This window comes from Salmo salar, chromosome 03, assembly GCF_965601325.2.
Source record: "Salmo salar chromosome 03, fSalSal1, whole genome shotgun sequence".
Lineage (NCBI taxonomy): Eukaryota > Metazoa > Chordata > Actinopteri > Salmoniformes > Salmonidae > Salmo > Salmo salar.
The window spans coordinates 17,915,001-17,967,500 of record NC_138293.1 but is presented as its reverse complement, the minus strand read 5'-3'; the positions used below and the strand labels follow the sequence as shown (position 1 = coordinate 17,967,500).

Here is a 52,500-nt window from a genome sequence, read left to right as displayed (position 1 = left end):
GGGGAGATAGAGGTGGTGGAGGTAGAGGTAGAGGTAGAGGTGGAAGGGGAGGTAGAGGTGGTGGAGGTAGAGGGAGAGGTAGAGGTGGAGGGGGAGGTAGAGGTGGTGGAGGTAGAGATAGAGGTGGTAGAGGTGGAGGTAGAGATAGAGGTAGAAGTGGAGGTGGAGGTAGGTAGAGGAGGTGGAGGTAGAGATAGAGATAGAGGTAGAAGTGGAGGTGGAGGTCGAGATAGAGATAGAGGTAGAAGTGGAGGGGGAGGTAGAGGTGGTGGAGGTAGAGGTAGAGGTAGAGGTGGTGGAGGTAGAGATAGAGATAGAGGTAGAAGTGGAGGTGGAGGTGGTGGAGGTAGAGATAGAGGTAGAAGTGGAGGTGGAGGTAGAGGTGGTGGAGGTAGAGATAGAGGTAGAGGTGGAGGTGGAGAAGGAGGTGGTGGAGGTAGATAGAGGTAGAGGTGGAGGGGGAGGTAGAGGTGGTGGAGGTAGAGATAGAGGTGGTGGGGATAGAGATAGAGGTAGAGGTGGAGGGGGTGGTGGAGGTGGAGATAGAGATAGAGGTGGAAGGGGAGGTAGAGGTGGTAGAGGTAGAGATAGAGGTAGAGGTGGAGGGGAGGTGGTGGAGGTAGAGATAGAGGTGGAGGTGGTGGTAGAGGTGGTGGAGGTAGAGATGGAGGTTGAGGTGGAGGTAGAGGTGGTGGAGGTAGAGATAGAGGTAGAGGTGGAGGGGGAGGTAGAGGTGGTGGAGGTAGAGATAGAGGTAGAGGTGGAGGGGGAGGTAGAGGTGGTGGAGGTAGACATAGAGGTAGAGGTGGAGGGGGAGGTAGAGGTGGTGGAGATAGAGATAGAGGTGGAGGTGGAGGGGGAGGGGGAGGTAGAGGTGGTGGAGGTAGAGATAGAGGTGGAGGTGGAGGGGGAGGTAGAGGTGGTGGAGGTAGAGATAGAGGTGGAGGTTTAAGTGGTGGAGGTAGAGATAGAGGTAGAGGTAGAGGTGGTGGAGGTCGAGATAGAGTGGAGGTAGAGGTAGAGGTGGTGGAGATAGAGGTAGAGGTGGAGGTGGAGGGGGAGGTAGAGGTGGTGGAGGTAGAGATAGAGGTAGAGGTGGAGGGGGAGGTAGAGGTGGTGGAGGTAGAGATAGAGGTGGAGGGAGAGGTAGAGGTGGTGGAGGTAGAGATAGAGGTAGAGGTGGAGGGAGAGGTAGAGGTGGTGGAGGTAGAGGTAGAGGTAGAGGTGGAGGGAGAGGTAGAGGTGGTGGAGGTAGAGGTAGAGGTGGTGGAGGTAGAGGTAGAGGTGGAGGGAGAGGTAGAGGTGGTGGAGGTAAAGATAGAGGTAGAGGTGGAGGTGGAGGTAGAGGTGGTGGAGGTAGAGATAGAGGTAGAGGTGGAGATGGAGGTAGAGGTGGTGGAGGTAGAGATAGAGGTAGAGGTGGAGGGAGAGGTAGAGGTGGTGGAGGTAGAGGTAGAGGTAGAGGTGGAGGGAGAAGTAGAGGTGGTGGAGGTAGAGGTAGAGGTAGAGGGGGAGGGGGAGGTAGAGGTGGTGGAGGTAGAGGTAGAGGTGGAGGGAGAGGTAGAGGGGGTGGAGGTAGAGATAGAGGTAGAGGTGGAGGGAGAAGTAGAGGTGGTGGAGGTAGAGATAGAGGTAGAGGTGGAGGGAGAAGTAGAGGTGGTGGAGGTAGAGGTAGAGGTAGAGGGGGAGGGGGAGGTAGAGGTGGTGGAGGTAGAGATAGAGGTGGTGGAGGTAGAGATAGAGGTAGAGGGGGAGGGGGAGGTAGAGGTGGTGGAGGTAGAGATAGAGGTAGAGGTGGTGGAGGTAGAGGTGGAGGTAGAGGTAGAGGTGGTGGAGGAAGACCAAGATGTGGTGGACCATGTGGTCAACCATGGTTTGACCTTGAGAGAGGTTGGGCAGTGAGTGCAGCCCAATCTGAGCCGCTTCATCGTAGCATCCGTTATTAGCATCCGGACATTCCTAAATGATAATAGGTATGTACTGCAGCCATATCTACTTCTTTTACTACCTGAAAGTAGTACAACGTAAAACATAGAAAAGACTGTAGATTCCAATACATACTTTAAGGGGAAACAAAGTAAATGTTTCAAGTATAACTGTATGTATGAAATTGGGAGCTATAATATTTTGTAACATGTTTATCTTGTATACTGTATTACTGTAGTGTTTACTGTACTGTAGTGTTTACAGTACTGTATGCTATTTGGTTTTTGTAGGCAAACAGGAGGCTGCCATTGTGCAAATGGTAGTGAAAATAATGTCGTAAGACTGTAGGTAATCCAACAACAGATTATTGAAATCCCTGAAATCTTCCATTAACATCAGAGTGAGTTTATCAACCATAGCCCGCATCCTTAAGAAATACCATCTCCAGATGAAGCAAATCTACAGAGTCCCATTTGAAAGGAATTCAACCCCATTAAGGAGTTGTTTTTAGCATGGCAGTGCTAGGTGTATGATCGCAAACACCATGAATGTCTTACCCTTCTCCAGGCAATGGAGGAGGCCTGTGGTGACATTCCAGCAGGGGTGGATGCATCATGCCAGAAGATATTTCCCCTTCTGTCTGGCCCGGGAGAATATCACCTGTGATGTTGATGAAAATCTGTAGCCCGACCAAAACGACAGACATAACTGATTTTGTTTAAGCAGTGGAGGATTTGTTTCTTGACTTATGATTTAGATTTTACTGTATTTTGACAGTTTTTTTTATCTATTCCGTACAATTGAAATAACATACAGTACAGTAGTTGTCACGACTTCCACCGAAGTCGGTCCCTCTCCTTGTTCGGGCGGCGTTCGGCGGTCGACGTCACCGGTCTTCTAGCCATCGCCGATCCACCTTTCATTTTCCATTTGTTTTGTCTTTGTTTTCTACACACCTGGTTTCCTTCCCTAATTACATGTTCATGTATTTAACCCTCTGTTTCCCCCATGTTTTTGTTCGTGATTGTTTCTATGTTCATTCGGTACGTTATGGCTGGGTTTCGACAGGTGCTGTTTTCACCCGTGCGTAATTGATTACCGTTTATTGTTGGTCAAGTGTACTGTTACCTTGTGCCTTTATTTTGAGTAAAGTATGTTGCTCACTCATTCTGCTCTCCTGCGCCTGACTTCATGCACCAGCTACACCCACCTTCTGACAGTAGTACAAATAGGTCTATTTTTCTTCCTTTGCATATGCAAAATATTGTAGCAACCGGGGGAATGGGCAGGGGGATGGAGCACTGGAAGTTAAGACCATGTTAATCCACTGAGCTCTCTCTTACGTCTGGTCTTCACAAGAGAAGGTCAAGGTTGTTTTACAGGATATCTTTCATTTATTTGGCAGTGGGCTACGGCCAGTAGCCTGTGTGGAGTTGGGTTAATAAACCATTCATTCGTAACCCCCTCTGTGTGGACAATTGTTTCTTTATGATCTAGCCGGGTCATTACAATGTATTTACTGTATGTTTGCATTTTTACTGAATGTGTGCTTACAGTATGCTGTGTGGCATGTATTGAGTCATGTTGAAATATAAAACAAAAATGTTTGCATTTGTGTTCCTTTCTTGTTTGAGTACACAAACAATATACGGTATAACAACAACATCTTAGTCTACACTGAAATAGGTTCTGATAGTAGTGTTTTGAATATGTCACATTAGTGTGATCTCGGTTGTCACTAAGTTAGATTCATTCATAGCGTGGGTATGTCTCATTTGTTTGCAGAGTTTCATTCTGAGCAGGGAGTACATGATTTTGATTGCTGTGTTTCATTTAGCTAGATGTCTGTGGGGTTTGGAAAAATTGGTAACTGTTTTGTGATTTGTGTTTAAAGTTTTGAGTACTTGAGATGTAGTTTCAGCAAACGTGTGTTAACAATTGGGAAAAACTGTCATTAAAACCTGGAGTCGATGTCCACGATCCTGTGAAAATCTAATTAGCATAATAACAAAATCCCCATCAAAATCAGTCTGTTGAACCCTCCTGCTGTGTTTAACCCTCCTGTTGTGTTTAACCCTCCTGTTGTGTTTAACCCTCCTGTTATGTTGAACCCTCCTGTTGTGTTTAACCCTCCTGTTGTGTTTAACCCTCCTGTTCTGTTTAACCCTCCTGTTATGTTTAACCCTCCTGCTGTGTTTAACCCTCCTGTTCTGTTGAACCCTCCTGTTATGTTTAACCCTCCTGTTATGTTTAACCCTCCTGTTGTGTTTAACCCTCCTGTTGTGTTTAACCCTCCTGTTATGTTTAACCCTCCTATTCTGTTGAACCCTCCTGTTCTGTTTAACCCTCCTGTTATGTTTAACCCTCCTGTTCTGTTGAACCCTCCTGTTATGTTGAACCCTCCTGTTGTGTTTAACCCTCCTGTTATGTTTAACCCTCCTGCTGTGTTTAACCCTCCTGTTCTGTTTAACCCTCCTGTTCTGTTGAACCCTCCTGTTATGTTTAACCCTCCTGTTCTGTTGAACCCTCCTGTTGTGTTTAACCCTCCTGTTGTGTTGAACCCTCCTGTTCTGTTTAACCCTCCTGTTCTGTTGAACCCTCCTGTTCTGTTTAACCCTCCTGTTGTGTTTAACCCTCCTGTTCTGTTTAACCCTCCTGTTGTGTTTAACCCTCCTGTTATGTTCCTTTTATGTTAATTCATTCTGTGTTCCCGGTCCAAAATGATCGCCCCATTATAGCTGATTGTAAATCCATAATAATACATATATTATCATCTAATGTTGTGTTAGATCTTTTTTTCAACTTAAGTTTTTGTGAACATTACAAGTTTTTAACTTCTATTTGCTATTTATGGCCATGTAGGCCTCATTGACCTGAGCTCATACAACTCATTTTTTAGTTTAAAAAGCATAATGTATGGATTATTTTGACTATAACACACACTCAGATGAAACATATTATACTATTTATTACACACTACTTTGTGTCAACGTTTAACAAGGACTCTCTCCTCCTCACCAGTGTCATGATCAAAGATATGATCAGGAGCCTCACATACAGTATATCATTTGGTCATTGTGCTGCCACAGAATTAATTGTGAGCAAGGCCTCAAAAAAGCTTTATATACCAGAGTTGCGAGAAAAGTTCTATATATTATTGAAACAATGTTGCAATTATTTATGAGAATGCCAACAAGTGTGGTTCCCGTGGGGGAAAGATTCTATTGGGGAAAGGTTCCCGTGGGGGTTGCCATGGAAGCCAAGAAGGGGAGTGAGGTGTGTGTGTGTGTGTATGTGTATATGTGTGTGTGCTCAAACACACATGCATGTGGGGGTCTGGGAGAGGAAGTGTGTCCATCTGATGAATGGGCATGTGCCTGAACTCAATTTTATACACTAATTGTAGTCTCACCCATTCATTTCTAATGACCGGTCATTTTTGACCGAGAAAACCACAGGTGTACAAAAGTTAAATAAAACACCCACATTTTTGTGAAAATCATCAAAATGTGTGTTCAGATGCCCTGTGCGGACAAAGTCATGGAACCTTATGACAATCAGATTAAATAAACTACATTTTGAGAAAACTTGTAAATCGGTCCAATTCGACCGGAACACAGCAGGAGGGTTAAACTAGACATATCTTGTCTCAATCCACCGCATCTGCCAATGGCCTTCCGCATCTGCGGGGGAAGGTGGCCGAGCTACAGTGGTGTTTGTCAAACCATGAGACATCCCGAGAATCGGTCTTCTCACGAAGACGTCTGTAGAGTCCGAACGGTTTAGCCTACAAATCTAATATCACCCATCTAAGGAAAGATGAAAAGCCTTACAAGACTCGTCTGATGGTAGCCGGTATCAGTTTAAGTATATATGGAAGAAGTTTAGTGCCAAAACAAATTGGTTAAATATGGGTAAAAAATAATAATAATAATTTACTAATCTTTCTTATATCTCCTCTTAAGGATCGGACCCTTTTTTTAAATTTTCGCCTAAAATGACATACCCAAATCTAGCTGCCTGTAGCTCAGGCCCTGAAGCAAGGTTATGCATATTCTTGGTACCATTTGAAAGGAAACACTTTAAAGTTTGTGGAAATGTGAAAGGAGTGTAGGAAAATATAACACATTAGATCTGGTTTAAGATAATACAAAGAAAAAAACAACCATTTTCTTTTGTACCATCATCTTTGGAATGCAAGAGAGAGGCCATAATGTATTATTCCAGCCCAGGTGCAATTTAGGTTTTGGCGACTAGATGGCAGCAGTGTATGTGCAATGTTTTAGACTGATCCAATGAACCATTGCATTTCAGTTAAAGAAATTGTATCCATACTGCCCAAATGTGCCTAATTTCTTTATTAACAACTTTTCATGTTCAAAATTGTGCACTCTCCTCAAACAATAGCATGGTATTCTTTCACTGTAATAGCTACTGTAAATTGGACAGTGTAGTTAGATTAACAAGAATTTAAGCTTTCTGACAATATCAGATATGTCTATGTCCTAGTAAATCTTCATGTTACTTTTGCTAATCGCATAAGCCTCCATTAGCTCAACCGTCCCACAGGGGACCCATCGATCATATATATATATATATATATATATAGGCCAAATTAAAACTTTCATCAAATAAATGTGTTTTAGACTCTTAGGGATTAAAACATGAAAGCAAATGCAGTAGCTACACATTGCATGACTGCCTGTACCTCCAATGTTCTGACATACAGTGCATTCAGAAAGTATTCAGACCCCTTCCCTTTTTCCACATCTTGTTATGTTACAGCCTTATTCGAAAATGGATTAAATTACATGTTTTCCTCATCAATCTACACACAATACCCCATCATGACAAAGCGAAAACAGTTTTTTTTTTGTGAGTGTGGAAATGTATTGAAAACCCCCCAGAAATACCTTACTTACATAAGTATTTGTAAGTTCCTTGCTCTGAGACTCAAAATCGATCTCTGTTTTTTTATTTAATTGGGCAAGTCAGTTAGGAACAAATTCTTATTTACAATAACGGCCTACCCCGGCCAAACCAGGACAACACAGGGCAAATCGTGCACTGCCCTATGGGACTCCCAATCACAGCCAGATGTGATACAGCCTGGATTCAAACCAGGGACTGTAGTGATGCCTTTTGCACTGAGATCCAGTGCCTTAGAGATCCAGTCCCGAGTGGCACCGCTGTGCCACTCGGGAGCCCAAGAAAATGAGGGGGCACCGAATTTCCATTGATCATCCTTAAAATGTTCCTACAACTTGATTGGAGTCCACCTGTGGTAAATTCAATTGATTGGACATGAGTTTGAATGGCACACACCTGTCTATATAATGTCCCACAGTTGACAGTGCATGTCAGAGCAAAAACCAAGCCATGAGGTCGAAGTAATTATCTGTAGAGCACTGAGACAGGATTGTGTCAAGGCACAGATCTAAGGAAATGGTACCAAAAAATGTCTGCAGCATTGAAGGTCCCCAAGAACACAGTGGCCTCCATCATTCTTAAATGGAAGAAGTTTGGAACCACTAAGACTCTTCCTAGAGCTGGCCTCCCGGCGAAACTGAGCATACCAGGGGAGAAGGGCCTTGATCAGGGAGGTGACCAAGAACTTGATGGTCACTCTGATAGAGCTCCAGAGTTCCTCTGTGGAGATGGGTTAACTTTCCAGAAGGACAACCATCTCTGCAGCACTCCACCAATCAGGCATTTATGGTAGAGTGGCCAGACGGATGCCACTCCTCAATAAAAGGCACATGACAGCCCGCTTGGAGTTTGCCAAAAGGCATCTAAAGTACTCTGACCATGAGAAAGAAGATTCTCTGGTCTGATGAAACCAAGATAGAACTCTTTGGCCTGAATGCCAAGCGTCACGTATAGAGGAAACATGGCACCATCCCTACAGTGAAGCATGGTGGTGGCAGCATCATGCTGTGGGGATGTTTTTCAGAGGCAGGGACTGGGAGACTAGTCAGGCTTGAGGGAAAGATGAATGGAGCAAAGTACAGAGAGATCCTTGATTAAAACCTGTTCCAGAGCGGTCAGGACCCAAGACTGGGGCGAAGGTTCACCTTCCAACAGGACAATGACCCTAAGCACACAGCCAAGACAACACAGGAGTGGCTTCGGGACAGGTCTCTGAAGGTTCAAGCCCGGACTTGAACCCGATCGAACATCTTTAGAGAGACCTGAAAATAGCTGTGCAGAAACACTCCCCATCCAACCTGACAGAGCTTAAGAGGATCTGCAGAGAAGTGTGCCAAGCTTGTAGCATCATACCCAAGAACACTCGAGGCTGTAATCGCTGCCAAAGGTTCTTCAACAAAGTACTGAGTAAAGGGTCTAAATACTTATGTAAATGTGATATTTCCGTTTCTTTTTTTTATACATTTGCAAACATTTCTAAAAACCTGTTTTTGCTTTGTCATTATGGGGTATTGTGTGTAGATTGATGAGGAGAAAAACAATTTAATCCATTTTAGAATAAGGCTGTAACATAATAAAATGTGAAAAAATTCAAGGGGTCAGAATACTTTCCGAAGGCACTGTAGAACATATAGCAAAGCATAGCATCATGTCTCCTGTGTCTTCTCCTCTGACGTAGAAAGAGCATTCTATTCAACAGCGAGATTATCCACCGAAACAGCTTTTCAATGAGAAAATCTCCTCTCATTTCTTCACCAGCCAACCCACCGTGTTATACAACAATACCAGTGGTCTATTCAGGAGAGTGCATCGTTGTGGACCATTAAAGTAGAAATGTATTGTGTAGAAAATGCATTATTCTCTGTCATATACAATGAATTGTGTCAGCTTTATACATTGCATTTCTATCAGGTTGCACTACACTGAATAATCCCTACATGTAGATTTGTCATAGTTCACAGTCTGATGTTAAATAACACTGTGCCTGTGTGAGTGTATCGACTGAAGGGGTGCTTACAGCTGAATGCTGTTTATTCTTTTCTATTTTTCACAGTTCTATCTTGGTTCTCTATTTTTGTGGGTCTCTCCACAGAAAGCTGCTTGACACACAGTGGAGGGCTGCGAAACATGCAATCCTCGATCGCCCATGTAGAAATTCACCATGGCAACCATGCCACGGAGACAGTGTAAGCTCAGCAAGTTGGAGCGGTCAACTCAAAGAGCTCACAAACACACATACACACATACACACACACTGCGTGTGCATGCACAAACACAAACACAATTACACACACACCGACATCTGGACCAATCAGTAATTCAGATATCAAGGGTGTGTGTGCGTTTGCGTGGATAGGTAAGTATGTGCATGCAAGACAGTTCGAGAGAGTGCGTGACTATTCAATACAGTATGGATATAGCTGCGTGAGTAAGTGGTTCTGAGTTGATTAGATGTCAGATTAATGTTTGCCACAGCAAAGAACACAGTATGAGCACAATCTCTGTATGGGGTCTGTGCAGTGGTGGACTGGCCATCTGACATTTCCGGCAAATGCCAGATGTGCTGGTCTGTCTCACTTGGGTATTTTGTACAAAATGATAATTATCTGGCAAATAATGAGGGCCTCAAAGGAAAAAATGGGCCGGTGTGACGCCCTCAACAACAGAAAATGGGCCAGTGTGGGGGCCTAAAGGAAAAAAATGGCCCGGTTTGTTAGATATGCCAGGGCCGATTTCTGGTCCCAGCCCACCCTGGGTCTGTGGTTGCGTGGTGGTTAACATTCAACCTCCAGGGAATCCCAAACGAACCCCACTCTCCCCTGCAGCCACAGGCTCTAATCCCAGGGGTTAATCCCATTTTATTTCAGTTTGACTGAACCCAGAACAGTCAACAACAAGGGTGAGACATTCTCATCAGACAGTGTCAGAATTCACAGGCTGATCCACAGACAGATAGAGAGGGAGGATGTACAGTAGCTGTAGCTATCAGGCTGCCAACAATCTGTCTCCCCTGATAGATTATGTTGTCCTTTTCAAATCGGTTATGATTGCTATTATGACACAAAATAAGAGTGGTATAAGGGTTCTTTATTTGTCCCCATAGCAGAAGCCTTTTTGGTTCGAGGTAGAACATTTGGTGGTGAAAAAGCTTCCACTTAGAACCTTTTAGAGGCGAAAGGGTTCCACGTAGAACCTTGTATTAGTGAAAGGGTTCCACTTGGAACCAAAAATTGTTATCTGCAGAGGTTTCTCCTATAGGCACAACTGAAGAACCATAAATGGTTCTAGGTAGCACCATTTTTTAAAAGAGTGAAGCCCAGAGGTATTCAATTTTAGGCCTGCAGGGCCAAAGTGCTGTTGGTTTTCACAGAGTCCACTAACCTAGTCTCCCAGTTCTAAATAAGTTCCTGATTAGAAATAGAGAAAACAAAGAGTGTTTTGGCCCCTGCTCTATTCATTCACCCATGCTGAGTGGATTTGTGACTGACACTTTGAGAGGTCTTCTGCCTCTGTCTCATATTCCTCTCCGGTGTCACTCAAAAGAAAAAACCTCTGGAGATGTGACCTGCCATCCCATATGCCTCACTGGATTAGTCTCTCTCTCCAGTTTTAAATGAGATGTATCATACTGCCACCTGCTGGTCCTAAAGTATCACCAATACCTGATTAGCTGTGTTTATAATCATTAAGGTATACCACAAGCAATTTGAGGGAATTGGAAAAAGGGGAAAATTGGGGACAAAATATTTGCTAGATATGACCTGAAAAATACCTCAATGTTCTGAACGTGTTGAAAGCCATGGCATATGGGGATGTAGTGAGATACCCAAATGAGCTGGTGGATTCTCTTTTCATCACTCATCTTGAAAAAACGTATACTAAAAAGTCAATCTGCCATCATTAACACATTAAATATTGAAATATCATGGGCGACCGTTAAAAACAAATTGGTACAATTTAAGGCCATATGACAAACAGTAATGCAGGCACTAAGGATGGGGGTGTGAGCATGCGGGTCTGGGAAGATGAGATGTAGTCATTGTTTGTGTGAGCCTGTAAGTTGCTGTTCGTATGTATAAGTTTGTATCTGGTGTGGGAAGAAAATACAAAAACAATAATAATATAAATATATGAACGTGTTGAAAACCAGGTAGGTGAGAAGATTGAGTTTGCTTCTGAAGGTGACAGCAGCCAAAACGTGTAGCTCAATTGGCATAGTAGGAAACTTCAGGGTATGCTTTGAACTTCAGCTTGTGAAAGTCCATGGAGAATAAGAACACCTACTCCCAACTGCCCACTGCACTGAGGATAGGAAACTCTGTCACCACCGATAAACCCACTATAATTGAGAATTTCAATAAGCATTTTTCTATGGCTGGCCATGCTTTCCACCTGGCTACCCCTACTGCAGTCAACAGCACTGCACTCCCCACAGCTGCTCGCCCAAGCCTTCCCCATTTCTCCTTCTCCCAAATCCATTCAGCTGATGTTCTGAAAGAGCTGCAAAATCTGGACGCCTACAAATCAGCCGGGCTAGACAATTTGGACCCTTTCTTTCTAAAATTATCTGCCGAAATTGTTGCAACCCCTATTACTAGCCTGTTCAACCTCTCTTTCGTGTCGTCTGAGATTCCCAAAGATTGGAAAGCAGCTGCTGTCCTCCCCCTCTTCAAAGGAGGGGACACTCTTGACCCAAACTGTTACAGACCTATATCTATTCTACCCTGCCTTTCTAAGGTCTTTGAAAGCCAAGTCAACAAACAGATTACCGACCATTTCAAATCCCACCGCACCTTCTCCGCTATGCAATCTGGTTTCAGAGCTGGTCATGGGTGCACCTCAGCCACGCTCAAGGTCCTAACGATATCGTAACCGCCATCGATAAGAAACAATACTGTGCTGCCGTATTCATTGACTTGGCCAAAGCATTCGACTCTGTCAATCACCACATCCTCATCGGCAGACATCCTCATAGCCTTGGTTTCTCAAATGATTGCCTCACCTGATTCACCAACTACTTCTCTGACAGAGTTCAGTGTGTCAAATCAGAGGGCCTGTTGTCCGGACCTCTGGCAGTCTCTATGGGGGTGCCACAGGGTTCAATTCTTGAGCCAACTCTTTTCTCTGTATACATCAATGATGTCGCTCTTGCTGCTGGTGAGTCTCTGATCCACCTCTACGCAGACAACACCATTCTGTATACTTCTGGCCCTTCTTTGGAGACTGTGTTAACAACCCTCCAGACGAGCTTCAATGCCATACAACTCTCCTTCCGTGGCCTCCAACTGCTCCTAAATACAAGTAAAACTAAATGCATGCTCTTCAACCGATCGCTGCCTGCACCTGCCCGCCTGTCCAGCATCACTACTCTGGACGGTTCTGACTTAGAATATGTGGACAACTACAAATACCTAGGTGTCTGGTTAGACTGTAAACTCTCCTTCCAGACTCACATCAAACATCTTCAATCCAAAGTTAAATCTAGAATTGGCTTCCTATTTCGCAACAAAGCATCCTTCACTCATGCTGCCAAACATACCCTCGTAAAACTGACCATCCTACCGATCCTCGACTTCGGCGACGTCATTTACAAAATAGCCTCCAATACCCTACTCAACAAACTGGATGCAGTCTATCACAGTGCCATCCGTTTTGTCACCAAAGCCCCATATACTACCCACCACTGCGACCTGTACTCTCTCGTTGGCTGGCCCTCGCTTCATAATCGTCGCCAAGCCCACTGGCTCCAGGTCATCTACAAGACCCTGCTAGGTAAAGTCCCCCCTCATCTCCGCTCACTGGTCACCATAGCAGCACCCACCTGTAGCATGCGCTCCAGCAGGTATATCTCTCTGGTCACCCACAAAGCCAATTCCTCCTTTGGCCGTCTCTCCTTCCAGTTCTCTGCTGCCAATGACGGAACGAACTACAAAAATCTCTGAAACTAGAAACACTTATCTCCCTCACTAGCTTTAAGCACCAGCTGTCAGAGCAGCTCACAGATCACTGCACCTGTACATAGCCCATCTATAACTTAGCCCAAACAACTACCTCTTCTCCTACTGTATTTATTTATTTATTTATTTATTTTGCACCTTTGCACCCCATTATCTTCTACTTTGCACTTTCTTCTGCTACAAATTTACCATTCCAGTGTTTTACTTGCTATATTGTATTTACTTTGCCACCATGGCCTTTTTTTTGCCTTTACCTCCCTTATCTCACCTCATTTGCTCACATTGTATATAGACTTATTTTTCTACTGTATTATTGACTGTATGTTTGTTTTACTCCATTTGTAACTCTGTGTTGTTGTATGTTGTCGAACTGCTTTGCTTTATCTTGGCCAGGTCGCAATTGTAAATGAGAACTTGTTCTCAACTTGCCTACCTGGTTAAATAAAGGTGAAATAAAAAAATAATGAAAAAAATAATAACATAATCATTCATCATTCCCTCTTAATAAGCAATAATATATGGTGGGGGGGCTTATAGTGATTTTAGCACAGCTGTGATACGGTTGGTCATAGGTAGGCTACGAAGTGCTAGGTCATAGGCTACAGCAGCGTTTCCATTTGGGGTCGCCTGATTTGAAAATGGGGTCATGTGAGAAACTCTAAAATAAAATGTAAAAATTGTGCTCGGTTCATAGAACCGCCCGAGGCCTCTAGATGAGGTTGTGCTAAACAGAGCGGTTTTGGTTTTCTTCCTACAAATGTGGCTCTATTTTTTTACCATTTAATCTACAATCACTGAAAGATAAGATTCTCAGGAACATGTATGTGTCTTCTGTTTCCCTCTACAATGCCCACAAGCCTCACAGAGTGGACAAGACCAGGCAGTTAATCCGACTGGGGGGAAAAGAACATCAATGATGATGTTCTTTTCTACACAGAAGATCATACAAAATTATTGCCTGAAGATCTTCTGAACTTTCCAATACCTTTCGGATGCATTTCAGTCCCTTCAAACCATACTTCCTTCAGATTGAAATACTGTCAAAAGTACTGTCCGACTGATTTGTAATAGACTGTCATAGCCCCAATTAAAAAAGTAAACATTTGCCGTTGATTCCATCACTTTTTTTACATGGTGGATCACAAAAACATTTTGATATCAAAATGGGGTCTTTTACTTTACAGTGTTGTAATGATGCAACTCTCAGATGTCACAAGGACCTGTGTCTGACAAAGTAACTAAAAAAGTTGCTCGAACGTGTCTCACAGAGGGGCGTTCACTCACATGTACGGGGCACACGCAGAAGAGCCAGACACTCATTTGCAAACAATTGATTAGTTTAAGGAAAGTTGCTAGAATTCAGAATCCATGACAACACAACAGAGCCTACACTGCACATGAACTTGAGGTCTAAAGACACTTATAGACAGTGGAGGAAAAAGTACCCAATTGTCATACTTGAGTAAAAGTAAACATACTTTAAATGAAAATGACTCAAGTAAAAGTGAAAGTCACCCAGTAAAATACTACTTGAGTAAAAAGCTAAAGTATTTGGTTTTAAATGTACTTAAGTATCAAAAGTAAATGTAATCGCTAAAATATACTTAAGTATCAAAAGTAAAAGTATAAATCATTTAAAATTCCTTATATTAAGCAAACCAGACGACATGACTTTCTTGATTTTTTAATTTACGGATAGCCAGGGGCACACTTCAACACTCAGACATCCTTTACAAACGAGTAATTTGTGTTTAGTAAGTCTGCCAGATCGGAGGCAGTAGGGATGACCGGGGATGTTCTCTTGATAAGTGCGTGAATTAAACAATTTTCCTATCTTGCTAAACATTCCAAATGTAACTAGTACTTTTGGGTGTCAGGGAAAATGTAAGGAGTAAAAGGTACATTATTTTCTTTAGGAATGTAGTGAAGTAAAAGTAAAAGTTGTCAAAAATATAAATAGTAAAGTAAAGTACAGATACCCCCAAAAAACTACTTAAGTAGTACTTTAAAATATTTTTACTGACGTACTTTACACCACTGCTTATAGGCAGTATATAAAATGATCTGATATATACAGCAGATGCCCTATAGATAGTAGAATCTGTCCAATTTGTAAGTCGCTCTGGATAAGAGCGTCTGCTAAATGACTTAAATGTAATGTAAATGTATTGATTTCATTTCATTCCATTGGGGTTTACTTCTGCTCCTAGCCATGTAATCACACCAGAACTTTGATTGAGGGATTACATAATTTTGCATGTAAACAGGCAGTCTACAAATACCATTTTTCTGTTTAGACCTAATATTACAAATGTTTTGTAAGACAACTGTTTCTTTCAGTCCAAAATATTGCTGCATCATCATCAACAGTACAGCGGACGTGCCTGCTTGATGAGGCAACAGAGTGGGTGTCACAGTTGTTACGCAACCCGCCTTAAGTTCAGTTAGAAAGAGTCTATTAAAAGACCAGCTTCCAGATGCTGGATGTTTTTATGGGAATGACCACACCATATAGTTATTTCCCACTAACCTGACACATACCTCTCTCATTAGGTCAGTCATGACACAAGGCTTTATGGTAAAAGTACTAAGATAGCATTGGGACCTAGATTCTAGAAGAACCGCGCATCAATTCAATTCAACTTCCATTCCACATTGGTTCAACGTAATTTCATTGAAATGACGTGGAAACAACGTTGATTCAACCAGTGTGTGCCCAGTGGGTAGCAATTGTGGTTCTCAATGTTCAGCAAATTTTTACTGCTATGTACAGGTCATGAAGTAAAATATTTTTTCAAAATGTACTTCTTCAGCAGATATTCAAGCCGAATGGACACATTTGCAACTATGTTAACTTTTCTTGTAGAGCCTAAACCATGTGGTTCCATTCACAATGGCTACAGTTCAAAAGCCTCAGCAGCTTTTCTTATATGGCAGGCCACTGTAGATGAATGAAGAGGAGAAATGATCAAACACAAAGCCTTTGTCTGACCACATCCATCTGTCTGGACTGGAGAAGGGTCATTGGAGAGAGAAACAAGGTAACAGGCAGAGAGCTAATGGAAGGAAGAGATGGATAGGGAGACACAGGTAGATGATTAAAGAGGAGGATGAGACAGAAAGAGAAATATATGAGAATTGGAAAAGCAGAGTAGAAACAGAAAGAAGGATGATAGAGAGAAAGAGAAAATATTGTGTGGAAGAGGGTGGGGGAGAAAAACAGAAGGAAGAGGAAGAGGGCGAGGATCTTGTAAGAGTTCGGACTCCCTGGGCATAGTCTTGAATAGTGTCTGAGGACTATGGCTTACGTCTCTCTCAGTTGTGGCAGCAGGTAGCCTAGCGGTTAAGCACGTTGGGCCAGTAATGAAAGGTTGCTAGTTCAAATCCCCTAGCTGTCTAGGTAAAGAATCTCTTGATGTGCCCTTCAGCAGGGCACTTAATCCTAGTTGCTCTGGATAAGATTGTCTGCTAAATAACTAAACTGTCAAATCTCAGTGTCTCCATAGGATCAACACCTCTTCCCATTGGAGGGAAAGAAGACAGAGGCCCTGATTGGATTAAGGCTGTAAGTAGGTTAAGTGTCCACATGCCTGAACCCCACAAACACAATGGCTCTTTACCTGATCACAGGGCTGTAACTCCCAATGTACTGTAGCGTGATGTCAATTAACTCAAATTATATTTTGGGGAACTGAGAGAGAGAGGAAGATGATGTGTAATGTGATGATGTGCAATGCGATGATGTGTTGAATAGCTTGTCTACAACAATAGCCAACCACATTGGCCACCATTACTTACCAAAGCAGAATTGGTGTTGACACATAAAGTATATATACAAAAGTATGTGGACGCCCCTTCAAATTAGTGGACTCAGTTATTTCAGCACACCCATTGCTGACAGGTGTATAAAATCGAGCACACAGCCAAGCCAATCTCCATAGACAAACATTGGCAGTGGAATGGCCTTATGTATCATGCCAGACATTGAGCTTGACAAGGTATGACAGTCTGATGGTTCTCATGTTGAAATATTACAGGTATTAAAAGATCAAATCAAATCGTACCAATTTTGTAAACAAAATATTACAGGTCACAGACGTCGATGTACGCCAAAACCAAAACAAGCACACATGCCACACACACACACACACACACACACACACACACACACACACACACACACACACACACACACACACACACACACACCACACACACACACACACACACACACACACACACACACACACACACACACACACACACCTCTTTTGGGATCCCTTGTGGGCTATATCATTTCTCTCTAGGAGCCTGAACTTGTGAATTGTGTAACCCTGGTCATGACCTTCTTGCCCTTCAATAGCTAAACCTCGTGATGGTCAGAGAAATGCCCAAGGCTATAGCCGTACCATACACAGGCACAGGAGTTTTTCCTGACAATGTTTCCTGAACAGGAACAACTCTTGGCCCTAGTTATATAGACTATTGCAGGCCCAGTAGTTTTTCCTTGTCAGATTACATGATCAGGTAAAACTCCTGGCCCTAGCTATTTGTGTCCCTTCTTTGGGCTTTCGGGCGGCAGGTGGCCTAGCTATTAACAGCATTGGGCCAGTAACCGAAAGGTAACTAGGTGAAAAATCTGTCGATGTGCTGTTGAGCAAGGCATCTCACCATAATTGCTCCTGTTAATAACTGTGGATAAGAGCTTCGGCTAAATTACTAAAATGTTCAAAATAAATCAAATGTAATTGCCTAAGTGATGAGGCAGGACAGGGAAGGTCACTGATGCTCTCTCTGGGTGGTCTGACTGTAGCTGTCATTGAAGGGGACAATAAACCTGCTGGCCAACAAAAACCTTTAGACGTCATTGGAGCATTTAAAGAACACTGTAACGTGATGGCTGTACTTGAATTACCTTTGTTAGAGTAGTGCAACATAGAAAAGAAAGCTACTGTTGTGGGCTGAGTCACCTTACTTGTGTGTACAATTATTAAACACATATACAGTACCAGTCAAAAGTTTGGACACACCAACTCATTCAAGGGTTTTTCTTTATTTATACTATTTTCTACATTGTAGAGTAATAGTGAAGACATCAAAACTATAAAATAACACATGTAGGAATCATGTAGTAACCAAAAAAAGTTAAACAAATCAAAATATATTTTAGATTTGACATTCTTCAAAGTAGCTGCCCTTTGCCTTGATGACAGCTTTGCACACTCTTGGCATTCTCTCAACCAGCTTCATGAGGTAGTCACCTGGAATATGTTTCAATTAACAGGTGTGCCTTGTTAAAAGTTAATTTGTGGAATGTCTTTCCTGCTTAATGCGTTTGAGCCAATCAGTTCTGTTGTGACAAGGTAGGGATGGTATTCAGAAGATAGCCCTATTTGGTAAAAGACCAAGTCCATATTATGGCAAGAATAGCTCAAATAAGCAAAGAGAAAAGACAGTCCATCATTACTTTAAGGCATGAAGGTCAGTCAATGTGGAAGTTCTTCAAGTGCAGTCACAAAAACCATCAGGCGCTATGATGAAACTGGCTCTCATGAAGACCGCCACAGGAAAGGAAGACCCAGAGTTACGTCTCCTGCAGAGGATAAGTTCATTAGAGTTACGAGCCTCAGAAACTCCAGCCCAAATAAATGCTTCACAGAGTTCAAGTAACAGACACATCTCAACATTCATTTTTGGTTCCTACCGCCGTGCCTTTGTGAGACACATAGTAGGTGAATGGATTATCTCCGCATGTGTAGTTCCCACCGTGAAGCATGGTGGAGGAGGTGTGATGGGGTGGGGGTGCTTTGCTGGTGACACTATTCGTGATTTATTTCGAATTCAAGGCACACTTAACCAGCATGGCTACTACAGCATTCTTCAGTGATACGCCATCCCATCCGGTTTTCGCTTAGTCGGACTATCATTTATTTTTCAACAGGACAATGACCCAACACACCTCCAGGCTGTGTAAGGGCTATTTGACCAAGAAGGAGAATGATAGAGTGCTGCATCAGATGATCTGGTGTTGGTAAAGCATTCAAGGTGAAGCTGGTTGAGAGAATGCCAAGAGTGTGCAAAGCTGTCATCAAGGCGAAGGGTGGCTACTTTGAAGAATCTCAAATCTAAAATAGATTTTGATTTGTTTACATTTTTTGGGGTTACTACAAGATTCCATATGTGTTATTTCATAGTTTTGATGTCTTCACTATTATTCTACAATGTAGAAAATAGTAAAAAATAAAGAAAAACCCTTGAATGAGTAGGTGTGTCCAAACTTTTGACTGGTACTGTATGATTGCCATGATTTCTGCTTCTGTATGGGATTTGAGTACTCAAAGACATTTGATACTCAGATCCCACAAGAAGCCTTTTGCGGTGTAGGAATTATGTTAGATATACTGTTAACTCAATCTCCTCTGTGTGTGTGTGTGTGTGTGTGTGTGTGTGTGTGTGTGTGTGTGTGTGTGTGTGTGTGTGTGTGTGTGTGTGTGTGTGTGTGTGTGTGTGTGTGTGTGTGTGTGTGTGTGTGTGTGTGTGTGTGTGTGTGTGTGTGTGTGTGTGTGTGCATGCGTGTGTCACTGCCTGTGTGCTCTGACCGCTACTGGCGTGTTCCTGTTCATTAGAGGCTGCACTGAGAATGTCCCATGCCACCGAGGGTGACATTTCTTAATGGGAGCACAAGCAAACGCAACACAACGTAGGAATGTCTCCCACCTGGGTGTGTTCTGGTGCAGTCTGTGAGCTGTCCCATGCTGAGGTGATTTGTGGATGCATTATTGTTTGACCAGCAGGTCTACTCTGTACCTATGAGCTCACTGTTGGACGTTCCACTGAGATGAGAGAAAGAAGCCTACAACATAGGCCAAAAATGCATTCCTGGAAATACTCAAACAGAAATAAACACACTGAGCTTAGAGGAGAAAACAGGCAGGGAGAGAAGCCACAAGTGCAAAACCTTATAACATGACACACACAGACAGACATGGGTATTTGGAGACGTGTGTTGTTGCCATAGCTACACTCCCACTTCCCACACCTGTCCCCGCATGCCTGCATGATGGATGTGCTTGGCGCGCGTCAGTTATTTATGGAATCTTTAACGACTTGGCCGTAAACATGCATGTGCTATGGGTGTTCAGGACACTGTCTGTCCCATGGTCGAAGTGGTTAATAAAAAACTCCAAAACATTCCCTGGAATGTGACATAATAAATAAATGAATTGTTCAAAATAGCATGACTTTGATGGATGACTGTTTTAGGTTTCTAATTCTTCTAGGTTCTAGGTCGATGTCTGTCCGTGTTTGTCAAGGAGGATCAAAGCAAAGACAGCTGTGCACATTTAGAGAAAAGCCCAATTTGGAACTTTGCAAGGAAAGCAAACAGGAACTTTGTTTCACAGTGAGATGATGAGAGCAAGCACATGGCTTTCTCAAAGCTTCAGATAAAGGGTAGGAAGCCGTTTTTACTCACCAATGTAACAACACAGTGTGGTCAGACTCAGTAACTTAGTTGTAGTCACGATCTGGTTACCTATAAGTACAAACGTAGTTTTGTTTTTGGGTTATTACATATTTATTTACTTATTTACGGAAAGAAGTCTGAACTACCCACAATGCACTATTTCTCAACGTCATATGCAGGGTCTACTCTGTGCTGTCGAGTTCGTATGCTAGCTCGGTAGCTAGCTCAAGTTGGCTAACGTTAGCCACACCTCATGCTATTCACAAACTTTGTGGCTGTGTTATCTAGTGGTAACCCGTTAGCCCAGCAGGCTCTGGTGCTTTCTTGCCGTGGGCTCAAAATGAAAGTGAAAATCATACCTGTTTGCTCTATTGTGTAGTACCTCGTCTGTTGTGCTTTTCTGTTTTGTCAACTTTTCGGGCATGTTCTCTGTGAAGTAGGTTACGGGAGTTTTGTAACTTTTTCCACCTTGGCTTAGTGCTAGCACGCTAGCTGACGGACATCTGGAATCTATCTATTTGGGATTTCGGCCTGGTGAAGTGCCCACCTCCCCCTTGCTTTGGTAGCTAAAAGAGCCTGCACTCTTTTAAAAGTTTTACCACCGGATGGGCCCAAACCATCAATCTGTAAATCTCTGCTCGTACCCCTCACATTTTGAAATTGCAATTTTGTCCCCCCCCCAGTTTTATCATTGGAATGTGGTACAAAACGAGGCAATGGTGTGCTTTAGGACCATGTGGACGACTCCGAGCAGTCGGGTAGGCTGTTTGGAGTGGTTATCCGACTAGATAAAAAAAAAAGAAATTATGTCCCCCCCACTTCTAAAATCAAAGTTGTGCCCCTGCATCACAACCTTGAAAATACATGACTTCATTCTTTGGAATACTGATCAGTTTTATGTAATAACTCCAAAAATAGAAAAGTGCATAGGGACGTTTGATGCATATACTAGCGCAAATCTGGTTGAATCAACATTTTTCAATATCATTTAAACTAAAAAAATCTATGTTATGACTTTGAATCGAGGTGGAAAACTGATTGGATTTGCAAAAAGTCACCAATGTAAGGGAATTTCGTATTTTTTTTTCAATCAAATTTGAACCCAAATCCAATGACATGGTGACATTTTTGGTTGATTTCACGTTGAATTCACGTTAGTGGACAACAACCAAATGTGACGTTGGCGTTGAACTGACATATGTGCTCAGTGGGATACAACACTTGCCCTGTTGCTATTGGTGTAAAGGCAAGCTGCCAATCATGCCTTCCCTTGGCTCTGTTCAAGCCACCCGCGCTGTACCTGACTGTCGCGTTGTTTAGGACAGAGCGCTTTACGCTGTCCACCAATAGTGAACTTGGGTTACCAAGGCATTTATATTCCATATCCAGCATTTGTTCACGCACAACTGGTGAGTGTTCTTGCCATTTTCTCAACCCGTTTTTGCTTGGCAATGTTGTAAGATAAGGCTAATAGCCTAACCACCGATCAAGCAACATTATGGACTAAACTTTAAAATCCTGTTGCTGCTCTGTATTTTGCTGTGACAATATAGGTCAATTTAAGATCCTGCATATATAACTATGCAATACATTATAACTTTGTATTGGTTTTAATCTGAGTTCGTTATTTTAAAATTATTTCAACATAAATTCACTCTCATATGTTCAATTGATCTTTTAGCTTGCATGTTTAAAACAATTGGACAGGCGCACTGCGTGGTCTCCAGTAATCTCTTAATGCTTCATTTTAACCGCTTCAGTTTTTACCGCCAGTGTTCCTGTTCTAACATGCGAAGGCATGGGGATTTATTGTCATTTTATAGGAACTTTTACTTGGGACACTGTTGTTTCACTCATGTGAGAGCTGCAAAATCACAGTCGACTATTCCTCAGTCCAATGTTTGTGCAGTGTACTCAAGCGCGTGTTCTCCTTTTGTTTGATTACTTGTGTGAATAAACTATTCTAATTTACCAAAGTAGGTCTAGAATATACAGCATTTATGTCTCATCGTTTGGGCATTCTTTGTGCATCTAGGCTATGTTATAGACAAATACTTTGCATGAGCTCTATACCATTGGAATGAAATACACACCCATTAAATAATAGCATAAAGCATAAAGAAAATGACGGAAGAATGCACATGAAATTGTATACTACAAATATGCATACTGTTTTACCATCCTACTGTACATGTGCCCTTTTGAAAACCATGTGTCCATGCAGTTATTGTTGTGGAAGCAGATGCCCCAACAGATTTGCTGCCTGGCTAAATCACCGCAGTGATCAGCTTAGGTCAGGCAGCTTAGAGAAAACGTCCTTCCACTAGAACTGTCAGTCTGCCTGAGGAGGGATTGGAGCTGGGAACTGACCATCACAGTTTGTAGCTGCCACTCCTTCACATTGGGACATATTGGGGACATATTGAAACACATCCGATTGATCTGGGCAGGTGCTGATGAAGAAGTAGCCTATAATATGTCTAGAAAGAAAATAAAAGAGTCTGCATACTGCAATGCTCTATAAGCGCCCAAGTGTGATATATCAGGCCAGCTAAACAATGTGTCTCAAACCTTCTCAGAAGTGATGAACTAAGGGTCAAAGCGGTGTCCAGCCAAATTAGGCTGGGTTTACACAGGCAGCCCAATTCTGAGCTTTTTTTCACTAATTGGTCTGAAAGATCTGACGTGAAAAGATCTGATGGGATTGGTCAGAGAAATGCAGTCTTTGTCACATGTGGGAGGACATATGGCACAGTTCAAAATGCTGACCAGGGTTGGGATCAGTGAGTCCCATTTCAGTTCTTTCTAATCAGGAGATTAATTGAAATTCCCCTTCAAGAACTGAAAAGTGCCATTCATTTTCAATTAGGATTTTTCTAATGTATTCTTGTTTAAAATCATATTTTGACTTTTAATTTTAAACAGGAAAATGGTTTCAATTTGAATTTCATTGTTTATACAGAGCTGTGTGATGATGTCACTTTGTAATCATGATAGACATACCTGGCCCTATGCCACGTGGCAATATTTCATCACAAGGGCTTTATGTCAATAACATTTACAACCATAACAGCTGCCCAAATATTTCTACATCACCCAATTTCCTCCTACAATATCAGAGTAGTGTATCTCCCATGCCCTCATAGAAGAACCCCAAAAATGTAATAACATGTAAATGAAGAACAAGAACTGTACTTTAGTTCAGTCACCTGTTTGCTTATCTCTGTTTTGAAGAGACAGACAGACGCATGCTTTGCCGCAGAGTGCAACACTTGTATATTGTTGTTATGACCTCCTATTTTTAGACTCTCCTTGAGTTTACAGTGTCTTCAGAAAGTATTCAAACCCCTTGAATTAATCCACAGTTTGTTGTGTTACAGCCTGAATTAAAAGTTGATTAAATATTTGCAAAAAGTCTCACCCATCTACACACAATACCCCATAATGACAAAGTGAAAATGTTTGCACATTTTCTTGGAAATGAAATACAGAAATATCTAATTTACATAAGTATTCACACCCCTTAATCAATATTTTGTAGAATCACCTTTGGTAGCGATTATAGTTGTGAGTCTTTCTGAGTTAATCTCGTAAGAGCTTTACACCTGGATTGTGCAACATTTACCCATTATTATTTTCAAACGTCTTCAAGATCTGTCAAATTAGTAGTTGATCTTTGCTAGACAACCATTTTCAGGTCTTAACATAGATTTTCAAGTAGATTTAAGTAGAAACTGTAACTTGGCCACTCAGGAACATTCTCTGTGTTCTTGGTAAGCAACTCCAGTGTAGATATGGCCTTGTTTTATAGGTTATTGTTCTGCTGAAAGGTGAATTGATCTCCCAGTGTCTGGTGGAAAGCAAACTGAACCAGGTTTTTCTCTAGGATTTTGCCTGTGCTAAGCTACATTCCGTTACTTTTTTATCCTGAAAAACTCCCAAGTCTTAACGATTACAACCATACCCATAACATGATGCAGCCACCACTATTCTTTAAAATATGGAGAGTGGTACTCAGTAATGTGTTGTATTTGATTTGCCCCAAACGTAACACTTTGTATTCAGGACAAAAAGTGAATTGCTTTGCCACATGTTTTGCAGTATTGCTTTAGTGCCTTGTTGCAAACAGGATGCATGTTTTGTAATTTTTCTGTACAGGCTTCCTCCTTTTCACTCTGTTAATTAGGTTAGTATTGTGGAGTTACAACAATGTTGTTGATCCATCCTCAGTTTTGTCCTATCACAGCCATTAAACTCTGTAACTGTTTTAAAGTCACTATTGACCTCATGGTAAAATCTTAGAGCGGTTTCCTTACTCTCCGGCAACTGAGTTAGGAAGGATGCCTGTATTTTTGTAGTGACTGGGTGTATTGATACACCATCCAAAGTGTAATTAATAACTTCACCATGCTCAAAGGGATATTTAATGTCTGCTTTTTTTTACCCATCTATCAATAGGTGCGAGGCATTGGAAAACCTCCCTGGTCTTTGTGGTTGAATCTGTGCTTGAAATTCCCAGGGCGACTGAGGGACCTTACAGATAATTGTATGTGTGGGGTACAGAGATGAGGTAGTCATTCAAAAATGTCCATTCAACTTATTATGTGGCTTGTTAAGCACATTTTTCTCCTGAACTTATTTAGGCTTGCCATAACAAAGGCTTGAATAAGTATTGACTCAAGACGTTTCAGCTTTTCATGTTTCATTAATTTGTTACAATTCCAAAAAACATAATCCCACAATGACATTATGGGTTATTGTGTGTAGGCCAGAGACCAAAAATCTCTATTTAATCCATTTTAAATTCAGGCTGTAACACAACAAAATTTGGTCAGGGCGTGTGACTACTTTCTGTAGTTAGGGTGAATATTGTAGTTAAGGTTGCAAAAGAGAAACTTTCCCCAAACCCCCCAGTTTTTGTTTATTTCAGAAATTCCAGTTAGAGGATTACCAGTTGAACAGTTGAAGTCAGAAGTTTACATACACCTTAGCCAAATACATTTCAACTCAGTTTTTCACAATTCCTGTCATGTAATCCTAGTAAAAATCCCCTGTCTTAGGTCAGTTAGGATCACCACTTTATTTTAAGAATGTGAAATGTCAGAATAATAGTAGAGAGAATGATTTATTTCACTTTTTATTTCTTTCATCACATTCCCAGTGGGTCAGAAGTTTACATACGCTCAATTAGTATTTGGTAGCATTGCCTTTAAATTGTTTAACTTGGGTCAAACGTTTCGGGTAGCCTTCCATAAGCTTCCCACAATAAGTTGGGTGAATTTTGGCCCATTCCTCCTGACAGAGCTGGTGTAACTGATTCAGGTTTGTAGGCCTCCTTGCTCGCACACGCTTTCTCAGTTCTGCCCACAAATGTTCTATAGCATTGAGGTCAGGACTTTGTGATGGCCACTCCAATACCTTGACTTTGTTGTTCTTAAGTAATTTTGCCATAACTTTGGAAGTATGCTTGGGGTCATTGTCCATTTGGAAAACCCATTTGCAACCAAGCTTTAACTTCCTGACTGATGTCTTGAGATGTTGCTTCAATATATCCACATAATTTTCAATTCCTCATGATGCCATCTATTTTGTGAAGGTCACCAGTCCCTCCTGCAGCAAAGCACCCCCACAACATGATCCTGCCACCCCCGTGCTTCACGGCTGGGATGGTGTTCTTCAGCTTGCAAGCGTTCCCCTTTTTCCTCCAAACATAACGATGGTCATTATGGCCAAACAGTTCTATTTTTGTTTCGTCAGACCAGAGGACATTTCTCCAAAAAGTACGATCTATGGTGGTTTTGGAGCAGTGGCTTCTTCCTTGCTGAGCGGCCTTTCAGGTCATGTCGATATAGGACTCGTTTTACTGTGGATATAGATACTTTTGTACCTGTTTCCTCCAGCATCTTCACAAGGTCCTTTGCTGTTGTTCTGTGATTGATTTGCAGTTTTCGCACCAAAGTACGTTCATCTCTAGGAGACAGAACGCGTCTCCTTCCTGAGCGGTATGACGGCTGCGTGGTCCCATGGTGTTTATACTGGCATACTATTGTTTGTACAGATGAACGTGGTACCTTTAGGAGTTTGGAAATTGCTCCCAAGGATTAACCAGACTTGTGGAGGTCCACAATTTATTTTCTGAGGCCTTGGCTGATTTCTTTTGATTTTCCCATGATGTCAAGCAAAGAGGCACTGAGTTTGAAGGTAGGCCTTGAAATACATCCACAGGTACACCTCTAATTGACTCAAATGATGTCAATTAGCCTATCAGAAGCTTCTAAAGCCATGACATCATTTTATGGAATTTTACACGGTGTTTAAAGGCACAGTCAACTTAATGTATGTAAACTTCTGACCCACTGGGAATGTGATACAATGAATTATAAGTGAAATAATCTGTCTGTAAACAATTGTTGGAAAAATGACTTGTGTCATGCACAAAGTAGATGTCCTAACCGACTTGCCAAAACTATAGTTTGTTAATTTAACAAGAAATTTGTGGAATGGTTGAAAAACGAGTTTTAATGACTCCAACCTAAGTTTATGTAAGCTTCCGACTTCAACTGTATGTACAGAACATTTTACCAGTAGCCCCCATATTCTCCTCACTTATCAGACTGATATCTCTTTCAGGTTCCTACCTCTATGTGAAGAGCAAATATAGAGGCTGCTGCTGAGTCATCCCATTAAGGGGGCTGTCTGAGAAAATAGCTAGTCTAGAATATCTGTGGAGCATGGTGAGAGACAGGAAGTCTGCGGTAGGGCTCACATTTCGTGGAAAGATGTAAGGAGAGACCAGGGAGATGCTGGCATGCCCTTTCAGGGCCATAGGTCATCACAGTCACTGTCGCTGTCACCACACACAGAAGCACACCCCTAAGGTACCCCAGAGTGCATTCGTTTTTGCACTTTAGGATTTTTGTATCGGCATTCTGTGTATCGGCATTCCAGTTGGAGACTCTTGCCTTGTAGGTCAGTACATTTCTGTAATAAGATATTAGGGGCCTGAATGCCATGCTCTCTCAGACCAAAAATGTAGTGTGTTAGTGGCTAGACCAGACTCTTGTTTCAGTTCTGGTCAGGTAGAATTGAGTGTGAAATCCCTTAGTAATGATTAGGTCATTTGTCATCTGTGGTGGAACTCAAACCCTCTTGTTTCTAGTCAAATTTTTCAAGTCACATTTTCAAAGGGTGTCAGTCACCACTGGCACTATTCCTTGTTCACCTGTTAAAGGGATAGTTCACATAAAAAGGTGAAGTATCCCTTTAACCTTCCCTCTCAATGGATTATAAAGCTTTATTCACTTTATGACTGGTATGTGTGTCAATGCATCACTTTTTAGCTGCTGTTTTTATTCCAGAGTTCCCTTCTCATCGCCATTGTTTTTTCTTTCTTAATTTTTCTTTGGTCCAGGGTCAGAATGGAAGAGGCAGACCTGGTCAAGGAGCGGCTCCAAGCCATAACGGTAAACTGACCTCTATTCCTGGTTCTCTTACAGCAAATCAACAGCTGAATAATATCTGTGTTAAGTACTTTAAGGTTCACAACTTTCTTTTTTAAATACTTTATCTGCAGGATAAGAGGAAAGTCCAAGAGGACATTGCTCATAAAAAGCTGGAGATTGACAAGGAGAAATTAAAGCTTCAGCACTTAAAGGTACAGTTAGGTAATTTGACCATCAATGAAGTGATAACATTATAGTTCATCTTACTGTCAAATTGTCAAACCACATTGTTTCAATAACATTTGATTAATTCGTAACTATCTAATGACAGTGAGAGTTCCAGGTATCAAAGCTTGATGACAGTTTTTAGATTTTATGGTCACTGTGGTTGAGCAGTCCATTAAAGACATATGTTAGAGTGCAAAAATAACATGTCAAACATGACAGTTAAGACATAATGCTGTGTCACCCTCTCTTACTTTGAACAGAAAAAGTCCTTAAGAGAGCAATGGCTCATGGATGGAGCAGCCATCCAGAGCCCACAGCAGAGAGAGATTTTGAGGGGAGATCAACAACAAACTAAGCTCCTCCAGACCAGCATCCACAGGTACAGTAAGCCAGGACAAGTGATGCTCCACTTATTCCTGTCTAAACTGATCTACAGTATGTTTACATTGCTGTTTTATTAACATGGCTGCCTGATGGAATATAGGCCTTGGTATGTCGAGATATGTTTTAGCAAATGTTTCATCTTGGATGCTTCATTCGATTAAACCTTACCCATGTTAAATCTGCACCACTTACGGTGAAGTGTTGCTTTTAAATGGGGACACCGCTTTTATTTATTTAATTTCTATGCTCAACTGACAGGCACTGCATCACGTTGCATGCATCAACACCTTGGCAACATGTATTGGACTGTCTGCGGTGAAGGGTAGCCCATCAACTGTCCAGTTAGACCTATAATTGTCTGTAGGTTGGTCCAAGTGGCAGTCAGCGCGTTCCCTGAAACCTCTAAGGTGCTGGTAATAAGACAACAGCAGCGTGAGCTTCAGGTTCACTAACTCCCGTAACTGAGATGGAAGTAACAGAGTTGTTTTTTTTACCTAACGAAAACCACCTTGGATTTAAACATATAGGCATTTGTCACTATTAAAAGGTGGTGTTCTGGCCTTTTTGTTTCTTTAGTAAGAGTGAGGGACATCCACAAATAGACTCATTCTGCCCTCCCCCTCCTGATCCACCCATCTCAACTGAATGGACACTTTTTAGTATTTCACAGGGTAGGTTCCAATCTGTTAGGGTCGTACCGCTTTGGGGTATAGCCATTTGGACTGTAGGTGTCAAGTGGCAGGGTTGTGCTATTCTAATGGGGTGATTTAATGCCAGTTGGGTGGGATAGCACAGCATTGATGGGGTTGGCAGAGGTGGGATGCCCGAGTGGTTGACCCTGAGTCTGTCTGCTGCCAGCCATGATCAGTTTGCCAAGTTACACCTCTGACGAGATTAGAGCCAGAAAAGGAAGTCTTCCGAAGATGAGAAAACTGTCAGTTCACTGATCCGTTCTTTATCCCTTCTCCGCCTGTCTATGAGGTGATATGACCTTTGACCTTTTCTGTCTCGGCTTGCAGGATTGAGAAAGAGATTGAGGCTCTGGAGAGGGAAGAGACGATGATATCAAAAAACGAGGGCTTCATACTGAAGAGACTGAAGGCTATTGAGAAAACCCCTGAGGAGATAATAAAGGTACTTGGACATAACATAATTGACATTGAGATATTTCTGGTTTAGATGTTTTGCTTTGCCCACAATGAGGGTACTGTTAATCTGAGGTTTTGTTGATCTGAGTTGTACCTCTAAAAGTGCTGTTTTTATGTTGTCTTACAGGAGGCAAATGACAATTTCAAAGAAGGTAAGGCCTTTTGCTAGCTTGCTGATTGCGTTATTCATTTAATGTATTTGATCAAGCATGTTACACTATACACATAATCATTGGTAATACAAAACACATAGCTTATTTTTTTCACAGAGCCAATCTATATTTCCCCAACTACTCTAGATGTCCCAAAGTTCTACAAACCTCAAATTTCAAGGAAGCAGTCCTTTAAATTTAATAAGGACACACCCAAACAAAGTAAGAAACTTCATATTAACATTTATTACAACAATAGCGTGTACTGTAGATATGTCAAAACCCTATTTTTATCTCATTTCAACCCATCTCTCTCTCCATCTCTCCCTTCCTCGTACTCTCTGTCTCTCCTCCTTCTCTCCTCCTCCAGCCATGTTTGCAATGGAGATCAACGTCCAGAAGGACCTCCGTACCGGGGAGAGCCGGGTCCTGTCTACATCCACCGTCACCCCCCAGGAGCTCCAGCAGAGAGGGGTCAAAGTCTACGACGACGGCCGCAAGTCTGTCTATGCCCTGCAGTCTGACGGGTCTCACCTGGGGAATGGAGTGGATGAGCTCAGCCCTATGGAGGTGGAGGAGCTGCTGCGAGCAGCCACAGAACAGAAGAAGTCTCAGAGAGGACCTCGGGGCCACCAGGGCCATCAGGAATCAGCACCTGCATTCGACCCCAACTATAGCCCTCTGGGCCACCAGGAACCAGTGCCTGCATTCTACCCCAACTGTGGCCCTCGTGGCCAGCAGGAACCAGTGCCTGCATTCTCCCCCAACTGTGGCCCTCGTGGCCACCAGGAAGCAGTGCCTGTATTCTCCCCCAACTGTGGCTCTCTGGTCCACCAGGAACCATTGCCTGCATTCTCCACCCCCTGTGGCCCTCGGGGCCACCAGGAGCTCAGCCCTATGGAGGTGGAGAAGCTGCTCCGAAAGGCTATAGTGCAGAAGATGCCTCAAAGCGGAGCTTTCCCACAGGACCGTCAGGTTCACCAGGAATCAGTGCCTGCATTCTCCACCACCTCCGGCAGGAGTGCCTCGGCCTCCAACAGGCCCCAACAGAGTCATGCTAAAGTCCTCCAAGGAACCAATGGGAATGGGTATCAGCAGGAGTTGTATGAGCATGACGTCCTCTCCAGGAAGGAGCTCCACTACATTGATGGAGTCCACTACTCAGGGCCGGAGAGTCTCTCCTCCTCCCCTCACCTTCCAGTCCCCTCTTTCATCTGCAGGAAGGACGAGGAGTACTACCAGCCAACCAACGGGTACAACCAGAACCCTTTCTCCTACGGCGGGGAGTTTCACCCCACCCACAACTCCTACCATAGCCCTAGAGAGATCCAGCAAGGCGGGATGTTTTACAACTCGTCAGCTAAAAAGGACCAGAAACCATCTCCGATCTACCAGGAAGACTTGCACTTCAGTATCCTGAACGCCATAGACACATCTGAGCCTATCACTGCAATCTTTATGGGCTACCAAACCGCCAAGGATGACAGTGGACGTGGTCTGGGCTACGAAGGGTCCATCCGGGCTGAGCTTGTCGTCATTGGCGATGAGGATGGGGTGGACGAGAGTAACCCTCAGCTTAACACCAACAACCTGGATGGATACAAAAACTGGGGTTATCATCACTCTCAACCTCAACAGAAATTAATACAGTACATGGCAGAGCCCACCGCTAATATTAACGCTATCAATGCGTCACCGTACACAGCATCAAAGAAGTTGGTCTACCCTGGTCAACAGGCCAAAGAGGCATGCTACCCAAATTCAGACGGACAGTTGGACAGGACAGAGAAGCACTCAGCCCCAGGTATCAGAAAGATTCAAAAGATTCAAAAGAGAAAGAAGCCATGCTGCATGCTCATGTAACCAACCTGCAACTGTTGACACTAGCTAACTAACATCACTTCCTTTGCTTTGACTGACAGCACTTTTGAGGTCTCTCATTGGCTGGCTAGTGTGTTGAACTGTATGCTGGGTAGTTGGCTTCTCTGTTGCATCAGTTTGTTCTTGTCTTAATCATTGTAACACAGACTGACCTGAAACTCTCATTCTAATCACACTCTGTCACTGTTTACATACATAGTGATGTTGTGTATCCATACCAGAGCTTGTTTTGATACTTGAAGTCAAACTCTGCCTCTCTCTAGTGGCTGGAAGGCAGTAATGCTGTAACTTTGGTTTCCTATAGGAGGCCAAAATGTGCTTGACTGCTTGTATAATATGTAAAATATTATTGGATATTTTTTATGTTTCTACTTTTGAATAACAAACCTAGAATTTACTTTTTTACTGACATATTATAAATAACTGGTCTGAAGGTACAGTGCAAATCAAATGTACACTCTGATTAAATAATTGTTTTGCACTAACTTAATATTTATTATTTCGTATGTGTTTTTTTAGAATCTCTTTTCCACATTGCGAAGTTGTTATGCCATGTCTGTACTTTGTATACTTACAGTAATATGCATGATAGCTTGCCCTGTAACTTAAACTGTAATTAACTCATTATTGACTGCCTTAATCCTCTTGTGTAACAATGATCTGTTTGATTTTGTGTGTGTGTGTGTGTGTGTGTGTGTGTGTGTGTGTGTGTGTGTGTGTGTGTGTGTGTGTGTGTGTGTGTGTGTGTGTGTGTGTGGGAGAGAGATAGAGGTTGCGCTTTTTGAAATAAACAAACAAATAAACATGTAACAATATGAACTGAGTATACAAAACATTAAGAATAATTGATCTTTCCATGACATAGTCTGTCGAGGTGAATCCAGGTGAAAGTTATGATCCCTTATTGATGTCACTTGTTCAATTCATTTGAATCAGTGTAGATGAACGGGAGGAGACAGGTTATAGAACGATTTTTAAGCCTTGAGACAATTGAGCCATGGATTTTGTATGTGTGCCATTCAGAGGGTGAATGGACAAGAAAAAAGATTGAAGTGCCTTTGAACGGGATGTGGTAGCAGGTGTCAGGCACACCGGTTTGTGTTAAGAACTGCAACGCTGCTGGGTTTTTCACACTCAACAGTTTACCATGTGTCTCAAGAATGGTCCACCACCCAAAGGACATCCAGCCAACTTGACACAACTGTGGGAAGCATTGGAGTCGACATGGGCCAGCATCCCAGCACAACTCTATCAACACCTTGTAGAGTCCATGCCCCGATGAGCTGAGGCAGTTCTAAGGGCAAAAGGGAATGCTAATGTCAGAATAATTTCCTATACATAACCATCACTGTGTTATTACTGATCACTTCACATCTGAGGAGTCAAAGGAAGAGGGATAAGACATGCGTTCCACCCACCCACCCACCCACCCTCCCACACACACACACACACACACACACACACACACACACACACACACACACACACACACACACACACACACACACACACACACACACACACACACACACACACACACACACACCCCAACAACACTTTCACACCATCTGACAGTGCTAACGACCTTTCTGTCACCTCTCATGATCTCTCTGAGGACAAGGATAGTGGATGGTCTGGACCTTAACAGACTTAACGGTCCAGACATCAATCAGATCATTAGACATGGATGTCTCCCGAACTAAGAGGCTTTTAAAAGGAATGTGTCATCCTGTAATATGTGATTGAGACACACTTATATAACTATAATTTGAGTTACATAAATGCTGATGACACATAACTGAGGACATACACCAATCTTAGCTCTCCTGGGGTTGGTTCAGACAGTGTTTTTCCTCACAACTTTGTCTGCTTGGTGAGTAGGCTATTGGAAGGGTGGTGTTACTATACTTCACAGAAAGACTTGTCCCATACTTTTGTCATGAGGTTATTTCAGGACACGCATTATTATACACATAACACAACTAATCTGGATGAATCTCAATTAGTCCTAATTGATGTGATATGATATTTACATGGTAAATGTGTTTTATTTTCTCTTACATTCTCTACAGCTTCAAGTACATGTATGGAGAAACCTGAACAGTTTGTGTAGAAATACTCCACGCAAGACTCATCAACCCTTCAAGTTCCACGACGAGAAGGAAGAAAAACATCTTTGCGCAACACATTCGACTAACACCAAGCACACTTCTGTGAGGCCATCAATAGCTAAAATCAGAACTTTATATTTGGATTCTAAATATAATTCTCAATATAAGGTTCTGTTTAAAAGTGTAAAACATGTTTGCTCATAATGTTTCCATACACAGAGTATTAGAGCTTAAAATATACCAAGGATGTCATTTCGAGAAGGAACAACCAGACTAAAACAGACTTTTGAAGGGAATCGCTGATCTTAAATGAAAAATCTGCTCGTTCAATGTTCCTGAAGATATAAGTGCATTTGATGTTTACTCTCCAGCCTTTATGCTGCTGCCAGATATATTTTCCTCCTCTACAGTAGGCTACCAGCCAGCACTTTCGATATGCTAATAAACCTTTTTAGAGTGCCTTAATGTCATTTGCTGTTGAAACTGTAATCTGCTTGCGTATTTGTAAAAAATAATCATGCTAACTAAATAATTAAAAAGCTAATTGTCACACAGCAAAGGAAATGCCAATAAGTCGCTGAAACAGATTTTCTTATAATGTCCATTGACAAAGGCTTTGATTTAAATAGAGTGTGGTAATGTGATATTAACTTTCTTTCAGCTCAAGGGGAGGACGCTGCAGATATTTGTCGATATCCACTATAAAACACAGAAACCAATATATATATATACTGTCTCGTGCCTCCAAATGTCTCTCACTTAAAATATAATTATCTTCACTGACCCTATAGAACAGTGTTTCCCAACACTGGTCCTCGAGTACCCCCAACAGTACACCGTTTTGTTGTAGCCCTTGACAAAGAAAAACCTCATTCAACTCAGTGAGGGCTTGATGATTAGTTGACAGTTGAATCAGGTGTGCTTGTCCAGCATTACAATAGAAAGATGTACTGTTGGGGGTACTCAGGTACTAGGGTTGGGAAACACTGCTTTAGAGGAAAGATACAATGTGATGGCAGAAAGAAAATCTATATTCACAGACCTAGCATTTAAAATCCCTGACAGGAGTAGTATTTGGTATTTTATAAGGATCCCCATAAGCTGCTACTAACGCAGCAGCTACTCTTTCTGGGGTCCACACAAAACCTGACAGAGTAGCTAACAGTTAGCTGTGTAGGAGGCTGTGTGGGGGAGTCTTTGTATTCCATCCCAGCTGTTGGTGCCATGCATGTAACAACAACACATCAAAGAGTCAGGTTGTTGTTTTGCATCTTTATCCTGCTACTGCTGCTGCTCTGAGCCAGTGTGATTAATGAGGATGAAGGAGATTAGAATGTCAAGTTGACAGATGTAACACGTGCCATATGTGATGATGAAAAGTAGTAAGTCCTTTGAAAAGGTCATGTTGGTGTGTGTGTGTGTATGTGTGTGTGTGTATGCAAGAGCTACGCTGAGTGTACAAAACATTAGGAACACCTATTCTTTCCATGACATAGACTGACCAGGTGAATCCAGGTGAAAGTTATGATCCCATTTTGATGTCACTTGTTAAATCCAATTCAATCAGTGTAGATGAAGGGCAGGAGACAGGTTAAAGAAGGATTTTTTAGCATTGAGACAATTGAGACATTGATTGTGTATGTGTGCCATTCAGAGGGTGAATGGGTAAGACAAAATATTTCAGTGCCTTTGAACAGGGTATGGTAGTAGGTGCCAGGCGCACCGGTTTATGTCAAGAACTGCAACGCTGCTGGGTTTTTCACGCTCAACAGTTTCCTGTGTGTCTCAAGAATGGTCCAGCACCCAAAGTACATCCAGACAACTTGACACAACTCTGGGAAGTATTGGAGTCACCATGGGCCAGCATCCCTGTGGAATGCTTTCGACACCTTGTAGAGTCCCTGCCCCAACGAATTGAGGCAGTTCTGAGGGCTAAAGGGGGTGTAACTCAATATTCTGAATGTTTTGTACAGTCAGTGTATTTACCGTGTAGCTGCCCTGAGCTTGTGATATTCAATGTGTGAGCCTGTGAACGCATGTTGCACACACAACTGTCACCAAAGCTTCTGTTTCGTGATTGGCTGATTTCCACGCACCCGATTTGTGTCGCTGCTTGCCGCTGTGGTGACTCTGTGTGTGTGTCAGACAGATGCAGAAAGGCACACTCCACTTCATCACTCCACCACTGGACCAGTCCGAGCCCGAATCTGTGGAAAGACCCTGGGAGGTAAGAGAGCAGTAGGACAACATGACGTTTGGTCATCACCTAGTTATTCAGCATCAGGCTGATGACCATTAGCGACACTTTAGAGACGGTGACCAAAGTAGGAAGGTCACAAAAATGTGCTTCGCACTTGACAGTCTTGTAGAGATGGTTACCAGTTCAGAGTATTGAGTTAGTACTGCTGGGATTGTGTTCTGGAAGGCAAAAAGAGTGATAAAGATGGAGAGTGTTTGAGAAAAACAGGGAAAGAGAGATACAGAGAGAAAAAGTGAGAGAGGGGGAAAGAAAGATCGAGATGTAGGCTAGAGTGTGAGAAAAAGAGGAGGAGAGAGCTCTGCTTTAACATAAGTAGGTTGTGTTATTGGTATTTGGTTGATTCTGTTCTTACTGTGGCTTCAGTGTGTGGTTGAAGTGGATAGAAACAAAGCTCTGCTCCAGTGAGCCAGCTGAGCTGAGGAGAACATCGAGTGAGGGTGGATTAAACTGTAGAAACACTCACAGCATCACTGAGCATTCCTGCATACACTGGAGAGGTTGTCAAGCTGACCACTGGTTTAAGACAGAGTAGTGTTTTTTTTAAATGTGTTTTATAGGTTTTAATGCTGGATGGAGGGCTGAGAAAAGTTTTAGTGAGTTGAGGAGTGCTTTTGAAAGCTACTCTGACATACAGTTGCAGGTATTTTGTATAGCTGGAATGCCCCCCTGGAACTCAAAAAGTCAGAGTTTACAGGCCATTCACATTACAAGAGACAGAGATATATCCAGGGTATGCCATTTTAGCCAATTTGGGCCACTAAAACTAACTGTGCTTTGTATACATTTTGTTTAGCATATGGAGTAGATATGGTGGCTTTTGTTGAAATAGAAAATGCAAGCAGAAAGAAAAACATAAAAAACATAAAAAACAAACACATTCAGCAGATTAATTGAACACCTTTAATGGTAGGCATACTGCCTCATTTATCACAGCATGCCCAAAATGACGCTGCCCAAATGTTGGACACAGAACAAAAGTGGAGCATTAAAAGATTAAAAAGCCAGTCCTGCCATGGCACTCGCATCCACCTCACTTAAAGATCCATCATTTATCCAGATTTGAATGGCTTTTTAACAGCAGTGAGTTAACTGTGTCTAGGGGTTATTCTTCAATACATGTACCCTCACCAGAGACTTCACTCACTTTCACCACTCAGCTCGGGACTGAAATATTTACATGTTCTAATTGTCCACTTAGTCACAGAATATTAATACTATAACCCAGACAGCCCAAGCAATGAACTTAGGGGTCAGTCAATTGAAATAATTGTATGGACAAAACCTGACAGCTGGTAAAACACTGAAGCCCTTTATGGAAAAGGATTTTAATGGACCACAATGAATAATCAGTGAGCTAATGATTTCAGGGCAGCAGTGACGTTGGTCATGGAAATCGACAGGGTTCTAAAAAGTGCAGGCAAAAGCAAACGCTCCATAGCTGGTCTCTGAAAGAGAAGGAGCCTGGGGGCGATAGCTGGATGCTGCAGTAGCGGATGCATACGCGCCCAACGTATCTATCTGTATGGGGATTGGGCAGGATGCTGTGAGAGAAGCGCGGGGGGTCGCGGGCGATGCAATGCATTTCAGTGGCGTTTATGCCAATACTTATTGCGTCTGCTCTAGTTAACTTCAGACAAATTTGCCTTGCGAATCGATAATTCCGACCGACACCCACCACACACATCCACATAAACGCGAATCTCTTCCTCCTTCAAATTAAACCTATGAATTACTCGCAACGGGTGGCCGCTTGGTTGAGTTCTCTACCCGTGAATGTAGTTCAAATAATATGTGGTCGCTTCGGTAAGTTGGAGATGATATCCTTCTGGTTGCTCTGTTGGAGGCTGCTGGTAGGTACTAGATATGTTATCATATCCAAGTATACTGTATATTTTCGCCACGGCCAGCTTGTTTTGATTGGCAGCATGCTCAAGGCTTGGATGGGTACATAAATCGCATGGATTTTGCTCGGCTACGGCACGTGAGTTTATCTGTCACTATGCTGGGCATTTGCCTGGTCGGTGCATGTCTATTTGCTATCTATATCACCCTGCAGAATGGTGGAAATGTCTGTAATTTGCGCAGTGGGGTATCCTAAGCATTTTGCGCGTGACTATTTTATCTGTTGTCCAACATGTCTTTGGTCCTCAGCCATATGACAGGTAGTTTGCCTTTATGAAGAGAAGAAAAATGGCACTTTATCACTGCAAATGGTGGATCCTTTTCCCATTGGTTGGGTATCCTGGGAAAATTGTGAACAGGTTATTCAGAGTACATCACTCAACCTTTGATGTAACAAGGGAAGGGGTGTGAGGGACTCTCCTCATACTCAACAATCAAGTCATCTTTCAGTTGTATTTTCCACCTCCCACATAAACAGAACGTAGGGATTTCATCCTACTGTGACCAGCTGTTGATATCATCCTTGTTGTGCAAGGATGATATCAGACGATCAAATTAACCTATCTTGGCTGTGCAGACCACAGACTCCATTTTGCAATGATTGAGTAGAAAACAGAACACATTACCTGTAGGATGTGCTGGTCCATACACCTACAGCAGGCCACGTGGTCATGATATAACAGTACACATGGACAACACAAAGATACATGGCCATGCAGGTGAAATGAGTTGCTGATAGCCTGGCAGGTGAATCTATCCCTAGGCCTGTGGTCATTTGACCTTCTGCAAAGCACTCAAAGATTTCCTTCGCATTGCATTTTCAAACTGTACATGTAAACATTCATAATGCTATTCAGTCAAATATGTGTGTGTGTAAAGTAAAGCTTCCCCCTGGGCACAACCTGGTTGAATCAATGTTTTTTCAACGTCATTTGTCAAGGTATTGTGATGTGGAATCTAAATGGAAAATACATTGGATTCGCAAAAAGTCATCAAAACTGTTGTTTTGAGGGTGACATTTCAACCACAGAATTATGTCATCATGGTAACCAATTTTCAACCTTGTATAAAATATGTTTCTTTGTACGTCAGATCTTCAACGTTATATCCACTATCAGAAAAAAACAATAGGCTTAGCAGAACCTCCTACTGGAGAGCAAATGTATCTACAGCTATTGCATTTGGTCTCCCATCCAGGGGTTTAACCAAGCCCAGCTTTGATATTTGTCACTAACTACTACCAATGTGTTACAGTGAGAATGATTATTTAGAGATTTCTTAATAACTAAATATATTCACTATTGCTATCGAAGTCATTCCAAAGGGTTGGTTTAACAGTGCAAATGAAATTTAACCATACTGTATAAGCGTTTGCAAAGAAATCAAAAGCTATTGTTTCAATTCAGCCCAGGGTTCAGCAAAAATAAACAATACATATAGGCCTAGGGTTTCAAGCTTTAGTGAATGTCAAATTTAATATGTTGGATTCACGTCTCCATTTCAACTAGAAAATTGAAGTTAAAAGAACAGGAATAAATCAAATCAAACTTTATTTAAAGTGCATTTGAAGTTTGATTTGATATAGTCCTGTTTTCTTACTTCGATTTTTGGTTGAGATGGAGATATTTGGTTGTGTTGACAACCAAACACAATTCAATCTCACTTTTGCAATAAAGTAAATAGCCTATTAACTTGTCTACATGTTGGATTCACGTCGCCAACAAAACCAAAAATAAAAGCTAAAGAACAGGATTAAGCCAGTGGCTCAGATGAAATGATCCAAGCATTAGATACATCTCCTTTAAAATGTTGATAGTTGTTTGTCAACCAACACAATTCAATATGACTTTTGTAATACAGTCAATAGCCTAAAGTTAAGACTATGTAAGAGCTTTTATTCAACTCATCCATGGCCACATTTAGAGGTTACTGTAACTCTAAAAGTCTTATTATGTCATCATAGAAAGTGTGCATGTTCAGGATAGCATGCAAAGGTCACAGGTCTGTGGAGATCTTCACAATATTAATTAACAAATATGAACAATTTCATGATATTATATATTAACAAATATAATTAACAAATGAACAACTTTTGTAATATAATCTCAACTACAATCCAGGTCATTTGGTTGTGCTTTTAGATGGTTGAACGCATATGATAACACATTGGGAATTCAACAAACTTCTGGCTGTCTTTTTGAGTGGGTAAATAAAGGTTGAAATTTCATTGATTGAACGTCTCAACCAAAGATTAGACACATTTCCATGATGAAATGACGTGGTGTGGCCAGTGGGTTAGGCTACCCTACTTTTCAACACATGTCCCTGCTGTATCATTCAAGATAAATCTTGTCCATCTGGCAGATCTAGCCATTACTGGTATTGCAGAGAGCTTACTGTACATTTAATACTGCTCTATGTACATTAAATATGACCCAGAGGATAAAAAATATGAAAAGGCATCTCTCTTACAAGCTGCTCCCAGGAGGGCTTGGATTTTCATATCAGCAAGTTTCTAGGCAACCGTTCCAAAGCTATATTTATACCATATACAGTACAGCATGTTTGCTAAGAGATTCACACCAAGTGGACCTGATCTCCATCCAGGAAGCACTCAGAAACACCAGTATATGGGAGGAATAGTTTGTATGGTGGTGCGCTGGAGAAGCAAAACTAGTGCAAGTTAAGAGCTTCAAAGAAATCACTCCAACCATCAGCATTAGGATTGATACAGCATTATGGATGAATGACCAGTACAGGTTGAATTCAGGTCTTAGTACAGTTTGGTGGATGGAGGCTGGGTTGGATGCCCTGAGGGCTCGAATGTACTGATTCCCTGTACTGCAGTACCAGGACCCAATGTTCAAACGCTATTGGAACACAACCGAAATGACGGGGGCCGAGGTACTTCATCCTTACATAATGGATCCAATTTGTTCTTTCAGATGGGTTTATTCTGTTCTCTGCCCAATGCCATTGTCACAGTATGCAGTGCCACATGTTTGCAACATGTGCGTAAACAAACAAACAAACGCACACGCTCAAAAACATGTGCAATGCTTTCAGCGTGTTTTTGTTTTTCTTCAGATAAAGCAACAGTTGATTATTTGCAGATATGGGGTCTCCAAGCTTTCAAACAACTTCGGCAATAAGCACGCTACACAGCTTCACTTGAAAAAGAAGTGCTGTCCAACTGGTGGACAGTAGCCTATGCCAACTCCAATGGTGTGAATTATCAGTGTTGGTGTGTGGGTGTATTCGCTATGCAATAAATGTTGTCTTAGCAATAGCTAGGTATGTTGATTAGGGCTATTGTGTGGGCTGATTTGCTTACATCCCCTAATCAAGAAGTCAGTTTTAATCACATGTAAACTGTTATTAAGGGCCTCAGAAAATGGTCTGGTCACCATATTTCATGCATACATGTACTGTATGTAGACAGCTTGCATCTCTTGTGTGAAAACCTTTTCCAAACGTTCATCTAAATACATACAGTATGTATGAGAACAAGCCCATCTCCCTTCACCTAGCCATTTTCTGTGTTTTTTTTATGCATATCAGTACTATGTTCTTTTTGACATCAACATGTTATCCCTGGCAGAATCACATGTTTGGCTGTGAAACGATCAAAATCATGCTAATTCTCACCCACTTACAGCGAAGCCATGCTCGGTTTGAAGCATGTCTCATGGTGTTTTATGCTTTCAAAAGATTTCCTCCCACCCTCTGTGAGCACCAGAGTGAAGACAGTGTTTTGATGAAATTAAAGTGGCGTGGTGAAACCCTGGTGTGTCATATCACAGAGAACCAAAATGATAACCAGTTAACCAGTTACTGTGGTGGGTGTTAAAAGGATAACATTATACCACCTATAAGGATAAACTATATATTTTTACATGGAACTGAGGGTACTGGCTGGTATAGGCATTACTTAATTTGAGATTCACTATATAAGGAATTCCATTCACCACCACACTTCATCAAATGAGCCATCGCAGAAAGACAAAAATATATCATACCAGGTTCAGTAGGCTATCCATTGATCTATTCAGATACAGTTTTTTTGTGTCTCCGCCTTATTCTACCCTTAACATGTTTTATTTGACTTCCATAGAGAGCCACAGCTGGAGTGAAGAGGATAAAGGGGAATGAAGTGAGAGAGAGCTGCAGTGCCAGTGCCAGCGACACTCCACAAGAGAAACAACAAGAACAAGAATCCCACTCTGGGGCCGTAGCCATGGAGACCAGCCAGCTTTCAGAGATGGACGACCTAACAGACTATAAAATGGATTCTGGGGAAACGGAGGACCAGAGACGCCTGCTTAGTGAGAGCGAGGAAGAATGTGACCAAGAACCTTTCGCAGAATACAGAGGAACAAAAGAGAACATAAAAACGTCAGTGGATGAACCAGACGAGGATGATGAAAATGAGGATGGAAACAGAGAGGAGGGGATTCTCAACTTTGGGACAGGACAAGATGACTTCAGTCTAAAAGAGTTACTCAACTCCTCAAGTATATTTGAGAGTGAACCCGTTTGCAAGGTGGAAGACCTGCTTGCAGAAGATGACGTGGACAACTCTGCTCCATCAGAAGTGACGGTGACACAAGAGTCCATCTTGGAGCAGCTTATCCGAGAGGAGGTCTCCTCTGACGTTTCTACGGGGTCCTGTCATGACCTTGACCGAGACGACCTGAGTGACTGTCTGCAGGTAGAAATGGCCATCGTGTCATCAGACAGCGAGACTGACGACCAATGGAGGTCCACTTTTGCATCTACAGTCAACAAGGAAGAAAGGTGTGACGGAAATGCTCAAGATGCTTTCGAGAAGGATAAAGCTGCAGGGGAGGCAGAGAATGGGACCAAGGATGAAACTGCAGATAGTCCTCACGAGCTTGAACAACCCGATTGCCCCACAGAATGTGAGATCCAAGACCAAGATATGTCCTCTGGCCAGTTCAAGGTCTTATCAGAGATTCCAGAGGATGAGGAAGAGGCCAGCCAAGGCGGAGCTTGCAAAGTACGTCGTTCTACATCCGCAAGCTCTTCTGTAAGCTCTGACAAGAAGGTTCCTCAAGACTACTGTGTGATACAAGAAATGACGAGCAAGAACGTTAGTACAGAGCATGTGGACTTCCAGGGGGCTCGGAAGCAGTGGCGCCAAATGGAGGAGCAGACCAAAGGACAGGTCCAAGTCCACCAGCCCACTGTCAGACAGCAGGGGATGTGCCAGGGAGGTCACAGTGCCATGTACACACCCGTCAGGAACATCGATCGACCCAGGAGGGACACCGAACTCGACAGCCTCGCCCTGGGTGACTTTCATCACACCCAGTTCAGCCCATGTTCAGAAGACTCAGGTCTAGATGACCTCAGCTACAGGTCCCCTTACGAGGACTCAGACAACCCTGTCGAAAGGGAGATACGACAGACCATAGAGCGCGAGGAAAACTTCAGGCGGGAGAGAGGGATCACGAAACAGGGTCAAGCTGGAGAATCATCTGCACATCCCAGACCAACCACTCTCTACCCCGGCAAGTACGGGAAGGGTTTTTGCCAGGAGGTGGAGGAGAAACGGAAGATGTTTGACTCTAGTGATCCCGGATGCAGGCCATTGAGGTCTCCCGACGCAAAAACCCCAACCTTCTCCATAGCCACCTCCCCCTCACCCACACCGAGGTGTGCGACCTACCACGAAATGACCGCCCAAAACGTGATCATCCTGGAGCCAGACTCCTACCCCACCAGCCCAAGGCACCACACCCGAGGATCCCTGCTCTCCCCGGGTCCCAGCCGTTATAGCGAGTGGCCTTTGGAGACGTCAGCCAATGTCATCATTCTAGAGACGTCCAACCTGATCATTCGGAGCGCCTCAGAGTTCTGCCTGAGCTCGGCCTCCTGCCAGGAGACCCAGGAGAGCACATTTGTCAACAATCCCTTCTTCAAACTGCGCTCGCGGAGCTCCATGTCCCTGGTGGACCAGGAGATTAAGATGGTGAAGCAGAGGGAGGAGGAGTGGAGGAGGCAGAGGAGCCAGATGCACACCAGGGAGAAGTATGACACTGTTGTGGTGTCCCCCAACCTGGAGAACCTGAGCTTTGATACAGCAGGTATGTGCTGATGACTGATGAAGAGCACGGTTAATATGGGAAAGAGTTTGTGGTTTGTAGCTGTGTTGTGTTGTGTTTTCATTGCATCACTAGTGGTCACCACTTGTCCAAATTCATGATATAGGTCTCTAAGCATATGAATGTATGAGTATTAATGGTTTCTCTTTCTTCTTCAGAAGTGCCACTGAAATGTGTGTCTTCCCCTTCATCCCCATCAAGGACTCGAAAGCTGGACCGCTCCACCCTGTCATGTGACCATAGGGTATGTCCTATCTTCTCCAATAATAATTAATCAACGAACAGATGTTAGCCTAGTCACCTGATCAAATGTTTGTGCTTTAGTCAACTCCCTTGTGGTGTTCGTTGTCATGCCAATTGCAAAACATGACCAGTGTAGAAAAAAATATTTTGTCATCTGATTGCCTCACTAAATGTCATCTGAATGCCTCACTAAATAACATTGCATGTGCTCATGTTTAATTGTGTTCATTACATTTTCTGATAGAGTTTTTTCATTACAAACCATTTTAAACACCATCCATTTTCACCTTGAAACTGCATGCAGTTTTACAGGTGAAACTCTTTCCCCCAGTTCCCAGAATCACTCTCCACATTACCAAGGAAAAAGAATACCATGGCTCAGAGATGGGAGGCAAGACTATTTGTCAACCATGAACAAGAGTGAAGAACATCAAACCTGAATAATCCCATTCCATATTTCTACAGCTGCCAACTTCCTGAACTTTGTTAGATGTTTCCAGTTCTATTATTGATACAGCTTGAATATATATATTCATTATCGGTACTGTACTTTTAAAGTTATTGTGAAATAAAATATGTAATTGGTATTGTAAGAGATATGACACAATGTAATGAATATAGATGGACTACCGGATGAGTACATTACGATATTGTTCAGTTAAGATCCTTACATACATTTTAAGTACTGTCTTGGTTATACAACAGAAAGATATTTATGGTATTTTCGTATTGTATTTTCTTCTAAATAGAGTTTAAACTAAAGAGGCAATAAGAATATTATGATAAATGTGGTAATCCAAAGCAGTAAAAAACGAATCTATCATTGTTCTAAAATAAAGAATGCATATTATGATTACCTGTATAATTAACGTCATATAAAATCTTTAATATGATAGCCACTTATAGTATAGGATATTCAAAGCTTGACTTGACATTGCCATTTTGAGATGCCTTTTTCAACTATATTACTGTTTTTTATGCTTCACAATGTGATCTCTTTTGTTTGCAGGTGGTCTGGTATTACGTACTAAACTAATGCAAAACTCCAAGGTGAATACTTTAAAGTTTAAATTGCATTCTCGGTTATTTTAAGTGTTAAGGTGTTCCATGGATATTTCGCTTTTGTTTTGTTTTTGTTATTCTCAATTGATAATTCTGCATCAAAATAAAGTTGTATTGACATTAAGGAAAATATTTGACTTGTCTTCTTGTTACCTAGAAATGGGTGTGCCTGTAAGTGTGTATGGTTGTGTGTGTTGATTTGGTTATTGACTGGGAAGTCCACACTAGCTATAACACCAATAAAATAAAATCACATGTACAGCAGTCACAGAACGGGATAGTTAACTACAAATTCATGCATGATTAATTTATACAGTATTCATTTTTTTATATGAAATTACACGATCTACATTTAAAGTGGCCTGTATGAATTTAGCTGCATTATATTGAGTATAACATTGAGGACAAAAACGTGTTATATGGCATGCAGTACAGAGCTGCTCTGTTCAGATATAGACTAATTACAGTTATCTAATTATAGTGAAGATTGTAATCATGATAATAGATTTACAGTACTCTGCATTTTCCTGAGAAGTTGGGATAACAACATTAGCACAAAATCAATAGTACAAAAATGCTTTTGGTATGTGTGTGTGAAATTGATAAGCTATCCAGTAAAAATGTTTTTGTTTAAAATATTCCCTACCATTTCCTTTCCCTCGATCTAGAGGCCGTACATCTGGTTCAGTGCCTTGATCTGCCTGTGGCCTGAATCTGAATAAGAATCACAATCCTTCATCATTCTAACAGCCAGTGAGTTGTCCTGTACCATGAAAAGGCCATCCTCACAGTTGTCACAATACACCGATGATGTAAATAAAGCTGACCAGGAAATCCGCTATTCCCAATAACAAAGGCAACCATTTTGAACCATGCATCCTGTGAAAAAAGGATGACATTATATTAAATTGTCAAAAGTGCACAATTAAATAATATCCGACCAATAAAATCGGTCTCTTTGCACCAATCTGTCAAGACAGCCATAATATGAAACTGTTAATGAGTAGCTAAAAACCAGCAGCTGATTAGGTTCTGGGGGCCAATATTATACTTTGCACAATCAGTTACTAGTAAATCCGAATATTTACTCATGAACAGTACAGCTTCTTGCAGTATCTAGTCAAACCAAGACAACTTCATCAAAATATCAAGTTCAGGAGAAGAGTTCCATCCTAAAGTTTTCCGTCATTGGCTTTAAACCTGAATTCTTACTGGCCCGTACACTTCAAATCACTTCAAAGCTTCACAGAGATAACTCTTAAGTCTGTGCTTATGGTGTTACCCAAGTGCTGCCCTCTGAGTGGTAAGCAAGAATCCCCTGCTGGTCATCAGGGTCACTCGCTGTGGAAACAAGGTCACAACATCACAAAACAGGAAATTGGTGCTGAAAAGCTTTTCACCTTTGAATATGGAACAACGACAGCTCTTTCTACAGAAAGTGTGATCAATCACCTTTAACCTGCTATACATGTTAAAATTAATGGAAAAAGTGCATTGTCTGAAAATAATTGACATATTCAAGCAACAGACCTATCAATCATGAAACAAGTTACGTGTTTTAATGTAGGCTTTTTTATGGAGCCCAAGCAACAATCTCAAGAAGAAACCCAGTCAGCACCCCCAGCCACCAGGGGTGAGGCAGACTGCTGACCAATCCCCAAAAACATGGCCGACTGCATCACAACAGGAAATGAGCATCACATGAAAGGGTCGTCAGTAGCTTTTATAGACACAGTCACAAACCATGCCCATTTCTACAATTTATCTTCTTAAAATTAGATTTTCAACCTAACCTTATGCCTAACACTAACTTTAAATTAAGACCAAAAAGCTAATTTTGTAGCCAATTTTGACTTTGTGGCTGTGGAATGTAACTTTGTGGCTGGGGAATCTGACTTTGTGGCTGTGGAACCTGACTTGGTGACAGTGGAACCTGACTTTGTGACTGTGGAACCTGACTTGGTGACTGTGGAACCTGACTTGGTGACTGTGGAACCGGACTTTGGAACTATAGAAACGAGTGGAAAGCAATGAGAAGGGCCAACAGTTTTTCCTGACTGTCTGGCCATGAAAATTATGGGCCCAAGTTATAGATAGGGTGAAGAGATTTTCCTGTTAAAGTCAGGAAAAACTTCTGGCTCTAAACAACAATTATTCAATGATGGGAAGTGGTCATAATCAGCTAACTGCACAGTAACAGTGACATTTAATACGACAAAATTAGGATAATGTATGCACTTTAAGTTATTTAGCTTGACTATCAAATAGAAACAAATATGTACTAAAATAACATAAGTTCCAAAGGTGGACTAACCAGCCATAATCTCCCCATTGCCTCCAGTGAAATACCCACCTCCTGCATCGAGAGAACAGTGAAATACCCACCTCCTGCATCGAGAGAACAGTGAAATACCCACCTCCTGCATCGAGAGAACAGTGAAATACCCACCTCCTGCATCGAGAGAACAGCTAATCAGTGGTAAGAGTACAGGTTAATAATAGAAGCACACCTTACATAACAGCCATGGAGAGGATTTACAGAAAACAACAGCACCCCATTAAACACAGCATCCATCCACACATACACAGGTAAAAACCAAACATCCATACCAGCAGTTTAGAGAAACCTTATTTTACAGTGTCAGCATCTTCAGAGTATGATCATGTATGAGATGTAGATGACAGTTGGGCTTTACCTGGAGGAGTCGGGAGAAGGTCTGAGAGAGGCCATTATGGCCTGAAGTATAGCCAGGGCTGGGACAGTACAGCCCAGGCAAAGATGGACCCCATCACGCTGGAGATGACAGGCACAGTAGCGGTGTGTGGATAAAATCACTGTATTGTGATAATTGCATTGTTTGCTATATAACCTGTTAGTTCATATGCCTTGACACTGTGACAAGAAGAAGACACAGTGGCAGAATAAATTCAACCACACATTTGTTTCATCACAAAACCGGAGAGCAACAGCAGTCTGGTGAAGTCCACAAAGCATATGGTATTAAATGACCTACTGCATGGTCAAGCAGGTTAATGTTTCCCACATTTTCGGGCTAGTAACCAACTATTGATTTAGAACCACAGAGTGTTACCACAAGACGCAGAGAAAACAGGAGCTGCCTCCACTAATCCAACACCATTTCAACATCATCAAATAATCTATGCTTAGTCTAATACAGTGACAACTAAGATACCAAAAACCATTTAGTCCAATAAACGTAAGCTAGATATGATGTGGCTGTCCATGTCACTGATTTCTTTGTGTGTGTGTGTGGGTGGGTGTGTGAAAGTAGAAAAAACATGTTGACTCACCCTACTTGTAGTGAAACGCCAATGCTGTTCTCCTCTCTTTCATGACTCTGCCATACAGTGCACACTTTTAGATTTTGTTGTCCTAGGCTACCTGGCTAAAATGCTTGCTAGCTAGGCTAACTTCCTTTCATGGGAAATGATGTGCCAAGCCAGCTAGTTAACATTAGCTTACTACGTCTAGCTACATATTGAACTTCCTTCCTCTCAGGCCAGAGGCACAACGTATGAATTTATGATTAGATCAGAATCGCTGTTATAATCATAGGCCAGTACGGAGAATTAAGTAAAACCAGAAGTCCAAATACCTGTCTCCATCCATGGCTAATTTAGGAAAGGGATGATTTTAACTAGCTAGCTAGCCACCAGAGGACAACAACACAACGAGATACAACAATTAAAGTTTTTTTCTGTAAATTATTTGTTGGTTTTGGTGTAATGTGATTGCTGTGAAGCCAAATCCAAACTGGCTTCCCTTGCATTCAATACTATAGGCGGCAGTAACGTTATACTCTTTTTGACCAGACAGCCTCAGATAATGGCTTACACGTACTGAGACAGAGGGGCGCTGTTTCACTCCCTCGGATGCTTTCTCAGATGAGATACATTCAGACTCTTGTGAATTGAAGAGGATAATTAGGAAACAAAGAGACTAAATATATATATATATATATATATATATATATTTTTTTTTTTCTTAGTCAATTTTTTGGGGAAGCTTGGCTTCCCTTGGCATCCATGAATACATGCTATTGGATAGACAACACACTACATCAAACCACTTTTCCACTGAGGCCTGCATCCTACAACAAGATATGATGCCCTCTGCTGGCAAACTAAAGTTAAAGCAGGGCATAACAGCAAGAGTGAGGCAGAGTAAGAGGGGGACCTGTATGTTTGCTGTAGCTCACCTTACTCTATCCTCCTTTGTAGATGAAAGGAAGAGTGAAGGTCAAACAGATAAGCAGCACTGTTAACACCATCAACCCTCGATGCATTTGAACAAACACAGGACACTTACACTGTATCTTTGATGCTTATCACCTTCAAGCAGTGACATATCAATGTAAAGGGACTACTTATTGTCCATGTACAGTATATTGCCTGAACCGTTACATCTACAGCCTTTACATCTTTAACCTTTCACAACAGATGTTACATTTTAGTTCATCTGTTTGTTGTTACATACCTGGAAACTCATTTTCTGACTGAACAGTGTTTGCTCTGGGCAATCAGGTTTGAAGTAGCTGGCTATGAAAGTGTCCGTGCTTCCAGCCAACATCCAAGCAATCAACATGAGAGTGCTTGACATTCCAAAAGAGATAATGTAAACAACTTTAGATTACCCTTAATCATTCATAAATCAAGTCAATTAATGCCATATATATCAAATTATTGACTAAAGTCTGACATGCTATATATATATATATTTTTTATGAACCTTTAACTAGGCAAGTCAGTTAAGAACAAATTCTTATTCTCAATGACAGCCTAGAAAGAGTAGGGGTGTTAACCCCGGTGTCCTGGCTAAATTCCCAAGCTGTCCCTCATACCATCACGGTCACCTAATCATCCCCAGCTTACAATTGGTTCATTCATCCCCCTCCTCTCCCATGTAACTATTTCCCAGGTTGTTGCTGTAAATAAGAATGTGTTCTCAGTCAAATTACCTGGTAAAATAACGGTAAAATAAAAATAAATAAATTAAAGGAACAGTGGGTTCTGCCTTGTTCAGGAGCAGAACGGCAGATTTTTACCTTTTCAGCTCAGGGATTCAATCTAGCAACCATTTGGTTACTGGCCCAATGCTCTAACCACTAGGGTACCTGCCGCCCCAACCATATTAACATGGTATCACCGACAGTTCTGTGAAGGGTACATTCTTATGCATTTGCTTGCCTGCTATTTTCAGTGTCCATTCCAGTCACTGTGAAATTTCACAATGAAGGGTGATCGGGAGCCAGTGAGAATCTCTGCTGGAACATTGATGACCTTCTACCGTGAGGATATGAGGGGTTAGGTCATGCTTGTGCACCACCCAGACAAGACAATAGTCACAGACGTGGACGAGTTAGTAGTAAGTCACTTACAGAAAGTAGGCTTCTCGTACCATCAGTGACATATAGTGTGACTAATATGTCAGTGAAGGTGAGGTGACATTCAACGGGTAGACTCCATCTTTAGAAATAGGCATACACTTAATAAGATACATGCTGTTGTATGACAGCATGATTGGAAGCCATTTCAAAGGCAGAATTACTAAATCTTTTCGCCAACCTTCATCCAAAAAAACGTTCATCTATATTCTCCATTCTTTGACAGCTTATCATTAGCGTCATAAACAGGTCATAAAGTGGCCATTGAGGGGGAAAATGTATTTATTTTCTCTGCAAGCTATATAAATGATTGAGGTGTTCTATCTAGATCCCCCCCATATTATATTTACACCACAATTTATCTGACATTTACAGTAAATGTTAAATAAAGGTTAAATAAAACAAATTCTAAAATGTAGTCCGTAGCAGCAGCTCATACAAAACAATGAGCCAGATGTTTCACCGGATGTAAATATCTTAAGTATTCGGTTGGAATTTCCACTTACCCCCAAATATGGTGATAAGAACAAGCCCAGTGGCCGGCTGTGTGAGAAGATGGATTTTGGCCCACATTCTGCAAATTTTCTCATCAATTATACATTTTCTGTTCCCAAAACTAGAATCACTTAAAAACAGAATGGAGTATGTTTTGTAGACTTTGCCCTTTACCAAAGTTTACAAAAATGGCGTTGTTTAAAAGAAGTGCAAGCATGAATTGAGTCATTGCACACACGCACTTAAGAGTAGGCGTTTCCTTAATGGAAATATGCAAATACATGCTGGGACACACCAATAGGATGTCACTAGCTTGTGCTTGGCTCTGCCCACTTCCTTGCTTGTTCTGCCCTCTATGATTAATTTGCTCCCATTGGAAATAAGTCTGTCTTGGGTTAGTTAAACATTTTTGGCTGAAGCGTGGGTGTCATTAAACAATAATGTGACAAATGTTATGAGACTTTACCCCAGGGGCAGTAAGACAAGCCAATATCAAACCACAAATCCCTTGACCTCATGGACAAAAGAAAACACTGACTGACAATACATTTTTGAGAACTAGGAGATAACTAGTAAAGCCAGGGAGCTGAGAAGACCAGACCAAAGAAAGGTGTGTGGAATACCAAATCCACTAACAGATGTAATAAAGCAAACAATTTGAAATGCAGCACATTATGTAAAGTAATCAGATAACTTTTAAAATGTGTTAGACCTTGTTTCCCCCACCAAAATCCATAGACAAACAGTTGTGTAAACAGTTATGAAACTGTATGCAACTATAGAATGACGAGAGATAAAACAGGTTCTGGCGAGGGCAGTGTATTCCCAGGTGAATCAGATACATGGCCTAATCAGCTAAAAAAGATAACGTGAAAGTATGAGTGTTTCACTTTCATATCAAAACCACTCAGGACTATATCACAGACCAAAACCACATGTCCTAAAATGTAATAGCCTTATCACTGCATTCTCCATTTTTGAGATCTCTCTTATATTGGAGTGGAAACCGACAAGACCACACAATGAACGTATAAATCAGAGGTTCTCCAAAAGGGTTCCGCGGAGGTATTGCAGGCGTTCCACAGCCAGATCTCAAAATGTATATATAAAAAAAAAACTGTTAAAAGATTTTGGCCAAGAAATCCATAGAACAAGTTTAGAGAGTCTAATACAATGTAATATTATTAATCTATGATTTATACTCTTAACCCTTGGCAACATGGAGATGGAAGGCTCACATGGATATTGGTAGCCACAGTACTCCACCAATTAGCACTGTAATATAAAACTGTCAGAAACACATTAATCTTTGACTGTAAACACAGGTTTTCATTTTATGGTGAAGATTCGATTGTGAGATACCACAGTAAGTTACATGGAAA

The 52,500-nt window shown here is 41.9% G+C and overlaps 2 protein-coding genes across 8 annotated transcripts; both read left to right on the top strand.

Annotated features, from left to right (window-relative positions):
- Positions 1-21,525: 21,525 nt before the first annotated feature.
- LOC106599129 (palmdelphin a) lies at positions 21,526-34,083 on the top strand. Of its 4 annotated transcripts, none has more exons than XM_082973310.1 (10): positions 21,526-21,686; positions 24,736-24,847; positions 27,689-27,740; positions 27,851-27,931; positions 28,208-28,326; positions 29,351-29,465; positions 29,607-29,631; positions 29,749-29,853; positions 30,002-31,435; positions 33,585-34,083. In XM_082973310.1, the coding sequence occupies exons 2-10, from the start codon at positions 24,843-24,845 to the stop codon at positions 33,623-33,625; spliced, it is 1,977 nt and encodes a 658-aa protein (XP_082829436.1). In that variant the 5' UTR covers positions 21,526-21,686; positions 24,736-24,842; the 3' UTR covers positions 33,626-34,083. The 4 variants fall into 4 exon arrangements, with proteins under 4 accessions (XP_082829436.1, XP_082829438.1, XP_082829437.1 ...); XM_082973311.1 differs by having other exon boundaries at positions 21,527-21,686; positions 29,779-29,853; XM_082973312.1 differs by lacking the exon at positions 29,749-29,853.
- Positions 34,084-34,392: 309 nt separating this feature from the next.
- si:ch211-153l6.6 (uncharacterized) lies at positions 34,393-45,342 on the top strand. 4 transcript variants are annotated; one of them, XM_014190197.3, is made up of 4 exons: positions 34,393-35,850; positions 41,900-43,895; positions 44,072-44,157; positions 44,488-45,342. In XM_014190197.3, exons 1-4 carry the CDS (start codon positions 35,773-35,775, stop codon positions 44,578-44,580), a joined length of 2,253 nt encoding a protein of 750 aa, XP_014045672.2. In that variant the 5' UTR covers positions 34,393-35,772; the 3' UTR covers positions 44,581-45,342. The 4 variants fall into 4 exon arrangements, with proteins under 4 accessions (XP_014045672.2, XP_014045682.2, XP_014045670.2 ...); XM_014190207.3 differs by lacking the exon at positions 34,393-35,850 and adding an exon at positions 36,842-37,686; XM_014190195.3 differs by lacking the exon at positions 34,393-35,850 and adding an exon at positions 36,842-37,733.
- Positions 45,343-52,500: the final 7,158 nt, after the last annotated feature.

What these genes read in the sequence shown, in the direction of transcription:
- si:ch211-153l6.6 (XM_014190195.3), top strand. Translation starts at nt 37,608, where the DNA reads ATGAATTACTCGCAACGGGTGGCCGCTTGGTTGAGTTCTCTACCCGTG. An exon ending in CCTGAGCTTTGATACAGCAG is followed by an intron (nt 43,896 to 44,071) that starts GTATGTGCTGAT and finishes TTTCTTCTTCAG; the next exon opens with AAGTGCCACTGAAATGTGTG. An exon ending in CCCTGTCATGTGACCATAGG is followed by an intron (nt 44,158 to 44,487) that starts GTATGTCCTATC and finishes TCTTTCCCCCAG; the next exon opens with TTCCCAGAATCACTCTCCAC.
- LOC106599129 (XM_082973310.1), top strand. An exon ending in CTCCAGACCAGCATCCACAG is followed by an intron (nt 28,327 to 29,350) that starts GTACAGTAAGCC and finishes CTCGGCTTGCAG; the next exon opens with GATTGAGAAAGAGATTGAGG. An exon ending in AAATGACAATTTCAAAGAAG is followed by an intron (nt 29,632 to 29,748) that starts GTAAGGCCTTTT and finishes TTTTTTTCACAG; the next exon opens with AGCCAATCTATATTTCCCCA.